Raw genomic sequence first — 70,403 nt, 5'->3', positions numbered from 1 at the left:
TTGATACTTGCTAGCTATTGGACAAGTATGTGCTTCAGATACATAATACTTAGGGAGTGGGAAAGAGGAAATAATTAAGCACCTACTATGTGTCATTCATTGTACTAAGCCTATATAATCTCATTTACTCCTCCTAGCAACCCTGGGACATAGGTGTTATTATAATCCCCATTTTACAGTTGAGGAAACTGAGGCAGACAGAGATTAAGTGACTTGTCCAGGGTCACCCAGCTAGGAAGTGGATTTGAACTCAGGTCTTCCTAACTCTGGGTCAATCATTTCTATCCCTTAGCTGTCTCCAAATACAAGATAATAAAACCTGTGGGGCAGCTAGGTGACAAAGTGGACAGTGTTGGATAATTCTTCTTCCTGAGTTCAAATCTGGCCTCAGACACATACTAACTGTGTGCCCCTGGGCAAGTCACTTAACTCTCTTTGCCTCAGTTTCCTCATCTGTCAAATGAGCTGGAGAAGGAAATGGCAAACTACTCCAGTATCTTTGCCAAGAAAACCCCAAGTGGGGTCACAAAGAGTCAGACATGACTGAAAAACAATTCAACAACAATAAAGATTCTCGGAATGATATAAACATTGCAGCAGTATACATACAACACAGATCTCACATTTAGAGGACCAACATTTTTGTTTACAGAGGCTATAAACTGTGCCATCCTTAGCACCCACTGGTCTCTTCTCTTTCACTCTACTTCTGTCATGCTGGAGCAGAAGGACCTTACAGGACCAAGGGTCATTTTGCTTTTTTCCTAATTTTGTGGGTCACCCATGGTCAAAGAACTCATCACCTTAGGCCAACCTGATGGTGATGAGCCTTTTGTACATAGCTGGGCTGGTCCACAGATAGAATAGTATGTTGCAGAACTGTACTTTCTAGCTTGTTAGATTATGAATTTAGAAACTGAAGAAACTAATAAGGATTTTCTGGGCCAGCTCTTTCATTTCATAGAGGGAAAAAAATTAAAATCCAGAGAATGAGAGTGCTAAATCATACCTGTAGTGAGTAGCAGAGCTGGGATTTGAACCCAGGACATCTGAGTTTAAATCCAGTGCTTTCCAAAAGTTAGTATTTCATTGGTATAGTGTTTGAAATGACCATATTTTCTGGACAGAAAACAGAGCATGACAAAGGATTGTTCAGTCATTTTCAGTTGTGTCTAACTTTTCCTGACTGGGATTTTCTTGGCAAAGTTACTGGAGTGGTTTGCCATTTCCTTCTCCAGCTCACTGTACAGAAGAGGAAGCTGAGGCAAACAAAGTTAAGTGACTTGCCCAGAGTCACATAATGAGAAAGTGTCTGATGCTGGATTTGAACTCCTGTCTCCATGCGTGGCATTTTATTCACTGCCACAACCTAGCTGCCCCATGACAAAGGACATTAGAATGCAAAGCCTTACCAAAGATACATCTTATTTACTTGAAATCATGACCACTCCCCAGAAAATGGAATTATGAGATTCCCATAAAGATATTAAGCATATTTTTTCTCTGACTTTGAATTTGCCAGTTATTTTTTTCACCACCATATAGATGACTCCTAAATCTACACAAGCAACCCAAATCTGCCAGAAATCTCCACCTAGAAATTCTATAACCATGTTAAATTCACCATATCCAAAAACAGAACTCACAAATGTTTACTGAATTGAACTGAATTCCCTGCTAAATCCACTCTTCCTCCAAACTTTCCTATTTATTTCACTATTTATAATGGTATCACCACTATGTTCCCCCTGTCACCCAGTTTAATAACCTCTGAATCATCCTTGACTTTTCCCTCTCCTCGATTCCCTATATTCAATCAATTGCCAAGTCTTCCTGATTTAAATTCCACAGTATCTCATATCTGTTCCTTTTCCTCCACACACATGACATGATCATCACCCTAGTTCAGGCTTCTATCTCCCCTCAATTTGACAATTGTCATGACCTTTCGATTGGTCTCCCTTCTTCCAGTCTCTCCCTTCTCTAATACATCTTCCACACAGTAACAAACAGATGTTACTAAGATACAGATCTGACCACATCATACTTTTGATCAACAGCTTTCAACATCTCTCTGTTATATCAAAAACAAATTCTTCAGCCTGGCTCTGAACTACCTTCCCAGTTTTATTTCACATTACTCCCCATAACAAACTTTACATTATAGTAAAACTGGACTGTTTCTTGTTCCTTGAATCCAACATTCAATCCATTCCTTTGCACAAATCATGTGTTTCAGATGATCTTCCTTGTCTTTTCCTCTCAGCATCCTCACCTTCCTTCAAGGCTTAGCTCGAACATCACGTCCTCCATGAAACCTTACTCATCTTCCCAGTTGTTTGTGACTTTCTCAAGTTACATTGTATTTGTTTATCTGGGCAGTGTGGTATCCCTTCAATAGAATGAATGAACAACAAAAAAAAATTTGTTAAGCATATGTCACACACTGCTCTACACATTGAGACAAATGGAATAATCCAGAAGGACTTTGCCCTCAAGCACTTCACACTCTAGTTGGGAGAGTCAATACATAAAAGAGATAGAATAAGTCCTTAAAGGTGTGGCTATTTTTTGAGGGAAGAAGCATTTTTCTTTTTGCCTTTGTATCTTCAATGCTTAGCATAATACCTGGTACTCAGTGTATTCTGAGTTGAATTTCAGATTGTGAAATTTGGGTTCATTTCTTCATTTCCTATTCCAATCATTTCAACCAACAAACACTTAAGAAGCTGTGTTGAAGGCATTAGTCCAGAGTCCCCCCACACATAAAACAAGTCCACACAAACATTCCAGAAATACTTGACCTACAGTCTCGGACCCACAATGCCTCAACCCAGTCTTAAGACTCAATCTGATGCCTATAACATCTGAGTCAACCTCTTCTGAGCCCAGGACAGGCAGTTTTCAACTCCACTGATGAATCCAGTGCTCATCTGTGTGACCTTGGAAAAGGCACCTGGGTACTTTGGGTACTTATTTAATCTTCTATAAAATGTTATGAGAATCTCAAGGTTTTGGGAGAATTAATTAGTGCTCATAAGAGTGATCTGACATCTGTAGATGAAAGGCCCAGGAAGTCCAGGATGTCACTACATTTATTACTCAGAACAATGATAATTATAGGGAACTATACTCCACCTAGCCAAAGCATGAGTGGGGGCAGTTCTGCACCTCTGAATTCTACTGGGAAGAGAAGTTTGGTCCTGATACAAGGGTTTGCAAAATGAAACCCTGTGGAGTGTGTGTGCTTGTTTCAATAGCTGGAGACTGTGGTGTCCTCTCCTGAAATCAAGTCTATAGTTCTATATGGTTGGAGATCTGAGGAAACAGGCTAAGGAGAGGAAGAGAATAAGGCACTAAAAGTTGTCACAAAATACAATACCAGGCAGGTCAGGAGCTGGTCTGGAATTTCCCACCTCAATTAAGTCCTCACAAATTATCATCATGTTCCATACAGGGGTTCATGATTCACTGGCTTCAAACCTCAGCATGTTTGAAAGGAGCTGGAATTTTTAAGAAGTGATTATCATCACCACAAGTCATCATGACCCATCACTACTGAGACTTCCTCCTGTGAGTTGTTATAATTTGTCTCTTAATTCTTTTTTTGACCTCCATTTTTTGGAACAAATTGTAATATTTTATTTTTTTCTAATTACATGTAAAAACATTTGTTAACACTCATTTAAAAAAAATTTGAGTTCCAGATTCTTTCCCCTACCTTCCCTCCCCCCTCATTGAGAAGGCAAGCAATTTGATATAGGTTTTACATGTGCAGTTTTGACCTCTATTTTTTTCTTTTAAAAAAAGTATCAATAATTTTTATATTACCTTCATTTAAAAATATATTTCTTCTTCTTCCTTAACCAAAGTAATATTTTTAGACGGAGAGGAAAAAAGCAGTTAGTATGACTAACACATCAACCAAATCTGATAGAATGTGTGTTGTTCCAAATCCATACTCAACAAAGAAGGGAAGAAGGGCATTTTCTCATCTCTGCTTTTGGGGTCAAGCTTGATCATTATGATTACATAACAGTTGAGGGTGGGGGTTGTTGTAGTTTCCATTTCCATCGTACAATCACTGTGTACATCATTTTCCTGGCTCTCTTCATTTCACTCTGCATCCATTCACATAAGTCTTTCTCGGGTTTCTTTGAATCTATCCCAATCTTTGTTTTTTATAACACAATCGTATTTCATTACATTCGCAGACCATAATTTGTTCCCCAAGTGATGGAAAATTCCTTTGATTCCAGTTCTTTGCTACAACAAAATCTTTTGCTACCAATATTTTGGTGCATGTGGCCCTTTCTCTCTTTCTTTGGTCTCTTTGGGGTGTGTACAGTTTAGTGACTTTCATGGCATAGTTCCAAATTGCTTTCCAAAATGGTTCAACCACTTCACAGTGACACCAACAATGTAATAATGTATTTGTTTTCCCATAGTACTTCCCATAATTGTCATTTTCCTCTTTTGTCACTTTTGACAATTTGATGGGTGTGAGGTGGAACTCAGAGTTATTTTAATTTGCATTTTCCTATTATTAGTGCTTTAGGGAATTTTTTCATATGGTTATTCATGGCTTGTATTTCTTCTTTCCCATTTTTTTTTTACATTATTTCCCTTGATAGTCTTGACCTATTGTTCCTCCAGGTGAATTTTGTTATTATTTCTTTTACCACTATACAATTTATTTCCAGTCTCTCCCTCTCTGATTCAGCTCCTTCTGCCTACAAATATATCTATGTCTCCTATCCTGAAAAATCTTTAGTTGATCCTTCCATCCCTGCTACTATATAACTATATCTCTTCTGTCCTTTGTAGTTATTCCTCAAAAAAGTTATCTACAATAGGTGCCTCCACTTTCTTTTCTCTCATTACAAATCCAGCTTCTGAATTTATCAATCCACCAAAACTTTTCTCGCCAAAGTTATCAGTGATCTCTTAGTTATCCAATCCAATGGCTTTATCTCAGTTCTTACTCTCCTTGACCTCTCTGCAGCCTTTGACACTGTTGATCACTCTCTCCTTCTTGATACTCTCTCCTCTCTAGGTTTTCAGGACACCAATCTCTCCTGCTTCTCCTCTTACCTATCTGACCTCTCCTTTTCAGTTTCCTTTGTTGGATCCTTATCCAAATTACCCTCTCTAAACGTAAGTGTTGCTTAGGGTTCTGGTTGTCCTTCATGTCTGAAAACTCTTTTTCCTCAACTCTACCTATTGACTTCCCTGGTTTTCTTCAAATTCTAACTAAAATCCCTTGAAGAATCGCCTTTATGCCAGGATGAGAAATTGGAACACTGCTAATATAAATTCCATTTTTAATCTACTTATAACTACCCAAATATACAGTTTTCTCATTTTCTGAGATGTCCTAACAAGGGAAACCAACATGACACTTCACCTAGCAAACACTTGAAATTTATCTGATCAAAGACATTCTAGAGTGTCCTTTATATGCACAATAATCATATTTTCTGAAGTAAAATTTGGGCTATATGGTCTGACAGAGGATATAATACCCTTTTCAAAACCTCAGTGGCTGTATTCATTTTCCACTATGCAAGGCTTTGGGTAGGACAGAAAGTACTAGACATGGCCCTCTATCTCAAGCAACTTACAACTTAATAGGATGATAGAAAATAACTGTCCTAACATGTCATCAAACATGTAAACTGATACAAAACAACAGTAATCATACAATATATAGAAAGAGTTGCCCTCTCCTCTGTTCTACTAGCTCCTCCCTTAGTTTCTGTTTTGGGTCTCCTATACCAGTCTGACTGGTCCTCCTCAGTCTCCTTGGTTGGATCCGTGTCCCACCCATAAAACTCCTCAGCTCAATATTTAAAGCACTTCATAAAATAGATCTTTCCTAGATCTTTAATCATTTTTCTCTGTGACCCCATTTGGGGTTTTCTTGGTGAAAATATTGCAGTTTCCTTATCTAGCTCATTTGGCAGATGAGGAAACTGAGACAAATAGGGTTAAGTGATTTGCCTAGGGTCACACAGCTAGTAAGTGTCTGAGGTCACATTTGAACCCAGATCTTCTTGGGTTATGTCTTCCTGATTCCTGGTCCTGCATTCTCTCCACTGCAACACCTAGCCACCACATTAGAGTTCCTAGTTTCCTTCAAGGCACAGCTCAAATGCTACCTTCTACATAAAGCTTCTCCTGATCCCATTAGATGCTAGTCCAGACATTCTAAACTTATTTGGCCTACCTCCCTCTTTTCAAAAAAGAAAAAAATTACCCAGCATCCCCCTGGAAATCTACTTTCTTAATCTTTTAATGGTTTTTTATTTTTGGAAATTTTCATCATTTAAAAACATAAAATATTATTTTTTTAAATGATGCATCTTAAATTTAATAATCTATTGTAAATTTGTGGGGTTTTCTGCATTGAAATTTTGATGATGCACTATTGCATCATATAACTATAGTATCATATTGTAAACAAGTCATTACATGCACAAATGCTTGCTGATGTATGTTGGACATCCCAACAATGCATGGCACCCTTGCCCACCAACACTTGCTTCTTAAGACCTGCCAGTAGACTTGCATTTTGTGTATTTATTTGGAAAATAATGATCACTAGGACTTTAACTCTGTTATACAATAGATGAAACATGTACAAATGTTTTTTCAAAAATTTCTTCTCTTCTTTCCTTATGCTTCTGCAGCCCCTTATTTTTATTCAACACCCCCCACCCACCCAATCCATCGAAGCTATTACTGCCCCGCCCACCCCCAATTGTTCCAGTGCCTCCCAGGAGGCAACATCGCCAACTTTGGGGAAGACACTCCAGAATGTCTTTGACCAGCTAAATTTCAAGTATGTGCGAGGTTAAGTGTCATGTTGGTTTCCCTTATCAGGACCTCTCTGAAAAAAGAGATGTGCTAGTCCTTCCTGAGCCCTTCGTTTGTTACAGTGCCCTTCTCTTAGGCACCATAGTTAAAAATACAGAAATTCCTTTGTATTTATTTGTGTACTTGCTGTATCCCAAGGAGAATATAAATTTCTTGAGCATCTTTGTAATTCCAGCACATAGCATTGTGTCATATATAGCAATCAATAAATGCTTAATTTAGTTTGTTGAAATATTCTTGGATTAAGAAGAATGAAGAGTGAAGTCATTGAACAACTGGACCCAGAAGGGAACTATTTTGGGAAGATTTCATGAAGGAGGGGAGTGCTGAACAGAGGTAAGCAGCCCCAAAGCTACTTCTTCCGAGAAGCTTTCTTAAAATGATTCCACCCTGCTGTGAATTGGGTTACCTATTCTGGAATGAAATTTGGAATTATGCTAAGAAAGTGATTTAAATGTTCCAAAGATAGATATAGGAAGGTTCTATATGCACCAAAATATTCATTGTAGCACTTTTTGCAGTAACAAATAATTGGAAACAAAATAGCCCATCATTTGGGGGAATGGCTAAAAAAAGTTGTGGCACAGGAATGCAATGGAATATTATTACACCATAAGACACTGGATGTGAAGAATTAAGAGGGAAGTTTTACTTGAACTGATGCAAAGTGAAGGAAGTAGAATGAGAAAAATAATATATAAATATATTTAATATACACATATAAAATATGTATTATATATAACTATATAACATTGCTATATAAATAAAAGCAATAAAGCAAAATCAAACACCGTATGATTATAATGCTCAAGGTTGGCCCCAGAAAATATAGTGCTTTGATGAAGGACTATGAGTGTGGAACTTGGCATAGAACTACTGTCACTCAGTGAACGTGTTAGTTTTGCTAAGCTGCTTATTTTCTCTTCTTTTTTTTGTTCTTTGTTACAAAGGATGGCTTTTTGGATCAAAGAAAGGAAGGGATATGTTTGAAAATGAAAATGATATGAAAATAAAGGGTATCAGTAAAAACAATTTTAATGGGGAAAAAGTAATTCTACCCATTTTCTATTCTACCAGCCCTATCCCTCAGCTACCTTTCCTTTCAAATATACTTCTATATGTTGATAGATTTTTGTTTGCTACATGTGGTCACGTAATCATGTCTCATTTCTAAAAGGTAATGGATTTATATTTTGAATCCTCTTGTGTTCAGCTGTGCAGATGGCAATGCTTTTTTTTCTTACTTTGTATTTAAGTTTTAGTATATAAGTTTAAAATAAATTCATTAAATAATAATAATAATTTTTCAAAGGTACTAGAAATCAGAATTTTATGGAGAACCCACATGGTGCATCATAAATTAAAGATCCTAGCCTAAATTATTGCTTCATTTCCCTGCTTTGACCACCATCTTTTTTGATAAGTGCACATTGTTGCTTTATTGGTTCTGGTTACAGGAGTTGAATGCAAATTTCAATTCCATGGGGATCACCATGATGGGAACTCCATCCACTGATGCAGATCAGCAACTTGTTCGTAACTTATGGTCCCAGAGAGTTGCTGGGGCACTGGGAAGTAACAGTATCTCACAGCAGTGTTTTCCAGAGGCAGAACAGGAGCCTAGCTCTTCCAAACTCTAAAGCCAGGCCTTCATTGTAGGGAGAAGGAAAGGAAGGGTGGGGGCAAATTTTTATTTAGTGACTTTTATCTGCTAGGCTAAGTGTATTTTTTACAAATATTATCTCATTTGATCCTCACAATAACCCTGGGAAGCAGGTGGTATTGTGATTCCCCATTTGACAGTTGAGGACACTGAGACATATGGAGGTTAAGTGACTTTCCCAGGGTCACACGCCCAGTAAGTGTCAGAAGCAGGATTTGAGCTCAAGTCTTCCTGATTCCAGACCCAAAGTTCTTGACTCTATGGTGCCACCTAGTGGCTTCAGGAGAGTGTGCAACTTGGAATGCTTCAGTAATAAGGATAGCTGAGCCTCCCCATTGCCATGTATCATTTTTCAAGGATAAATTACAGAGAACCAATGAGGTGTATAATTAAGATTATTAGATGTGGAACCAAAAGCCATTAGTATGAGTCCCAGCTACACTACACATAAGCTGTGTGACCTTGTGTAAATCACACCTTCCCTGAGCCTCAGTCTCCTTATCTGTTAAATGGGATGACTGACTTCTCAGTCCTTATTTCAGAGGGTTGTTGTGTTTTGTTCGTAGACTAGTCAGGAGGCCAGTGACACTAGATGGAAGCATACATGTTGAGGAGTAACATGTAAGGAGACTAAAAAGGTGGGAGGGGGTAAGGTTATGAAGGACTTTGAATGCCAAATAGAGCATTTTGTATTTGTTCCTGGGGGTAATAAGGAACCACTGGCGTTTATTGAGCGGGAGCAGGGGAGATGAGCGGATCTGCATTTTAGGAAAATCATTTTAGTGACTGGAAGATGAATTGGAATGGGGAGAAACTTGAGGAAAGTGGACCCACCAACGGGCTATTGCAAAAATCAAGGCATGAGGTGATGAGGGCCAGGACCAGAGTGGTGGCAGTGTCAGCTTTGAATGTCAAACAGAGGACTTCATGTGTGATCCTGGAGGTGAAAGGAAGCCTCTGGAACAGACTGAATAAGAATATGCTATGGTCTACACAGGACACAGTAGTCAATGAATATAGCAATCTACTGTTTGATAAATCCAAAGACTCCAGCTTCGGGGATAAGAACTCACTATTTGACAAAAACTGCCGTGAAAACTGTAACACAGTATGGCAGAAACTGGGCATAGCCCAACATCTTACACCCTATACCAAAATAAAGTCCAAATGGGTACATAATTTAGATATAAAGGCTGATACTGTAAGAAAACTGGGAGAGCAGGAAATAGTTTACCTGTCAGATTTATGGAGAACAGAAGAATTTATGATGAAACGAGCTATAGGGAACATTATGAAATGCAAAATGAATAATTTTGATTACATTAAAAAGTTTCTGTACAAAGAATATGCTATGGTCAAACCTGTGCTTTAGGAAAGTACTTGCTTTTCCTGAGAATTCTGGCAAGTCTCTTCCCATTACTGGACTTTGGCTTCCTCAACTGTAAAATATGGAAATTGGACCTGATGCTCTCTAAGGCTTCTTTCAGCTCTAAATAAATGAGCCAATGACAAACTCCTTAGTGAACAGAAGACATCTTCCAGCTCTTTTGCCTATTTATTCAAAATGCTAATTCATTGTTCAGCACATCAGCCTTACAGTTGAGATTAGCGCCTTACTCTGCTCCCAAAATTCTTAGAATTGACAGGGGACTGAGAAGTAAAGTGACTTACTCAGGGTCAGACCGCTAGAACATGTCAGAAGCCAGGTCTTCCCAGCTCTGGGCCGGTTCTTTTTACTATATATGCTATCTTTCAATTTGTTATTTTTATTCATTCATTCAACTCCTTCCACAAACATTTATTAAGTGCCAACTGTGTTCACTATGCCAGGTACTGGGGATTTAAAAAAAAAATAGGACAGTCCCCTGTCCTCCAAGAGTTATATTGTATGGGGAGAATAAAACGGCATGAATGAATGAATGAATGAATGAATGAATGAAAATACACTTAGTAAGTCTTGCTATGAGCACTATGCTAGGTGCTGGGGATACAGATAGAAAAGTATGACCTATTTGCTCTCAAGGGTTGGACTAATGAGAGACATGTATAGGATGTTTCATCTGTAGGTGTGACAGAAAGTCCCAGTAGTTCTCAGAGTGCCGTGATAAGGTTGATGATAATGTCATTAGTGTCATTTATGTTGTCATATCATTTCTGATTTTGAACCATTTAAGAATGCCAAGGATTTTTCTGGTCCACAGATAAGTAAGCACAACAGTGATTTGAGGAAGCAGAGACCATTAATAACTGAAAGAATCAGGAAGGGTTTACGAAATGGCACCTCAGCTAAACTTTTAATGAAGCTAAGGATTATGGGAGGTGGAGGCTAAGGTGGAAGTCCATTACAGGCATGGGAAAAGCCTGAGGGAAGGCACAAAGACAGAAGAGGAAATACCAAATTTGGGGATCAGGAAGTGGGCTAGTTTGACTGTGCCATTGGAGAATGTGTGAAGAGGAGTAATGGAAAATTAGTCTGGAAAGAAAGGAGAAGCTCAGATTGTAGAGGACTTTGATAAATATCCCTGGAGACTTACTGCTAGAAAATAATTGTCCAGGATATTTCTGGCTCCTTGACAACCCTTTCCTGTTTTGACAGCTAGAAATTAGCCTTTTAAGTAAATAAAAAAGTATGTGTGTGTGTGTGTGTGCGTGCGCGCGGACGTGTGCGTGTGCATGTGTGTGCGTCTCATGATGGCTATGGCTAGATACACACACTTGAACTGATGGTTAGTCTAATCTTTAGACTAGTTTCCTTTGTTTCACCACTTTTTAGCTTAAGTTTAAGTAAAAGTGCTTTTACTCATGTTTCTACATTTTCCTCTTAAGAAATCACAAGCTCAATGAATGGAACCATCCATTGGGACAACACTTGTAAGAAGCTCTTTTTGCAATTCCGAAGAATGAATTGCTATTCTACTCTATCTTATCTTAGAAAACAACCCATTAAGCTACTTTTAACATCCCATTCTCTGCCCCCACTTTTTTGAATTCACTTACAGCATTTTCTTTTTTTCAGATGCCTCCACCCCATTGTGGGGGACAGTCTCATAAAACCAGGCAAAGAGTAGCTTAGTGACTTACATGCTCACACTAAAGTTATTTTCTAGACAGAAAAACGTAAAAATGGAAGGTTGTTGACACCTTTAAATGGAGTGGCAAGTCTAACACACACAAATATAGTAATATTCATGTCAGTTGCAAAAGACCTGAGGACAGGAACCAAGACTTGTCTAGTACATTTTCTGCAACTATTTGAATAAAGAGGAAACCACCTCCACCATCATTTTTGGGACTGTTAGTTCTCAAAAATTACTGAGGAACACAGTTCCTCTACTGGCAAGAACCAAGGAATACTTGAAAAAATAGTAGATCAGTAGCTTATCAGGAGGTAGATGATGTATAATGTTTCTGACTTAGTTTTCTACACCTGACTGTAAGACTGTAAGACTGTAAGAGGAAGCAGGCAAATTCAAAAGGGGATTGTAGAGAGAGGCGAGAAGATCTCTTTCAAGGTTAAGGATTCCTTCTAAGTCACTTTTATGACCAACGGTCCCCCTGACTTTTTTTTTTAACTTGATGTCAATCCCCAGGATTTAAGAGTACTGCCAGATATAGGTATAAAGAAGCCAACTATGGTACAAAGTCTCCTGATGTGATGAACTTCTAAAACATGAAGTCATTTTTAAGACACGCTTTCCAAAAATTCATAAATTGTTGGTTTTAAGTCAACTTCTCCAGTCCTTATCTTGCAATTCTGTGAAATCCCAGGCTCTTAAAACTCTGCTCAGTTTTCCAGAACCTTGGGGATACTAGGAGACAGAAGTGTTTTCTTTGAACCAATACTAAGAATTAGAAAGAAAGAGATATTTTTCAACAGAAAGTATAACTTCCCATGTAATTCCAAAGGACTTCTCTACATCAAGGAATAACTTGCTTTAGAAATTTACTTTGGAACCTTACAGATGGGAGTCAATTTACCATTAATTGTGGGAAAGTCTCTTTGACAAGAAAGAGTGATTATCTCTGTTCTTTGAAAGGTTAAGATTAATGCCAAATCTCTGAAAATTATATTTGGAACCAGCAGTCTTTGTTTTCTCCTTCCTCTCTCTGATTCATTCCCCCTATTAAAAGCCAGGTGTTTTTGGTCTAGCTGGATCATGAGAATAATATAGGGCTGCCTGAGAAGTCTCAGTGCTTTTAGCTTAAAGCTTCACTAAGACTTCTGGAACACCCCACAAATATGGGAACCAACAAACCAACAAAAACCCCTCAAATAAGAAAATTCATGATTGGGTTTATAAAGTAGAATGGTCAACAAGATCATTTGGATGCTCTACCCATGAATAACTAAGAACTATCTGTACCCACCTGAATTCACCTTCGTAATCAAGCAGAAGCTTGTGATTAAACCATTAGGAATTAATGCTGCCAGGCATTTCTAAGGAATGCCATGAAACGCCCAAAAAAATCTAGAAAAAAATTAGTTGTATTTCAGCTTAAATATTCATGTGATTTAAATGTAGGTGTATCTATATTCTTGCACAAAAAGTCCTTTTGTGGGGGTAGGGTGGAAAGTAAAGAGAAATCACTGACTTCCCTTCAAGGCTATTGTACATCACTTAGGAAAGTTATGCTCAAATACTTGCATATTTGACAAGCAGTTGGTTGATGCCTCACATAACTTCTCCCCAGTGATTTTGCTTTGAAAGAAATAAGTTTTATGAACATCTCCTTCAAACGACTTTATCTTTTTATTTCAAGTAAAATCAGCATTTCCATATACATAGTAGATTGTATTGTGAATCTCTATTATGTACAATTTCCTTTACTTTTTAAGTATATAATAAATTAAACATGTAGCTTTCAAAGCTGTCCTGCCTGTCCATGTTGCCTTCTGGTTTTCTTTCTACTCTCTTAAATACTAAAAAACAAACAAACAAAAAAACTTCAGTTACTTAAAAAAAAAATCAACCCTGTTGTTAACTCTCTTCTCTCTTTGAACCCTGTTACTGCCTCTCTCCCTCTTGCTAGCCTTTGAAAAGTAAATAAATAAAAATAAAACCCTTAGAACACAAATGCATAATCAAAGAAGACAAATTCTTACACTTGCTATGTCCAAAACCCTAAGTGTGCCCTGCATCTTGAGTCCGTCTCCTCTCTGTGAGGAGAACGGTATGTGTCTCATCACTGGTTCTCTGGAATTGTGGCTGGTTATTGCACTGATCAAAGTCGTTTGTCTTTACAATGTTGTCATCATTTTGTAAATGATGTTCTACTCATGTCATTCTCCATCAGTTTCTAGGCTCCTCTGGAACAACTCTTTGGTTATTTCTTACATACAAGAATATTCTATGACATTCATATACCACAATTTGTTCATCAGTTCTTCAATTGATGGGTATCCCCTCCGTCTGCATTTCTTTGCCACTAAGAACAAGCTTCTACAAATATTTTTATGGACCCTTTTTCTCCTCCTTTGGTTTCTTTGAGGCACAGGCCTAGTAGGAGTATCACTAGGTCAAAAGGTAAAAACAGCATTTAATTTACCTTGAGAAATTATGGCATTTCCTTATTTTACAAAGTCATTTTAAAATGCACTTGAACAAGTGTTTCTTACAAAATATACTTTTGTATGTTTTTGAAAGTAAAAAAAAAACAGTAAAATTAGTAAAGTAAAAATACAGTCCACAATTGATGCTAACCATTTGGTCCTATCATTCTGCTCAAATGACCACTTAAGAGTTTACATTTATTACTACAGACAGTACCAGCTGGACTGGAATCTCAGTGACCAATCACAATTAGTTCACACTCTTCCGAGCTTCTCCTAAGAAGTCGTAGGCCTGCTCTGAAATGTCAAAAGGTTCATGAATACCTTCTGGTGACAGTAAGGCGTGAAGAGCGCCAGAGTTTTCTTGGTTTTGCTTAAGGAAGTCATAAGAGACTTTCCATCGAGTAGCTTCTGTTTCTTCTTCGGCCCATCTGAATGGCGGGAGGAGCGTGGAATGTAGGAGGGGGTACACACAATCATGGTAGACGAGGATGAACATGGACTTCAGAAACTCTCTGTCTCTCTGGGGAGACACACACACACACACAAACAAATAATCATTTAGGAAATTATTAAAAACATACAGACCTTGTTAGATACTTATGCTGCCACTTGACTGCCAAGAATTTTCCACTATGTCTGTCCTGTCCTTCCTGGCATTACTTGCTTTAGACCAGATGTGTCAAACATGTGGCCCATGAGCATGTAAGGCCCACAATACTCCCAAGTATGGCCCAAATCAGATTAAAATGTAATTGAGAAATATTTTACAAATTAAATAAAAATATAATAAGACAGACAATATTGCATTTTAAAACTAAGTATGAGACCCACAGGGACCCTTATGTATAGTTTAATAAGCCCCCAACTTTATGTGAGCTTGACTGCTTTAGACAATGGCTTTGAAGCTTAAGTTTTATATTTTAAGCTTAAGGAAGTTTTTGCACATATATCTGTACAACTAAGTCAGAGGGGACTGTGAACTTGGTTTTAAAAATATTTTGATAACTACATTTCAATGTAGTTTCCTTTACAATCCTATAATCACTTTGTTTTGTGTATTTAAAAACATTATTCTAAGAAGAGTTCCTCAAGCTTCACCAGACTACCAAGGAGGGGTCCATGACACATACCAAAACAAGTAACTCTTGGTTTAAGTCTAAGTTTCTTTTTAAGAAGACTTGTTAACATGATTAACAAAAGCCCAGGGAGTTGAATAATATATCATGGAAGGCTGTGAGCTAAACCTCAAAGCAGAACTGAGATCTCTGCTTTTATCTTCTACCTGATAGCAAAAATTAACCAAATTAATGTAAAATTATGTTAATGGATAAGAACCGTTTAATACATTACCCCTCCCAGATTATAAACCTGCTAAGCCTTTAACAGGAACATTTCAGCTCTTCTTTCACTGACGCCCAATTTCAATGCCTCATGTGGTGAAAATGTGAACCTTAGTTAGTGGAGATTATATTAGCAGAACACAAGCTATGGTAGGTCTTAGCAAACTTGAAAAGCTTTATACCTGGGCTCACACCAGACCAGGCATCTGTCATCCAAGGGTGAGCCTCATTCAATTTGGTCAAGCTCATCACCAGAAGGATGGTGAAGTTTTAAGGGTCATTACAACTCATGAAGACAAACTATTAAAATACAAAGACCCAGGCTGTTTCCATGCAAATAAAATCACAGGTGTTTTTTAAGTACTGAAATATTCAGTATGTTTTGCCAAAGGAGTGACTCAGATGGGAATTTCTAGTTGATGGAAGATCTCTTGAGCATGGCAGCCTCATAACTAGACACTGTTACCCATACCGCTTGTGGACGGGCCTGGCCTTGAGCAGAGCACTATGACAAATGCAGAATTAGAAATATATGAAACCTACCAATTCCAGCATAAGCCATGTATAGGCTATGCATAATTAATATAGGCCAATCTGATGTGGATATAATATTTGTATTTTTAAATTAAGGAAAAAAAAATAATTTTGGCCTCTCATTCCCTAAATTTTTTGTAGTTCAGCCTTCTATTGAGAGGTTGTATAGACAGGCCTTTAGTCATTAAAAAATACCGATTTTTTTCAACATGGCAACAACTTTACCACCCTGAGCCAAGCACTTTTCAATAAGTTCAGTTTAGCCGAGTTTCTGTTCTTTTTTTTTTCCCTTCCTTATTGTTTTTGTACCCACAGCTGGAAGGTTTTTGTAAAGATAAGACTGAATCTGGCAGCCAATCAGAAGGTCTAGATCAGAAATTTCCTTTCAAGATAGTGAAGCAGATTTAAAATGAACATTTTTATTAAATGTTTCACTGGGAATAAAAGGAATTCCTACATCAAGAAAGGAAAGTCCACACCCTTCTAAGATGTTTATTTGTTTGATTTGTAGTCATATAAAATACAATTTTATTTTGTTGGGACATGCTAGGGCCACATCTATTTTAGCCTGATAATGCAAAAATAGCTAAGTTTTATTAGGGGAAGAAATTACCTTTTCAGATCTCTTAAAAGTACTTTCTTTTTCAGCCCATGCAGTCTAAAAATTAAATATAGAAGTTTATATTAGTCTGAGTATTTAGACATATGCAAGTATAGTCTGTGAATAGGAGTGTCGAGGTTCAAAATTGGTGCCCCATGGGTCTGGGGAGGAAGTCAGAAAATGTCACACTTAGAAACTAAAGCTATGAAGAGTCAACATAAAACAGATGAGTTAAACAACTGAAGAAATAATCCACCTGAGTAGACAGCTAATTAGGTGCTGATGAAAACATCCCAAATCTCCTCAAGGGACCAGGGTAGCTCCCCAAACCAGTCAGCCAGACAGTTAGTCAATCAAGTCAGTCAGTTAGTCAACAAGCATCTATTAAGTGCTTACTATGTGCTAGGCTTTATGCTGGGGCCTAGGGGTTACAGAGAGAGTCAAGAAGCTCCCAATTTATTGGCTGAGATAACACATAAATAATTGTGCACATGAGATATAGAGAGACTGGCTGATATCAATGGGAAAGCCTTAAGAGTGTAGTGGAAGTGGTGCCATGTTGACTGGGAAAAGCTTCCTGCAGAAGGTGGGGTCTGAGCTGAGACAAGAGAGGAAAGTATGCCAGGCAGAGAGGACAGATGGTGGGTGCCAAGGCAAAGAGATGAGAGATGGAGAGTCGTTGAAGAGAAACAGCAAAAAGACCAGGAGATAGTAGAGAGAATAAAGTTTAACAGGACTGGGAAGGGAGGGATGGGCTGGCTTATGAAGGGCTTTGCACAAAGCCCTTTACATTTGATCCTGGAGGTAACAGGGAGCCACTGGGGTTTATTGGGTGTGTGTGTGTGTGTAACATGATGAGATCTTTAGCAAGATCACTTTGATAGCTGAACAAAGGATTGATTGGAGTGGGTAGAGACTAGAGGCAAAAATCAGAAGTAAACCAAAGTGTCCCCTAAATTCTCAAAAGACCCAAATTCCACTAAGGTGAAATAAAAATGAGATACAATCTAATTATTATGACATGTCTGTGTTACATGGTGGAAAATGAGGAGATGGGGGCAATGTTTGAAACAAACCACAAATAAGATCTGGGCTCAGTCAAAATCCTGTGAGTCAACCCATGTCTGTACATGCTTGCCTCCTACATGACCTGGTTCCCATGAGTTTTACAAATATGTCCCTCCCTTTACCCTTCTCTTTGCTAGGGCAGACCCTTCTACATGTAACCCTGATGCCATCCCTTCTGTTTTCTCAAAAAGATTCCTCCCTGTGGGGCAGCCAGGTGGCACAGTGCATAGAGCACTGGCCCTGGAGTCAGGAGGACCTCAGACACTTGACATTACTAGCTATGTGACCTTGGGCAAGCCACTTAACCCTAACTGCCCTGCCTTCCCCCCTCCAAAAAAAAAGAGTAAGAAGATTCCTCCCCAATCACTTCCTTATGCCCCTTTTGTGCTCCTCCCATCTTCACTTCCCTCCTCTCCCTTGGTTCCTTCCCTATTTCTTACACAGATGCTCAAGTAAGTCTCCATTATCTTAAAAACAAAACAAATCAAAACCCTCAGTCGATACCACCATCCCTGCTGGATATCAGTCTATATTTCTCCTCCCTTTCTTAGTCATTCCTTGATAAAACTATTATTCTTCCGTTTTCTTTCCTCTTATTCTTCTAAACCTTCTGCAATCTGGCTTCCATTCTCACCATTCAACTGAAGCTCCTCTCTCCTCCAGTTACCAACGACCTCTTAATTGCCAAATCTAACAGCCTCTTCCCAATCCTCATCCTTCTTGACCTTCCTGCAGCCTTTGACTTTGTCAACCACACTTCCCTCTAGCTCTGAGTTGATTTGATTATCACCTTGAATGTAGGTGGGTGGTTTGGTTGGGAGACCATATGGCCTACTGGCAAGGAGTAGGTGTGGATGGCCAGATGCCCCACACCCCACACTGAATGCTAATATAAGTAAAGCATTTTGCAAACCTTAAAGCATGATATAAATGTTAGATGTTATTATGGCTACTATTATTTGAGTGTGTGTGGGGGCATTTCTGCTTTTTATAAATTACTTAGCAAAGATATGGTCTATGAAATGGCAAAAAATATATATTTTACTACAGGGGAGTGGCATTACATACTTTTAGCCCATAAAAATGGGCTTGAATTTTGGCTCCGACACCCATTACCTGTGTGAACAAGAATAAGTTGTCTAATCTCTCCATGCCTCAATATCATCATGTAAAAGGAGGTGGTGCTAGCTATCTCCCAGGGCTGCTGCAGGGAGCAGTGACATAATGGGTCTAAAGCAGTTTTACACATAAAGTGGTACATGTTACAATTATTATGATTACAATATTTTTATTAACATGAATACTATACAGTTTGAACAATGTTCCATTAGCATACACATCATTATAAGTTTTCCAGAAGAGGAATAATTAAAGTCATTGTTAAAATTTTCAGTCTTTTCTTGAGTATGCAGTGCTGCCTGCTGAAATGCATATGTATATTTTGTGTACGACATGTTTGTATGTATATATGTGTGTATACAAATGCACGTGTATATATTTATACATGCACACACAAAACAACTTGCATTGGCAGAAAGAATTCCTTATGTGTGTGTATGAATGTACACATGTATGATATGTACATATGTTTACATGAAGTCTGTATCAGTTGACAAAGTGCCCATGTTAATGAAATGACAGATCCTTAAGGTATTAAAGAAGTACAGAGTAGCTTCAGATAACAGGCTACTTCTTTCACCAAGTCATTTGAAACCAAATGTGTTCATGCCTGTGTAAGCCTATGTATTCGTCAGGTCAAGCAGGGTTTGCAGTTGAAAGGGACCTTAGAGATTATCTAGTCCATCCCCTTTAATTTATAGATAAGAAAATTAGACAGGAGAGCCCAGAGAGATCTCAGGGTAGCCAGAGGAGAACGATAATAGCATCCAGAAAACTCAGGGAAGTATCTACAGAAGCCATGACCTACTGTGTATGAACGTAGGCACGTGTGTGCATGTGCGTGGCAGCATGAAACAGTGGAGGGAGAGACTGACTTGGAGCCAAGACAAACTGAGTTCAAATCCTGCCTTTGATATACACCGGTTGTGGTCCCCCAGAGAGGTTGCTGACCTGCATATGCCAATGAAATCACAAGTCATTGGACTTGTCTGTCTCTCTATCTGTCTGCATGTCTATCTGTCCGCCTATCTGTCTGTCTGTCTATCTACCTATCTACCTTCTAACTCTCCCCTAACATTTCCTCCAGCAGTTGCATTCTTCTTGTATTCACTTAAGTCTTACATCAGAATGACAATTTGATAAAAAGCAAAAAATCGCCAACTGCCCAATAAGAAAAAAAACACCAAGATTAAATGAGAAAATAAACCAAACATTTATCTACAATAATTAACAACAGCAATCATGATGCATATCACATACCCTAAGTATATCCATCAGGTCAGGTTGTTCCATGAGTTTAGGAAAGGTTGCTAGAATTGGATTACTAATTAAATCTAAAGTGGAAAAGAAAAGAAAATGATTTCATGGAACTTTCATTCACTGAAATATATTTTGTTACAATAATTATTTTTTAAAAAGTATTACCATTTATATGTATTATACAAAAAGAGCTGGCATAAGTATCAACCTGGATAAGTAAGATTTCCATATTAATAATACCAATTAAAGACCCCAAATTTTAGTGAGAAGGATTTGCAGGTACCTAGCCAGCAATCTGAATGACCTGCTACATTAACTACTTTTAAAATTAATGTAAAAATGAGCTATTTTATGACAGAATTGAATGAAATGCATTATTATGGGCATATGCAAAGAGTTCAATATGCAAGAATTCTACACAGACTAGAACAGTAAAGTGTTCTGTAACTATCATTCATTCATTCATTCACTCAACAGACACTTATCAAGTGTCTGCCCTGTACAGAGCATGGTGCTGGGGGAGCTACCCCTGTCTTAACAGTTCAGTAGAGGGAAAAGATCCATACACAGATTAACTATGCTAAACAATACTGTATGATAAGTGCACTCAACAAGTACAAGCCAAAGGGCTCTGGCTGTTACTGATCAATCTAGGACCCCTGATGGATAGAATTTTATTGGGCTGAACTGTGTGCAAGCTCAAACAACCTCTCCCTGCTCACGGGAAAATGTAACATCCTTTAATTTCCCTGAGGAGTTGCTTCACCCATGAAACTTTTCTTGTCATTATAATACGTCCCAAAGCACATGACTGAAAAGCTTGCCTTCTCCCTACAGTTACTGCTTCCTTAAATACAGCTAGTTCTCTCCATGCACGTCCCGTCTTCCTCCTATTTATTTAAGAGGCATTTCCAACAAGGGCACAGATCCTGAACACAGCTGACATGAAAAAAATGTACCAATAACACTCAGACTTATCCCAGAGATAATGTTGCCCCACATTTTCCACTTTAGACGCTTTGTTTAAATATGACAATTTTTTTCAGCATCATGTATCATATGAAGTAGAAGCTTCCCTTCCTGTTCAATAAGTTTAAATGTGAAACAAACAAGAGCGGCAGGTAACCTCCAAAGCCAGCGCAGAGCTCTTCCGGTCCTGAAGCCTCCTGAGACAATCACCCTGTAAGCAAAGTCCAGGTTAAATGGGAGTGCGGTGGATGGTGTCAGGGAGCTGAGACAGGCAGCAATCAGCAGCACCGTCTGACGGCTCCTAGAATAACCTGCTGTCAGGCAAATGGCCAGGGGCCAAGCCACTAAGCTCTGCTGACAGGCCCTACCTTGACCTAGTGAAGGAGAGAGCCAGCCAACCATGACCGTTCTAAACTTACAGAAACAGAGAACACCTACTCCCAAGAAAAGCACGGGCCGATAGAGCTGAAACTGAGAGCATGGGAAAAAGCCTCACCAGCATTCTGCATGCTTATCCTGTCTTTCAGGAGCACATCACCAAGAATTTCTCGATAGAACACCAACAGGTGAATGTAGCACATACTTCCTATTAATGTTTCTGGTAGTAGACTATTAAAGAAGAAGAAAAAGTTCATTTAAAAAAGAATACAATTCAGCCCAAAGTCTTTGTAACGAACAGCTCTGGAGCACTGCTTCATTATGCAGTAATTATAGTAATGACTTAAAGGAATGTCCCATCATGCAACTGGCTAATCAAAGACAGAAAACTTTCCAAATAATTTTATATTCTTCTAAATATGTGTTTAAGTGCCAACTACATGCCTCTGTGCCTGCTTTCATGTTTGTTTCTTAATATACTCACAAGTCTCAAGTTAAATGTCAAATAAAAAGAATCATTGTAAAGTTCCGGCTCTTTAGGCATTTTACAACTTGTCGGTCTGATACATTCACAAATGTATGAAAGAGTGAAAATCTAACTTTAGAAAGGCAATTGTGTACAACTGTGCAGAGTATCTTGAAACATACAGTGCAGGATGTACACATAATAACCATCGTTGGCAGTGAGCAGGAGGAAGCTTCTGTGTTAAGGAAAATCCTGAGTGGTTAAATAAAGGGTCCTAACTTTAATCAATACCCTTTCTTAGCTACAAGAAAGGGAGCATTACCAAGAAGAATGCATTACAGATGTTAGGACCAGATGCTGCCATTCTACTGAAAGAATAAAATAAACTACAACCTTATCTTAGGGAGCCGGTTCTCTAATTAGGGATCATCTGGTTTTCCCTGTCCAGGGACCCCTAGGAAGCTCTGTACTCCTAAAGTTAGAGTAGAACTATAGCTAGAAGGACTGACTTCAATCTCCAAAACTAGACTCACAACCCTACTCATACAAATGTACCCTTAATGCAGTATACAATAGGCTTTAATAAAATAAAGTTACTTTTATTTTGTGGGTAATTGGCATTTGGCATTCCCATGCCTTGCCCTGTAATTAGTGGAGTCTGTGCAACTGAAAACAGAAGTAAAAAGGAAACTGAAGTAACAAAAATCAAACAGAAGAACTTCTGATAACAATTTGAGTATTTGGGAATATTTAAAATATGGGCTCCTGCCTAAAGTTTCAAAACAGTTCTCTGAGCTAGATAATAACCACACTTTAAAATTATTTCTCTTATTCATCAAAAAGTAATGTAAATATTCAACACTTTACATTTTTCTCTTAAAATGGAGGTACTGCTATTTCCCACCTTTTGCTCTCAAAGGTACTGAGATAGTAACAGTTCATTAACAATAAGCATAAGATGAGGTCCAATGATCTACCATTTCTGTGTGCGGTTTCCCCATTAATGGTAATAGATTTGCACTGGTTCATCCCTATGTACAGCTGAGCTCCTTTACAAGTCAGCATTTAGCACAGTGTCTACCACATAGTAGGTGCTTAATAAATGTTTACTGACTGATATGTCCAGGGCTGCTGGTCAATGAGAGGAGGCTGTGGTCGTGGAGCAGTGTGAAGATGACTTCTATGGGGAACTGAATCCATGCTTCACCAGCACAAGGCCCTGGAAAAACAACTAAGTTTTTTACTAGCCACATCAAGCTGGGAAAACTTTGGGTCTAGGTCCAGCAACATCTTCTGTTCAGTTGAAAGACTGTACCTATTGTCCAAGGACCAGCCTAGCTCAGTTCAGAGGCTTGTCACAAGAAGGCTGACTACTGGGGGATGATTTGCCCTAGCAACTCATCAAATGAGTCTACTAGACTTATTTCTTCTATAGAGTTTTGGAACTATAGAGTACTGAAATAATTATATATATATATGACAAATAGAGAAGAGGAAAGTAAACTAAGGCACTAGCTTAGATAGATCTAGAATGGACAAATTCTTAGGGGTGAAGTGCTAGGTTTCCATTGGGTCACCCATTCATAGTCTCAAGGTGACAGCAACCACCTTCAGGTTAATCTGCAAAAAAATTAGAATTATTGGACGGGCAGGGAGAACAGGTGCACTAATAATGTGTTGTCAGTGGAGCTGTGAAGTGGTAACTATTCTGGAAAGAAATTGGAGCCACATTCAAAGAGTCACTGAAGCACATCACTAGTGCTGATCTAGTGCCTACACTAGTGCTAGACTAGTACTGACCACTAGTCTAGCAGAAGGAAGGTTGGCTTCTTCATCGTTCAGGACTTCTGAATGCCAAGCAAGCTAAATCACCTATTTCTCATTCATCTCTTCCATTCATGATATGCAAGTATCACTGCGTAGTTTTAAAGTTAGAAAGACAGGCTAAAAAGAGTATTTGGAAGAATTTTTCTTTGGTATTTTTTTTTGGCAATAGCGCTTAATATATGCAATGGAAAAAGTTTTACTATAAAATGTCCAGCTCTCAATGGGAAATGAGAAAAATGACAAAATCATAGATAAATACCATAAATGATACCGCAGATAATTGATACCAAATTTCAACCAAAGTTTCTACATCCTCCAATTATATTATTATATTTCAAGAAGAAAACTAGACTGATTTGTACATTACTGCCTCTTAAATTTCTCTAATAACCCTTTGTACAAGTGATAATGAGTATTAAAATTGCCAATAGGCAACAAGCAAGTAAAGCAAAGGCACAGATAATCCAGACTGACTAATCAACTTGTGAATAACTCAGCAGTGAGCACACGTGGAAAAATCAACACCAACCTCAATATGCTTCTTGACCTTCTATTCAGAGATCTCAGTTTGACCAAGAGTTGAGGTTGTCTCCTCATTGTCATCATCTGATGAAAAACACTGCTGGTTGCTTTAAAAAAAAATTAGAAATACATCTGAGAACTGATATTTTGGATAGTGTTATAGAGGAAAAGGACTTTAAACATACTTATCAATTAGAAAAGACAAATTATACAAAATGTTAGTCATTAACATCATGAGTAAAGGCGTGGAAGAGACAAGGTCTAGTGACGCTGGATATCATTCTTCCCCAACATATGGAGCCCAGAGAATAAAATGCCACCCCATTTCGTGAGATGAATGACAGCATTAGCCTCAGCTAGAGTTTATAAGATGATCATAAGGAAGAGCAAATGTGGGGTTAACTCTAGGGAAATGTGCACTGTAACACAAACTCCAAGTTCTTCCACTAGGTTTGGCAAACCTTTCTGAATAAATGGAAAAATCCTAAATTAGAAGCAAACAGGAAGGAGGCAAAACAAACTTGAGATATGGGAAAAGGACTAATTAAATGGGGGATCATCTACCTCTCTTCTTGGCTCCCACATTCATTCTCATATTCTCTCCCAGGACAATGGGCTCTCAGAGAAGGACAGCCTTTAACATTAAATCTGGTACTTTCTAATGCTCAATTTAAGTGATAGCTTGTATAGGAAAATATATCTATGGTATACTATTTTGTGCTTAGTAGAAAAGGGTTCCTTTCTTTGATACATCTCATCTCTGTTAAATCCTTAAGAAAAAGAAAGTTTATATATAAAAGTATACCTCTTCTGGAAACTGAAGGATCCACTTCAATGCCTTTCTCATAAGGAGTACCACCATTCAAGTACAGTTCATAGGTTCTGTAGAAAAAGAATAATTAATGCTCTCAGTATGTTTTGAAAAATATAGGGAAAAAAAATCAAGCAGTATCTAGTTCATTTTGGTCTTGTGGTATCTTTTTAACATAAAAAGGTATAATAACATCACCATAAAAAAATTTACCTAGATGCCTGTTTTCCCATGGTAACTTGCTATCCATTATATAAGAGGCATTCTCTGGAAAGAAACTGAAAATGACTTACTTGGGAGGAACAGGTATTCCACTGGCATCAAAAAGTTTCAGGAAGACCCAGCCACAACTTAATTCTCCTTTTTCGCCAGTTGACTAGAAGAATGAAACAAACATAAAACTCGACATCTGAGTATCCCCGAACAAACAAAGATTTTTTTTGGTTGGAAACACAAATACAAACACATATTCTAAAATATTTTTCCAAAGAAAAATAAAGTGACATGTAATCATTGGGTTTCTGGGCCAGCACGAGACCAAAAAGAAATACTATATAACTAATCAGGATGATAGGAGAATGTGATTTGATGTACATCATTGTCACGGTTCCCATATCTAGTTGTTCAAGTTGTTCAAGAGTTGGTGTGATACAGTGGAAACAGTGAAGGAGAGAGGGGCTCAGAAAGTATTATGGTCTTTTAACACTGGATAACTATTAGATGTAGTTGTTTATATCGATGTTTATTGGCAAGTTTTCAATGACATTTATTTTGTAGGTATATGCACCTAAAATACCACTACCACTTAATTTCAAAAAAATGTATACAGTTGCAATCATCTTGGGTTTCTACATACTTTAGGGCTTCTAGGAACCACACAAATTCTTGTAAGCCCCATTTTGCTGGTCTTTTGAGAAACTATAACAACACTTGTCAGTAAATTCTTGTTCATTTCCAAAAGCAGGAACAGCTTTTTAAGAGTTCCTGTAAAATGATACTGGGAAAAGCAAAACTCTTTCTATGAACTTACATTACGAACGTAAGAGACTCCAACTTCAAATAATATTCCAAGTTCTGGTGATGAAGAATTGGATCTGATAAAACAATCCCCATCAAGCAAGCATGGCAAGATACCAGTTACCTTAAAAATAAATGACAAGAATACAGAATCATTAAAGATTTTCCATCCTATTCATTTTTAAGTGGGTTGTATTCTATGACTTACGGTAAAAGAAAAAGGGGGAGTAAAGAGATGGTGGTGTGGAGATAATATAGAGGAGACTGTAAGGATCCAAATTCCAGGTTTCTTCTATGCCACAGTCTCTGAGCAAGTAATTTAATTTCTCTGTATTCCTGTCAATAAACTGGGACTTTGCTCATGACCTGGCCAGAATACTAGACAGTGTGAAGAAAAAGAAAAAGAGCACCTGGAGGTGGTCAAGGGTACTAAAGAATAATCATATTTGGTCTGGACTTGTGATTTCATCCTTGTGGGACATCCTTGCACTGGTCCCTAAGACTAAGAGTCACTTGAGGCACTGAGCAGTTAAGGTACTTGCCCAGAGTCATACAACCAGCATGTGCCAAAGGTAGGACTTGAACCCAGGTCTTCCTGTCTTCCAGGTCAGCTCTCTTTATCTACTCTCCCAGGCTGCCTTTCATATGGTATCTGTTATTAAAGTCCTGCACGACTCTTTGTAACTCTATGGACCACAGCACACCAGGCCCTTGTATCCTCCACTATCTCCCAAAGTCTGTCCAAGCTTATGTTTGTTGTTTCCATGACACTATCTATCTATCTTGTCTTGTCCTCTGTCATCCCTTTTTCCTTTTGCCTTCAATCTTTCCCAATATCAGGGTCTCCTGTCTTCTCATTATGTGGCCAAACTATTTAAGCTTCAGCTTCAGTATTTGACCTTCCAGTGAACAGTCTGAATTATTTTCTGTACCTATTGACTGGTTTGATCTGCTTGCTGTCCAAGGGACTCTCAAAAGTCTTCTCCAACGCCACAAACCAAAAGCGTCAATTCTAAGGCACTCAGCTTTCCTTATAGTCCAACTCTCACAGCCAAACATTGCTACTGGAAAAACCACAGCTTTGATCATACTGACCTGTGTCAGCAAGGGTGTATCTACTTTTTAGTATGCTATCCAGATTTGCCAAAGCTTTCCTTCCAAGGAGTATCTTTTAATTTTATGGTTGAAGTCACCACCTGTCGTGATCCTTGAGCCCAAAAATATAAGATCTGTCACAGCTTCCATTTCTTCTCCCTCTACTTGCCAGAATGATGCAACTAGTTGCTATGACTTTAGTTTGATTTTTTTTTTTATGTTAAATTTCAAGCCAACTTTTACACTCTCTTCTTTCACCCTCATCAAGAGGCTTTTTAATTCTTCACTTTCTGCCAAGAGAGTGGTATCATCTTCATATCTGAGACTGTGGATATTTCTTCTGGCAACATTAATTCTGGCTTGTGATTTGTCTAACCTGGCATTTAGCATGATGTACATTTAATAGGATTAAATAAATAAGGAGATACTATACAGTCTTGTCATTACTCCTTTTCCAGTCTTATACTTGGTTCTGTCACTTCTTGGACTACATATAGGGTCCTTAGGAGACAAATAAGATGGTCTAGTATTCCCATCTCTTTGAGGATTTGCCACCTTTTGTTGTGATCCACACAGTCAAAGACTTTAGTGTATTAGTGAATCAGAAATAGATGTTTTCCTGAAGCTCCCCTACTTTCTCCCTAATCTAGTGAATGTTGGCAATTTGGTCTCTAGCTCCTCTGCCTCTTTGAAAACCAGCCTGCTCTTCTGGTAATTCTTGATTCACTCATTGCTGAAACGTAGTTTACAGAATCTTAAGCAAAACCTTGCTGGAATGTAAAATGAGCACAAGTGTTCAATAATTTTAACATTCTTTGACATATGGTATCTAGATAAAATGAAAAATAGGATTGTGAGGCAGTTTCTCATCCATGGAAGTCCAGGATCTATTGTCTGGCCGCTATTTAATATTGACTCAGGAATTAATTAATTCATTTAATCAAAATCCTACCTATTAGGATATCTTTTGGTGAGTTTTCCTCCAAACTCTGGGAAATACAAATTTACCTAGCATGTTTGCCTGATAGGATTTAGTTTACAAAAAACATTTTCTGAATTCTGCCTGTTTTGAAATCTATTTCCTCCAAGTCTCTACTCAATTCCCACCTTCTGCAGAAGGTCTTTCTCTCTCTCTCTCTAAAGCTCTGAGACAATTTCATCTCTATGTCAGAAGTAACATAAAAATATCATCTAGGACACTTATAAGGCACATATGGGCTGTCCATATTGATCAGAGTAAAGGAAGACAGACAAATGCCCTCGGTATTTAATGAATAAGAGTATTCTTTACACTTATTATGTATTGGGGGGAGAAAAAAAGGTAAAAAGAAATTTACACGATAAATATAAGTTTAAAAGGAATAACAACTTGTACGTTTGTATTTCATATGCAAGCATTTTATTATTTAACTATGTTATGGAAATGCTAGTTTTATTTCATAAATTACAGATAAAAATAAAATTTTTTAAAGGAATAAGTAGAAAGTCTTCACTGTCATTAGAGTTATCCTTCATGGGAGATTTACAGAAAGAGGCATACAGGATAGCGTGTGGAAGGACTGAAACTGGCACAGATGTGGGAGTACCCACTCTGATGAAACCATAGATTCTTTGAAGGACTAAAGCATGATGATTCATAGGAATCATAACTTCAGTGACTCAGAAAAAGGAGTGATTTAAGTACTCGAAGCACTTTTTGGACTTAGGCAAAAATTTAGTCCCAGCTGTAACACTGAGAACTAATTACATAAACATGTAATATACTGCCCATTTCCCCTCCGTAATTTCACGTGTTTTTAAAAGAACAGTACTGTAAGGAGTATACAACGATAGCCAAGTCTTGAAAATTTAATACATTATATTTAATAAGGAAAGAATGTTCATTTTTCACTCCGTTTGTTAAATTATTCACTCACCCGTGGAGAAAAGGTCCAGGTTTTGGGCTTTTTAGGTTGCCATGTAGCTCTGACTGTATGAATATTGCTAAGAACCTGAAAAGACATTTTGATATATGAAATTATCATGGAAAAAAACCCCAGGAAATGCTTTACTCTCTTCCAGATTAAAGAGCTCCACTAATACTGTTATTAAAGTGAGTAAATTAAGATTTCTCAAGATTATACGTGAATTCAGACTTTAGCTCTTGTGCTTGTAATTATTTGTGTTCTGTGAATTATTAAGCATGGTCTACAGAAAAAAAAATAGTTAATGTAATAAATAAAAATTACCTGGTTAAGGAAAGTTAGAGATCAACAGGACCTACAGGGCAATTACCTTAAAAGTTCTGATTCAATTAAATTTTAGAAAACATTTTAAATATCCAGAATATGCACAGCACTAGATGGCTTCTGAGGTGCCTTCCAACTTCATTAGTCTTATAATATAAAAACAAAGATGAAAGAGTGCCTGTCCTCGGGGAGCTTATATTCTATTGAGAAGATATGTGTGTGTATGTGTATGTGTGTGTGTGTACAGTATGTATGTATGTATATGTACACACACATGTGTGTATAGTATGCATTATGCATGTATATGCACATGTGTGAATATAAAGCAATAGAGGAGAAAACTCAAAACTGTGTGTGGGGGTGTCAAGAAAGCCTTTGCATAAGAGAGAGAAACTAAGCTGAACCTAGAAGTAAGTTAAGGAGCTGAAGAGGGAGAGGCTGAGGAATGGGGGGAGGTGGGGTTCCAGACATGGGGGAATAACTTCCACAAGCATGGAGCTGGGAAATATCAAGCTCAAAAAACTGCTGACAGGCCAGTTTGGATGGAACATAGAGGGAATGGAGGGAGGCAAAATGAAAAAAGGAAAGGCAGGAAGGATCCAGGTGTGGGGCTTTTAAGCCTCATACTGAGGAGTCTGTATTTTATCCTAGAAATAATGGCAGTGTCATGGGCAGACCTGGGCTGTGGGGGCGTGTTTTGGCAATTTAATGGAGGATGGCTTGAAAAGTAAAGAGAAGGGAAGCAGAAAAATCATTTAGAAAATTATTGAATAGTCCAGGATAAGAGGCTAAGGTGCCTAAGTCAGGGTAATGCCTATGTGAGTGGAAGAGGGCACAGATGCAAAAGATGAGGTGAGAGAAAATTGACAGGGACAAAGGCGAGGGATGAATTGATGGTGGTCCTTTAACAGAAATAGGAGCATCTGGAGGGGTAGTTTTATGGGGAAAGTGAAACAAGATCTGTCCCATGAACATGTGAAATATTATTCTTCAGGATCTAGAGAATTAAAGACTACACGCTTCTTTAGTCAACCAAAACACTTGTAGTCAGAAGGTTTAGCCTATGACTTATATAAAGGAACTCAGGTGAAAAGCAAAGACTGTGTTGTGCAAACAGGATAAAATTGCAAAACAGGCAACGTTTGATACTTTTTCAAATGAGACAGATTTTTTTTTTCAGATAAAAAAGTATATTCACATTTAGTTCATTTCCCAAAGTACTTTAGATGTGCACCTGACTTGGTGAATCGATGCCTGCTCTTATAGTAATGTGGATCAGCAGGCCATTACTACCCACACTATCTATAGCTGTTGGTACCAAAGGCCTGTCCAGGTATTTCATGCAGGCCCCATAAAAGCCCCAAACTGGATCCTACCTATTGCCACCCATTGTCTTATCCAGCGTAGAAGTATGTAGTCTGAACTGTACCTGGAATGTGACTGTCTCGTATGACCACATTCCTTGAAGGACCCTACCCTGCAGCAATGTATAGGTTGTCCCAGCTTCTCTTGTTGAGAGTTTCAGAAGCTGCGTTCTACATCAGGGGCCACAGGGCATGGCTATCTTGCCTATGTTCACTGGTATTAGTGCAGGTATTACTGCCGTATTACACATAAATAAGGCCTAGAGAGGCTATGTGGCTGGCAAATGAGAGGGCCAGGATTAGAACTTAGGTGTTCTGACTGTAAGCTTTTTTTTTAACCCTGTCAAGTTGGAAAGAGCACTGTGCCAGTCATGAGACAGCCAGTGACTTGAGAGCTTGGTTTGAATCCTGAGTTTGCCACTCAAGAGCTATGTGACCTTGGGCAAGTTACTCACTATTGAAGAGCCTCAGTTTCCTCATCTATAAGACAGGAAAGACCTGTGCTCTACATTCCCAATTATTAAGACTGAGAAGCCAAAATTTAAAAAAACTATGTTTACACAGTGTCTTTACAATTGTACAATTAGATCAATTCAATGTTATTAAGTCATATTAATGGCTTAGGTAGATAAAACAACCTATAAGCTGAATTTGGAGGTGACTTTCTGACCCAAAGGCCTGGCAAAGAAAGGACAGAAAAAAATCACAAAAATATGGTAACACTTGGCAAAACATTCTGAAGACACAGTATTTTGTGCCATAGCGTACTACACATTTGGTATGGTGGAAGGAATGTTGATTTTGGAGTCAGAGGACATGGGTTTAAATTAAATTAAATTAAATCTAAATTTCCCACTCTGCTACTTACTACCTGTAACCCAAAATTTGATTTAATTTTAGACTTTTATCAAAACTGTATTAGCTTTTAAGCAAATCTGCATTGTTATTGAGCTATTTTGGAAAGTTACTTCACATGCTTGAGGCTTCAGTTTCCTCATCTATGAAAGGAGGTGACTGGTCGGGCTGGCTAGCCTCTGAGGTGTATGGTGTAATGACTCTCTGCACCAGCAGAGCTCACCTTGCTTCCATCAAACAGGCACAGACGTACATGTCTGCTGAGAACCTGCAGGCTTACTCCTGGAAGAGGAATCATTCTACAACTCCACAAGGTTAGAATCAACGACACCCGGCTCAGTCTGGGCTTAATCTAAAGCAAACACGTACGTAAATAAATACACACATATATAAAAAGTTATTTTTTTACACTTCATAATCTGAATTTTTACAATTCACACCATTCTCCATACATAGCATCCTATAATTACCACTGATAAATTAGACTGAATACATTAAACTCAATTTGCTAAGAAAGTACACAAAGAAAAAAAGAAACAACTGGAAATTTACAAGATGGGAAATACCACTGTCTGGCAACCACTTAAAAAGTTAATATTAATTTTAATTAAATTAATTAAACAATGTTAATGTAAATTAATGTTAAATTTTTTTTGTTAATATTTCGTTTATTTTACTCCTAGTAAGTATATTGGTGTGGATTCATGCTTCAGGTATTAGACTATGACCTTCTGTAGGGCAGGGACTGACTGTCTTTGGTCCTTTATCTCCCCAGTGCTTAGCAGTTCCTGGAACACAGTAGGTGCTTACTGATCAGGTGTCTGACTGATAGTTAAAAGCTGGATATGCTGACCTCTAAGGCTCCTTCCAACAAGGGCTGTGCTGGAGCCAGCTCTTGGTGGGAGCATTTACACCTCGGAAATCAGCAAATATTACCAAAGCACAGCTCGACATTGTTTTGTTGATTGTCTAGAGCAGGTTCCCCACCCCTGGGAGAGCCTAAACTTAAGAAAGTGATGGAAAAATACTGAAAACGCAGATTAAATTTTAAAATGTCATATATACACATGCATGTGTATTTACGATACATATATAGCCAGCTGTTAAACTTTTACCAGCATTTCCTACTTCCAATTCAAAGATTCTATTACTCTTTTAAAGTTTTATTAGAGTTTAGATTTATATCAAAACTGAACTAGCTTTTATGTAAAAATTTCATTGCTACTTAGATGCTTTGGAAATTACTATATTTTCTTCTACCTCTAAAACAAAAGAAACTCAAAATCTTAACTCTACTTTTAGGTATGGGACTGGAGTTAGAAAACCTCCAATTCAAGACTTGGCAAATATCTGATGAGTAGGTAGAAATTCACTATTTTTGTAATGAAGAAAAGAAAACATTCACAGAATAAGTAGGTGAAAGAAAGGTACAGAAAAAGAGACTAAAGATAGCCATTTATATTTATTACCATGACTTAGCATGAAAATGGTAGGAAAAACACTGCATTATGACCTTCAGAATATTTAAGTTTTTACAGTACATGGCAGTCAAGGTTAAGTTCTTTGTGATCCCTTCTTTTAAGCAATACATTAACTCCAGAAAAATCTGTACTGAATGCCCCCATGTTTAAAGCACCATGAGCAGTAAGGAACCTACCAGAGCACATTAACTAAAAACCTAGGTTCTAGGAGAAAATGTGCACAAAAAACTACGAAGCAAAATAGAAGACAAAACGGCAACGAGAGAGGTATGATGTGCTAGGATCAGGGGTGGGGAAGCTGTGGCTTCAAGGTCATATGTGGCCCTCTAGGTCCTCAAGTGCAACCCTTTGACTGAATCCAAACTTCACAGAACAAATCCCCTTAATAACAGGATTTGTTCTGCAAAACTTGGACTCAGTCCAAAGGCCACACTCAAGGTCCTAGAGATTCCCCATCCCTAGGCTAGGTTAATCTCATAGGAAGAACAAAGGGGTGCAGGGAAAGTTCCAAAATGTTTCCAAAAAGCAAAGTGATTCTAAAATATTTACCACTATTCCTTTCAACTTACAAACAGGCAGTTTACAGTCTACATCTTCAGTTCTAGGAAAGACTGCCTGGTAACATTCTTAATCCTTTGCTCTCCTCAAAAAGCAAGATCCTAAGTCACGCCTAACTTTCTCATTCCTATCAGTTTAATAAAACAGAAATACAAAATAAATTGCTTTTTCTCCCTGGCATGTAAATGGCAGACAATGAAAGAGGAATAAAGCCATGGTAACCATATCCCATTTAAGGTTCTGCATATGACAAATGAGTAATGGTTAAGCTGTATTACTATATGGATTCAGGCCCAAAGAAAGTTTTTATTCTGCAATGTATGATCCAATTTACATACCAGGAAATGTACTTTATTTGTCTACTTAGGAGTGTACCCAAATCTTGAAAATGCACAGTTTTTCTGATAGTAAATACTTACAGTGCCATTTTCAGGATCCCATATCATATCTTTAAAAGCCAGTTGTGAAGTGGTAAGTTCAGGCTGTAAAAAGTAACCTGCTTGAAACTTACTCCCTGAAAAAAAAATCATTTTTCTTTCATATTCTTATAGAAAAAGTGAAAAACATGATCAAATAACAATCTTGTATTTTATTATCATCATCAGTTACCATGTCACCTCCTAGGTGCTTGGCATTGTGCCAGGAGATAAGGAAGGAGTCACAGAAAATTAATCAAAAACCAATATGTCACTAGGTTCCAATTAGTTTATTCTTTCACTTTTTGTCAATAGTGGGTTTTTTTTGTTTGTTTTTAGATTACTTCCATTTCTAATACCATTCACTGCCCAGACAGTCATCCTTATAACAAAGAATCAAAAAGAGGGGGAAAAGGAAAAGCAAAACTAACCAATAAATCCCAACAAGTCTGACAGCATGTACACCGTTCTGCACTGTCACACACCCCCATATCTGCAAAGAAGGGAAGGAGGTCTACTTCCTTATTTCTCTGTTGAGGCCAGACTCGGTCAGTATAAAGATGGAACCCTCAGTCTCAAATCTGTTTTTCTTTCCATTTACGAGGCTGTAGTCATTGACAATATACTTATCTTGGTTTTACTTATTAATTTTGTATCGGTTCATGTAAGTCTTCCTATGAGTCTTCCCTTCCATTGCTTCTTATGGCACAGTAATTTTCTAAGACATTCATGTACCATAAATTGTTTAGTCATTCTCCAACTGATGCCTTTCTCCTTTGTTTCCAGTTGTCTTATTGCAACAAAAAGCGTCTCTATGAACATTTTGGGGTTTGTGGGACTTTCTGTCTGAGCTCTTTAGGGCCGAGCAGTGGAATCTTTAGGTCAGAGAACATACATTTAAGTCATATACTCGGTGTGACTGCAGATTGCTTTCCAGAATGGCTGGGCTAATTCACAGCTCCACCGACAGTGTATAAAGATTACAGAGCTAGATGGAGCCTTGAAGTTCATCTAATATAAGCATCTTATTTTGTAGACAAGTAAATGAGGGGGGTTATGCGAATTGACCTAGGTCACATAGGCAGTAAACATCTAAGGGAGGATTCGAACCCAAATTCTCTGCCTTCAGGACCAAAAGCCCTTTTTGCTGTATCATGTTTGGCTATATTTCCACAGCTCCTCTACTGCTGTGATCTTTACCTGTGTGCTTGGGTAAAGTGAAACCTCAGAACTGTTCACATTTCTTCTGTTATTATGATTTAGGTCTTTAATAGTCTGCCATTTTTCTTTTGAGATCTGCTTGTTCTTAAGCTTTGACTGTTGTTGTGTCCAACTATTCGTGAGACTGCAGACCATACTTGGACAATACTTTCCATGGTAGATATATTGGAAAGGTTTGCTATTTCCTTCTCCACTGAGTGAAGGCAGACAGAGGTTAAGTGACTTGTCTAGGATCTCACAGATAGTAAGTGTCTCAGGCTGCATTTGAACTCAGGTTTTCCTGACTCCCAGCCTTGTGCTCTATCTACTGAGCCACCTGGATGTCTCCTATGCTTTGACTGCTTTTCCACTAATCAATGGCCCTTGGTCATATATTTGTGCTCATTTTCTACATATCTTGTACTCGGGCTCCTTATCCCCAATATTTGATGTGAAGAGTCCAGGGGGGAGGAACCCCTGTCTGCAGCAGCAGCTTCCTTTCTATTTTAGTAGGGCTACTTTGGATAATTCAAAAGCTTTTCAATGTCACGTAACCAAGGTGACCACAGAGTTTCCTTTCCAAGACAGATCCTTCGTTGAGAAACTTAATGAGACAGAGGCGCAAGTGCACGTTGTCAAATGTAGAAGACTGTGTGATTCTTTCAAAGAAAAAATGCAATTATTATACTGATTAGTTTCCATGAAAACTTTTTCATATTATCCTACTGATGCTGAGGCTGTGTGGTGCTAGGGGAAAAGGACCAGCACTGGAGTCAGCAACACTGGAATTCAAGCTCTGTCTTGGACACATGTTCGCTGTATGACCATGGGCAAGTCATTTGGTGTCTCAGGGCCTCAGGCAACTCTCTAAGACTGGAAGCTACAGATGGGTCAGTCCGGATATGAATGGGTAGCTAGGTGGTACAGTGGATAGAGCGCCAGGCCTGGAGTCAGGAAGACTCATTTTCCTCAGACACTTACTAGTGGTGTGATCCTGAGCAAGTCACCTAACCCTCTTTGCCTCAGTTTCCTCATCTATAAGATGAACTGGAGAAGGAAATGGCAAATCCCTCCAGTATCCTTGCCAAGAAAACCCCAAATGAAGTCAGACAAGACTGAAATGACTCATCAACAACAGTCCGGGTCAGCGGAAAGAAGTTCCACACTGGGAGCTCCCTACACTGATGAAATCACAGATGTTCCTTTCCATCTTCCTCAAAAGAAGAGAGACCATAAATGCATTCACAATTTGTAGCTCAATATCCTACACAGATTTTTATGGTGACATTGAAATGTGTTCATCATAAAAACAGCAGATATGGGAAGCAGCAAAAAGACTGGAGTCAGAAAACCCAGGGCTGAATCCCGGCTCTTCTACATACAACCCGTGTGATCTTAGGCAATTCACTTACTATATTTTCTGGGGGCCTATAAAATGAGGGAATGGACTAAGTAACTTTGAAGGTCCTTTTCAGGTCTAAATCTGTGATGGTAACATAGCTTCATGGTTAACACTTTACAAACACGATCTAATTTAATCCAAATTGTGAAATAGGTACTACTATTATTATCCACACAAGGAAAAGTTCAATGGCCTTCATATGGACGCACATTTATTAATTGTCAGGTGAGGGATTTGAACTTGTGTCTCCTTATTCCAAGTCCAGAGCTAGTTGATTTGCATTATGCTGTCCCTCAATTTATTCATTTGTAGAAACCTGGTGATAATTGTTATTATAGTGTTTACATAAATTATCTGAGCTATTTGAATTAATTTTTTACAAGTATTTTTCCACATCTTGGCCTCCTTACAACTTTTTGTTATTGAGTCACTGCAGTTTTGTCCGACTCTTTGTGACCTCAATTGAGGTTTTCTTGGCAAAGATAATGGTTTCTTATACTCTTCTCCAGCTCATGTGACAGATGAGGCAAGGCGGCAAACCAGGCTAAGTGATTTGCCCAGAGATTTCCTAATTCTAAGCCCCGTGCTTTATTCACTGCGCCACCTAGCTGCTCTCCTTGTAATATATCAGTAATATTTTAAGAAATCTGCCAGTATGAAAGACTTGAAAAATAAATAATTTGCGTATTTTATGGCCTCTGGTCATTTTTTTCAGACTAGTTTTTAAATATATTGATTCACAGGTAAGAGACAACTGCTTAACAAATCATCAGTCTATTTTATTTCATTTCATTTTCTAATAATTCGTCACACTTTGTTATCCCTAAAATGATTATTAGAATCATATGAATTTACAATTACACAATAGAAGTCTGAGAAAAAGAATGAGAAAACCACCCCTGACTAATAATTAGACAAACATTTTGCACGTCAAATCTCCTAAAATTAGAATTATTCACTGCAAAGCAAGGAATTACAGAGATTTTTTCTAGAAATAAAAGCATTTTTTTTGATTCCTTTTTAAAAAAAATTTCTTTCCATATTAAAAACTAAGAATTGCCTTAGAATTTCGCTAATAATTTGTTTCTCTCAAAGAAGAGCAGGAAGCACCCCTCTCTTCCAGGAAAGAAGTGTATGTTAGCATTAACCAAGAAGAGTTATCCATGAAATCTGTTACTAATGTATAAGAGAAATTAGAATACAAGGTAGTTTGGCTCCAATCTAAGTAAATGATAATTCAAATCTCACCTTCTTCTAAGAGCTGGTGAAGAGTTGATGGTCGAAACCCTGCAGGAATGGCTCCCATTGCAGTCAACACATCAATTGTGTTACTCTAGTTATTGAAGAAATGCAATAGTGATTTTCATGCCCCATTCTCCACACCTTGTAAGTCTTTCTTCACAAATATGCACATATATATACATACAAACACATTCATTATGAAAGTAAAAATATACACATAAATGGGGGGCAGGAGCTGTGAATTGGAGAAAGCAAGGAATTTAATAACCAATTTCGTAAAGGGTTATCATCAGTGAATCACAACTACTCCCAGGAAATGAATGATCTGTCTTCCTTCCTATGCCCACTTTCTTCTGTAGAGACCTACTTCTCAAGTGTTCTATCCTATCCCTCTCTAGTTCCCCACTCCTACCCCCAACAAAATTTAAAATCCTGGTTTTCATCCCCTTGGGACATTGTGAAGTGATTAGTTAGCTTAATACTATAAATGAAGCTGAGGTGAAGTGTTAATGACTCATAACGGTGTGGTGTTATCTTCCAAGGATAATATGTGCATTTTAACAGAGTTCTTAAACTGAAGAGGAAACCAAACGATAGGAATTTCAGGTAGAGGGGCAACCAAGAGAAAAGATACTTGGAGGCAGGGGCTTTACTCAGATGCTGCCAAATTATGCAATGTAAAGAGCAGCCCACTCTGTCTCTAAGATCCTATTAAAAAATACTTCTTAGATCACAAGGCTACCAAACAACTTCCATCTAACTGGAGCACCTCATACTCCATTCTGTGCATGTATCTTTTCTTTCTTTGCAATCCTATGTTGTTTATTTTATGATTCTAAAAAAAATTCTAAAAAGGGGTCTGTAGCCTTCATCAGTCTGCCAAAGAGGTTCGTGACATGCATACACACACACAAAAGGTTAAGAACCCCGTGGCCTGGATCTTCCCCATCCAAGGATTCTTTAGGTTTTAAATTCTATGATCCTCTGTACAGAAATTTTTATCCTTTTCTTTCACCCATCTTTTTACAAGAATGGTAGCCAAAGCTAGAATTAGAAAAAAACAAATCTAGGTTTAGTTTACATCCCAAGCTCCTATAGTCTTTTCTGATTATTTATAGTATTCTATTAAAAGCTCATTTGTACATGGTATCTTATATTATCTACTAGGATAGCTGGATGCTAAAATGAGACATCATTAATATTGTAGGAAAGACACCAACCTCTGTAATAGCTTTTCTAATAGCATTCCAATGAGAATCAGTTCTGGGAATAGACAAAAACAAGAAAATCATATATATATGAAACAATATGAAAGTTGTGTCGACTAATTGATATTTATTCAACACTCATTTAGCTCGTAGTAAACTGTCAATGGGCACAGCAAATCATTAGACGCCTTCAGGGTATAACCAAGAGACGGTACCTTTCACTGGGAAAATGTTCATAAAGTGAAATTGCTCTTTTGACTTTTAAGTGAACTAAAGCAGAAAATATATCTAAATTTTACAAAATTCTTCAACTTATTTTTGATGAAAAGAGTGGAATCAACCCATTTTCCTTGTACCTCCTTTCATGCTTCCCCAAATATTCTTACCTCGGTTTAATCTCTGTTCCATCGGCTGTTTCATCTACCACCTCTACATCTTCTTCACTTTCCTCCTCACTGTATTCCTGGTTTTCTTTCTCTTTAATACAGGGCTAGAAATGATTGAAATAGGATATTTTTACCATCCAGAGAACTCAATTTATATTTTAAAAAATTTAGCAAAATCATTTTTTATAAAAAGATTTAAATCCAAGTGCTCAGGGTCATTTTATGGATAAGAGATGTAGACAGAAATAAACAGATGGATTTCTCATGGCTCTATCCCTTTTGATTTGAAATAATGTTATAGACCAAAAGGTTCCACAACTACACAAAAGGGAAACATGGGCAGAAAAACTATAATAATGAAAAGAAAGCTAAAATGAAGTTGAAAAATAAAAATTAAAATGAAAAATAAGTATACATGCTAACCTCCAGGTAGGTTTTGGGAACAAGACCTTTATTTCCATGAATATTCTTAGCTATCCACCAGCCATCAGGTTTCTTTTTAAGTATGAGGAGAACTTCATCTTTCTTAAAAGAAAAACAAAACAAGAAACCCAGTACTAATAAGTACATCATTACTTATGTTTTGTAGTATGTGCTAAAAAATTGGTGTTTCTCTTACTTTATATTTAATCTACTTTAATCTTACCATGATTTTAAATCCTATTTTTGAATAGGATTTGAAAATTAAGATTCGAAATAAAATTAATGCAGAATTTATTGTGTAAATTGATGTTGGAAAGTTGTGTAAAAATCTATAAACCAATTAAATTTTTTTATCAAATCTCAACATAATACAGATTATGAAGTTTAATAATTAATATCAGTCAAATTTCTTAAGATTATAATTATATTTTTGGTTCATCTTCAATGCTAGAAAGAAAGATTCTTAATCTCCTTTAGAAAAATGTTATATACTTTTATTTTTTTATTTATTTTAATTTAATTTTCACTTCTGTAATGGTCTGATAAGTACAGTTGCTAAGGAAGACTTTTTGTTTTATCCATGTCAGCATAAAAGAATTATTAAAGTACCAAGTTCTTCTTTTTATCATGGGTCAATTATACTACCACAACTCAAAAAAATGTATTTCTTAATGTACACTTAAGAGATGTTGGACATCTAGGTGGCGCAGTTGATAAGCGTGCCAGCTCTGGAGTCAGCAAATGTGGTCTCAGACACTTACTAGTTGTGTGTCCCTGGGCAAGTCACTTAACCCTGTTTGCCTCAGTTTCCTCATCTGTAAAATGAGATGGAGAATAAAATGGCAAACCACTCAAACCAAACTTTGCCAAGAAAACTCCAGATGGGCTCATGAAGAATCAGACATGACTGAAAAACAACTGAACTGAACATGAGAGCTGGTAATTATCTTGTAGCCTTAGGAAAGTCATTCTTCCTCTTTGCCTCATCTGTCAAATGAGGGGATTAGATAAATGAATGTCTAAGGTTCCTTCAGTTTTAGCATTCTATGTTCATCCTAAGTCTCAAATTCGTAACCTCCTACGTAAGAAACCTGAAGGAAAGTTTAAACTTGTTCAATATTAAACATATTTCAAGATTTTCATCATTACTCTTCAAATTCTACTTTGTTTCAAAGGAATGAGAGGATTTCAGAGTTGGAAGGCCATCTAATCCAACTGATACCTGCATGAGAATTCCCTCTAAAACCCCCAAGAAGTGGTCATATTTGCTTGAAGACCTCTAAAGAGTCTATTTCCCTCTCCTCCCTCTCCCATCCCCTGAGCAGCCCATTCATGTTTTAGTGGAATTTGGCTCTTAATTATTAGGAAGTTTTCCCTTACACCTCAAGCCTTAATCTGCTTCTCTGCAACTTCCAACTATTCTTTCTTTTTTTTTTTTCCTTTGGCAAGGCAGTAGGGGTTAAGTGACTTGCTCAGGGTCACACAGCATGACTGAAAAATAAGTGTCAAATATCCGAATCTGGATCTGAACTCAGGTCATCCTGACTCTAAGGCTGGTGCTCTTCTACTGAACCACCTAGCTGTGCCCCCCTCACTACTATATCTAATAATTCTTGGCCTTTGGGTCAAGCAAAAAAAAAGTCCAAAGGAGATAGATTTTATTTCACTGACAGTTTCAAAAACTTTTATTTGTAAGCCCTGTCTCATATACTCATATGAACAGTATTTGGCTCTGAGAAAAAGCTGAAGAATACCACTGCTATATACTTGGCCTCTGATAGAGGAAAGAATACTGCTTCCAAAGGCGGAGGAGCTCATTTCAGATGCATACACCTGGGACCTTGACAAGTCATAGAAAGCCCCTTGCCTCAGCTTTTTCACTAGTAAAATGAGGGAGTTGGACAAGACGGTCTTTGTGGGTCTCTCCAACCCTAGAGCTCTGTTCTTATCTGGTATTTTATCCCAAGAATTCATGCTGCACTTACGTTCACTAGATGCCCAAACAGTTTTACCTTAAATGTGAGATCTCCTGCTTGTTGAGCAACAAAATCACCCACAGCAATATACTCTTTACTACTTGGCTCTTCATTGCTAGAGTCACCCTCCTCTTCTACTTCCTTATCCTCCTCATCACTTTCTTCATCTTCACTAACATCCTCCTCCTCCTCATCCTCATCATCTTCCTCTTCTTCTTCCTCCAAGTCATCTTCCGTTTCCTCAGAGTCTTCTTCTACTTCTTCAGGCTGGGAAATATTCTGAACTTTCTCCTCTCTATATTAAAAACAATTATGACTAGGATCACTCAAAATGAGGTACAGATATATTTCGTGTATGATTCAACATGCTTCAAAGGACAGTGGCTTTGGAGTTGGAGGGCCTGGGTTCAAATTCCCACCTCTGTCACTTACTACACCTGTGTGAGCTTGGACAAGTCACTCAATTCCTCTAGGGCTCAGTTTCCACATATGTAAAATGAAAGGGCTGGACTGGATGGCTTCTGAGGTTCCTACTACCACTAAGTCTGTGGTTGTACCATGCTGCCCTTGCTATGGCAGGGCAGCCAGCTCATATAAATCTGGAATGGATGCAGAGATCAAGGGAGAAGGGAAGTGAAGGAAATACAGACTGTTTCTGGCTTTTCCCATGTAAAGGAAAACCCATCTCTGAAAGGCAGTCAGCTCACATCTCCAAATGGTAAAAGGGGGAAAAATCAAGGCAAGGAGAAGGAATCTGTTCTCTGGCACAAAAGAGATGGCAGGTGACTGGTGATCAAATGGTGCTAAGATATTTTCATACCATACCAGATAGAAAGAGGAAGAAAAGAAACCCTTGTACCAGTGATATGTCACAATAAAACCATCATTTTGTTACAGTCAAATCTCCACAGCACTGGGAAACCACACAGTGCTACCATTACGTTTCTAACGCTAGCTTGGAACTAACTACCTCTTGTAATACTGTTGACACCATGGTGTTGTGGAACCAGGTGCCACTGCGAGTGAGTATGCCTATGTTATAGTGAATGCTATTGTTTTGGGCCTCGTTAGCCTGCTTTTGGCTATTCTCCATATGCGGTGAAGGATATTTTAATGTTTTACTCAGAATATGTACCAGGCAGGTCTAAGCCCTGCCACCACCTGGACCATCACCTTGTCTCAGATCCAGGTGAAGGCAGACTAAGACCCCTGAGTCCCAGGAGTAGCAACACCCTATAGACCAGTGGCCCTGCTAATTTTGCCCAGCCCCTGAAACAAATCATCCCAGGAAGCAAATCTTGTGAAGATGAGATCTGGAAACTACATCTTCAGGTGCTACGTGCCCAATCTCCTCAACAATCATTGCTCCTGAAGCCTGGAAAAGGAAGACCTTATCACCAAAGTCCTTGGTCTTCAAAGGCTTCAACATCAGGAATGGACGTGGTTTTATCAGGAGAAGTGACACTAAAGAATATGCATTATTTCCTGATAAACCCCAAGTACCATAGGCCTTTCCATCCAACTCAGCTAAAACTCTGCAGTTAATTCCCCTACTAGAGTGTGAGTTCCTTGAGTCCAGCGACTGTCTCCATTTCTGTTTGTATTCCTAGCACTTAGTGTGGTGCACTGCACGTACTAAGTACTTTTTTATTCATTCATTCAGCGTAGAAATATAACAATATAGTTATAAGCAGGAGAATGATACTACAATCAGCCAACAGATAGTCAGATTTTATTTCAAGAATCTTTCCCCAACATTACCAATTGAATCCTTAACTTTCTTCTAAATATTTCACTTATAATACTCAAGACAATCTCCTGAGGTTTTTATATTCTTAGTTCACTTTTCATGTGTTTGTATCTTTTTTTCCCAAACAGATTATATAAGCTTCTGGAGAGTAGGAAACACGAGGGAGGCATCAATATGACTGATGACGCCGGCCCCTTCACTGACCCTCACACAGGAACCTTCATTTTGAGATTTTCACTGGCTGTGAAACACTCTCCCTTCTCATCTCTCCCTTCCCTCCAGATTCAGTTAAAATCCCACTTTCTGCAAGCAGCCTCTCCCAGGCCTTTAATCTTTAATCTTAGTGCCTTCCCTCTGAGATTATATCTCACTTATTCTTAGTTGTCTGCATGTCATCTCCTCCATTAGACTTGAAAGCAAGGACTGGTTGCACTGGGTTCTTGTTGCTTTGCCTTTCTTTGTATCCCCAATGCTTAGCAGAGTGCCTGGCACACAGCAGGCATTTTATAAATATGCTTGTTGACTGATAAATATTTGTTGATTATAATGTTGCTTGCTTACATCAGTATTGTTATTTCTATGTTTAGAAATAAACATAAAAAATTCCTTCAATCTGAACAGAGAATACCAAAAAGGTAGTGATATAAGAACAATGACTAGGTCCTATATAATCTCATTTTCTTTATGAAATCTACCATTATTAACTGGTATCACAAAAACTATGTTAGTGAAACTATCATGGGTGCAATTAGTTCCTAAATGTAATGTTACTGCATGGTTTTACATTCTGGTAGGAAGTGCTATAATAGATTAATGATATGATTATGAAGCACTGTTATTTGGGGCAATGTTATAAAGGAACAAAAAAATCTGAATCAACCTACGGAGCTCCATTTTGTTTAGTTATGGTCCCAGCAAGTTCTTGCAGCTGCTTTGTAAGCTTTTCCAAAATATTTTCTTCATCTTCTTTTCTCTGGTTGTAGCTACCCACTGGTGCTGGTTCATCACTCTATGAAAGAAAATTGTGTCATATAAAAATACAATTAATTTTTTTAGAAATTTTTTATTAATTTATTTATTTTCAGTTTTCAACAATCACTTCCTTAAGTTTTAAATTTTCTCTCCCTCCTTCCTCATTTCTCATTTCTCCCTCCCCTCTCCTTCCCCAAGACAATATGCAATCTTATATGGGTTCTACACATACATTCTTATTAAACACATTTTCACATCAGTCAAATACATATTAATTTTAATTCACAGTCAAATTTTATTTTTGTTTTTTAAATTAATTTTATTTTTTTTTGTTACATTTTAAGTGCCAAACTGCTGCTCTCCCTCCCTCCCCACCACACACTAGAGAAGGTCACCACCTGACACAGATTTACAACTCTGTGTAAAACCGAACTATGCATGCTTCTTTTGGTCAGTTCTTTCTCTGGAGGGGGATGGCACCTTCCTTCATGGGTCTTCTGTAGCTGATCTGAGTATGTATAATACTCAGAAGAACTTGGCTGTTCACAAATATTCTCTGAACAACACTGCTGTTACTGTGTATGTTGTTCTCGTTTCTACTCATTTCACTTTTCCTTATTTCAGGTACGTCTTCCCACAGTTTTCTAAAATCAGCTCACCATTTCTTACAACAGAGTGGTATTCCATCACAATCCTTTCAATTTCCAGTTCTTTGCAACCTCAGTATTTTAGAACATCTAGGTTCTTTTCCTTTTCTCTGTTCATCTTGGGAAACAGACGTAATAGTGGTATTACTGGGTCAAAGTGTATATTCACTTATCTAACTCTCTGAGCATATTTCCAGATTACTCCCCAAAATAGTTGGAGAGTTCACAATTCTACCAACAGTGTATTAGTGTCCCAATTTTTCCATATCCTCTCCAACATTTGTCATTTTCTCCTTCTTTCATTTTAACCAGTCTGATAGATGTGAGAAATCTCAAAGTTATTTTAATTTATATTTCTCTAAACAAAAATGATTTAGAGCATTTTTTCATATGACATATGTAGTCATGATTTTTTTCCATAGAAACTGCCTATTTTTATCCTTTGACCATTTATCAATTGGAGAATGACTCACATTCTTAAAGATCAGACAAAATTCTCTATATTGTTGAGATATGAGACCTCTTTCTAAGAAACTGTCTATACAAATCTCCCCCCGCCAATTTTCTGCTTTCCTTCTAATCTTGGCTGTTGGGATTGGAAGCTCAATTCCGTGTGGAGAGTCTCGGGCGGGTAAAGGTGGGAGCTTCTAAATCTTAGAGCTCTCACGAGACCCTCCCAGGAAACGGCAGGGAATAGAAGTGAACCGAGCTATCTCGAGTAATTCCGCCTCTTCCCGTGAGAAACGTGATGGGAGAGAGATCTCCCCGCCCTCGAGATGGTCCCGGATCTGGGCACACTATTGTTATCTAACAGCACGGTATTGAGATGCAAACTGTGTGGCTGAAGGTTAAGTAGGACTGAGGAAGCCTGAAAGCTCTCTTAGCACGTGAGGAGCCAAGAGGACAGTAGGCTCGGCTTTTCTTCTTTCCTCTCTCCCCTCCCCCTCTCTCCCCGCTTGTACTTCTACTTCCAATCCCTTAAGATCTTAGCCTCCTTAGGAAATCTCCCCCTCTTCCTCCTAAGGAAGACCCCCCTGCACTTGTAACTAGACCCTGAAATAAAGCTCAACCCTTGTTCGACTCTGGAACGTCCTTTCTCTCATATGAGCATCCAGTTTTGGCCAACCGAAGACCTCGGAGGTGAGGTAAGAAGACTCGGGTAGCCCAGACAGGCCTCTAGGCCTGGCACTTGGCTACACTGGTTTTATTTGTAGAAAAACTTTTTAATTTAATGTAATCAAAATTATCAATCTTACATCTCACAATACTCTCTATGTCTTATTTATTCATAAATCCATCTCTCACCCATAAGTCTGATAGGTAATATGTTTCATGTTCCTCTAACTTATGTGATATCTCCCTTTATATCTTGGTCATGTATCATTTTGACCGTATCTTGGTAAATGGTGTAATATTTTGGTGAACACCCAATTTCTATAAGGCTGCTTTCCAGTTTTACCAACAATTTTTACCAAATAGTGTATCCCAAAACGTTAACTCTTCACATCTGTCAAATATATGGTTACTATAATCATTTGCTACTGTGTATTGTATGTCTATGATGTTCCACTGATCCACTTTTCTATTTCTTGGCCAGAACCAGATAGTTATGATAATTATTTCCTTAAAATATAGTTTAAGATCTGAACTGCTCAACTTCCTTCCTCTACATTTTTTCCATCAATTCCTTTGATATTCTTGACCTTTTGTTCTTCTAAATGAATTGCCATTATTTTTTCTAACTCAGTAAAATAATTTTTGGTCATTTAATTGGGATGACATTAATATTTTTAATTACTTAAATCTCACTTTGTTTGTATAAAAAGTTTTATAATTATGTTCATGTAGTGCTTGGGTTTGTCTTGGCAGATGTACTTCCAGTGAGTTGATACAGTCCACTGTTATTTTAAATGGGGTATCTATCTCTTACTGTCTCTTCCTGCAGGACTCCATTGGTGATATACAGAAATGCTGATGAGTTATGAGTGTCTATTTTATGTCCTGGTGCTTTGCTAAAATTATTGTTTTGACTAATTTTTTAGTTGAATATCTAAGATTTTCCAAGTATATAATTATATCACCTGCAAAAAGAGATGGTTTTATTACTTTACTGCCCATTCTGATTCCTTCAATTTCGTTTTCTTCTCTTATCGCTATTGCTAACATTTCTAATGTAATGTTGAATAACGGTGGTGACAATGGGCATCCTTGTTTCACTTTTGATTCTACTGGGAAGGGTTCTAACTTATCTACATTACAAATAATGCTTGTTGATGGTTTTAAGTAGATGCTTCTTATCATCTTAAGGAAAAATCCATTCACACCTTCTCTTTCAAGGGTTTTTAACAAGAATGAGTGTTGTATTTTATCAAAAGCTTTTTCTGCCATCTATTGATATAATCATGTGATTTTTATTGCTTTTGTTATTGACATATTATGCTAATAGTTTTCCTTATGTTAAACCATCCCTGCATTCCTGATATAAATACCACTTGATCACCATACATAATCTTTGTGATATATTATTGTAGTGTCCTGGTTAGTATTTTATTTAGTATTTTTGCATCCATATTCATTAATGAAATTGGTTTATAATTTCTTTGTTTTTGCTCTTCTTGATTTAGGTATCAGTACCATATTTGTTTCATAAAAGGAGGTTGGTGGGACTCCTCCTTTGCCTATTATTCCTAATAATTTATTTAACATTGGAATTAGTTGATCTTTAAATGTTTGGTAGAAATCACCTGTAAATCCAGCTGTTCCTGATGCTTTTTTATTAGGTAGCTCAATTCTGGTCTGTTCAATTTATTTTTCTAAGAGAAGTCTATTTAGATATTTTATTTCCTCCTCTGTTAATCTAGGCAGTTTATATTTTTGTAAAATTCTTCCATTTCACTTAAATTGTTAAATTTATTGGCATATAATTAGGCAAATTAACTCCTAATAAGTGCTTTGATTTCATCTTCATTGGTGGTAAATTTATCTTTTTCATTTTTGATACTGGTAATTTGGTTTTCTTCTCTCTCTTTTTCTTAATGATATTAACCAATGGTTTATCTCTTTTATTGTTTTTTTTTATAAAACCAATTTCTAGTTTTATTTATTAATTGAATGGGTTTCTTAAATTCCATTTTTTCAATATCATCTTTCATTTTTAGGACTTCCAATTTGGCATTTAATTGGGGTATTTTAATTTGTTCTTTTTCTAGTTTTTTTAACTGCATACCTGATTTAGTAGTCTGCTCTCTTTTATGAATGTCAGCATTTAGAGCTAAAAATTTTATGTATAGGTTATTCCTTCTTAAGCCCAGTTCTGATGAGAATAAGGTTCTAGTACTACCAACACACTATCCCGCCCCTTCACTCTCCCACCCCCACCCCGCCGCTATTGTAACAGTTCTTCCATTCATGCCTCATTTGTATAAGATAATTGCTCCATTTTGCCTCTCCCTATCCAATCTTATTTTTGATGCTCATTCCATCATACTCAACTCAACCCCAAGCCTTCTATCTATGTATGCTCTTTCAAATTACCCAAGTAATAATATTCTTAAGAGTTACAGATTATGTTCTCCCATATAAAAAGGAAACATTTTGATCTTATTAAATTCTTTATAAGTAATCTTTAATGTTTACCTTCTTATGTTTTTCCTGAATCTAGTAAGTCAAACTTCCCATTCAGTTGCTTTTTATTTTTTGTCAAAATACCTGACAGTCTTTGATAAATCAGTGCTTCTTAAACTCAATGGTGTCATGACCCATAATTTAAGAAGCACTGAAAGGGCTGTGAATGAAAAAAGTTTCAGAATTTTTGCTTTAGTTTATTAAAGGTTTATTTTTTTTTTTTCCAATTCAGGATTATACTCAGCTTTCCTAGATAAGGTGTACTTGGTTACAAATCTGGCTTCTTAGTTATCTGGAATATAATGTTCCATATCCTTTGGTCTTTTAATGTAGAAGCTGCTAAATCTTGGGTTATCCTGACTGTAGCTCCACAGTATTTAAATTGTTTCCCCTCCCAATTGCTTATAGTAGTTTGTCCTTGACTTGGGAGCTTCAAAACTTAGCATGATGTTCCTTTGAGTTTTCAGTTTGGGATCTTTTTCGGGTGGTGATCTGTGGATTTTTTTCAATTTCTACTTTACCTTCTTGTTCCAAAACGATAAGGCCATTTTCCTTCGTAATTTCTTGAATATAGTGCACATTTATTTTAATACCAAAAAAAAGAAGGAAAGAAAGGAAGGAAGGTAGGAAGAAAGGAAGGAAGGAAAGAAAGAAGGGAAAGGAAAAAAGAAAAAGTGAAGAAATCACCAGAAAAAGAAGACACGAAAGAAAGGTAATCTCTACCATGAGCAAATAAATCATATGATTCTTTTAACAATATTTCTGATCCTTCACATATTCTTCAGTTAGTAATTAAAAATACACAATTTAAACTAAATTTAATACATAGATACAGATATAAATATATTTGTATAAGTAACAAGAGCAGACCCGGGATTGCCAGGCATTGATTTTGCATTTAACTTGATCACAGCCCAGTTTTGAAGAATTAGAATCATTCACTATGAAGGGAAAATCGGGATGGTGCAATTACTTCAGAGGCTTTTCCCACTGATGTCAGCTCAGGAATTAAAGACTGACCCTTCCAAAGTTTCAGTTCACTCAGCTTGCTCAAAAGAACAATGAAATACTCTTTACCATGTCACTGAATGAAATACTTACTTTGTTTAAATTTTTAAGAGCCTTTCTGTTTTCATCTATTTCTCTTTTCAACTGGATACATCTAAAATGAAAGCAAAAAAAAAATGGACTTCATGTTGTCAGGAATGCACCAAGAAGAGTTTTTCAAGCTCTGAAACATTATAGAAAGGTAGATTTCTTTTTCTCAGGGTGGGGGAGAAAATGATATGGAACTGTAGTTCAATGGCACAGGAAAAACTGTTCATCTATAATCATCAACTCTTTGTTTTCTTTAACTTTCAATCATATCTTATATATTTGTTTGTTGTACCGACAGGTTACGTTGCTGGCACATGGCTACAAGGTTAGGATAGCGGAACCAAGAGGTGAACCCTAACTTCCTAATCTTCCTAACTTCACACCTAATTCTCTTTTCACTATGCCAGGCTGCATCTCTTAGAAAATTTTAACAACTAACATTTTGGTAAAATTTTGGATTTCTATATATGGAATGTAAAGTTAAATCACTTAACAGATAATTCATTAAACTGAAAAAATAAAGAGAAAAAAGATAATTTGTATCAAAATAGCCATACTCAAACAATTATTATGTAAAATGTAGCCTTTTTGGTTCAAAAAGGTTTGGTTCGCTCTTTGCTAAAATGGGTAAATAAAAAGAAAGGAGCAGGAAAAGGAAAGAAAACTGAGAAAAACAACTAAGTTAGGAGAGTGGGAATTTAAGGATAGAAAAGAGTAAGGGCTCTAGAACTTTGACCCTACTGACCTAGAATTGCTCCCCACCTCTGAGACATTTTATTTCTATAAAGGATAACATCCCAACATATCCATCAAGGATAACAACTAGCACAGTAATCTATATTTACTTCAGATTGGGAGTTGGACTAGTTGACATCTGGGGTAACTTCTAACTTTCAGATTTGAGAATTAAAAACATAATAACAAAAATATCTAATAAAAGCTAGTGTATGAAATCATATTTTAACTAAAACAATACTCAGTAACACCAAATGGCACTTTCTTTGTTTCCCTCAAATCTCCAAAATTAGGAAAACATTAATATTTTAATGTCTTCTTGAATGCCACGGCCTTTATTTTCTATTATCTGTAGGCACCATCCCCTACATTTGAATTTGCTGACAGGCTAGATATAGTAGAACGTAACTTTTGTGTGAAATATGATTATTAATTCTGAAAATTTTTAGTCTATTGTTTTTCACTAATTTCCAATTATATTTTTAAAAATGCTATAAAGGACAAAAGAAAGCCATTTCTCAATCAATCTATATTTCATATAACAAACATGGCACTGCTGCCACAAAGTTTATGCTATTTATTAGTATGTTACCTTTGATAAATATCCCGCCTTTTATTGGCATCTAGGGTTCCTTTCAGTTGACTCTCAGAAAGCAAGCGTTCAACCTAAAATAATTATGAAGTGTACAACAGAATTTTATGTTTGGCATTTTGAATTTTGGTGTTACATGACCTTAAAAAGTTTTCATTAATATGCCTTAAAATTCTTATGATATACAATCATACAACTTTGCAAATATTCCCACAAGAGTAAGAGTAAGGGAGTGGAGCCAAGATGGTGGAGTAACAGCACAGACTTTTTAGAGAGCTGCTCCCAAGCCCAGCCAAACATCTGTAAAAAATGGCTCTAAACAAATTCTGGAGTTCCAGAACCCACAGAATGACAGAGTGAAGCAAATCTCCAGCCCAAGACAGCCTGGAAGGTCACAGGGAAGTGTCTATCGAGCCATGGTAGGGGCAGAGTACAGTCCAGCATGGGTCATGCAGGCACAGACAGGCTCTGAGCAGGCTGTGGGGAAACTGAATCTCTCACACCTGTGGTGGTCTCCAGACTTCATGACCCCAAAACTCTGAGGATAAATTGGAAGGTCAATGGAAAAGGTCCATGGGACCAATTCAGGAGAGTGGAGTGGTCTGGCCCCAGCCCCAGGGCAGCTGAGGAGGGAGGGGGCAGAGGAACCTGTGGCAGCCACAGCAGCAGCAGGGGCAGCTACAATCACTGTTTCTGGAGCTCTAGGCCCACAGACTGTGGGGGGATTGAGCGGCTGACAGGACAACACCCACCCCCACTGAAAGCAAAGAACCTTGACAAAGAGCTCAGAAGTAAAGTAAATGGCTGGGAAAATGAGCAAAAATGGGAAAAAGAATCAGACTATAGAATCTTACTTTGGTGACAAGGAAGACCAAAACATGCAAACAGAAGAAAACAAAGTCAAAGCTCCTCCATCCAAAGCCTCCAAGAAAAATATGAATTGGTCTCAGGCCATGGAAGAGCTCAAACAGGATTTTGAAAATCAAGTAGGAGAAGTAGAGCAAAAATTGAGAAGAGAAATGAGAGTGATGCAAGAAAATCGTGAAAAATGAGTCAACTACTTGCTAAAGGAGAGCCCAAAAAAATGCTTTTAAAAAATAGACTAACCCAAATGGCAAAAGAGATCCCAAAAGCCAATGAGGAAAAGAATGTCCTAAAAAGCAGAATTAGCTAGATGGAAAAGGAGATCCAAAAGCTCACTGAAGAAAATAATTCCTTAAAGATTAGAATGGAGCAGATAGAAGCTAATGACTTTATGAAAATTAAGAAATTATAAAACAAAACCAAAGGAATGAAAAAATAGCAGACAATGTGAAATATTTCATTTGAAAAACAACTGACCTGGAAAATAGATCCAGGAGAGACAATTTAAAAATTATGGGACTACCTGAAAGCCATGATCCAAAAAAGAACCTAGACATCATATTCATAAAATTATCAAGGAAAATTGCCCTGATATTCTAGAACCACCGTTCACGTCCTGAAAGAGATCTGAAAAGAAAAACTCCTAGGAATATACTAGCCAAATTCCAGAGTTCCCAGGTCAAGGAGAATATATTGCAGCAGCCAGAAAGAAACAATTTGTGTATTATGGAAATACAATCAGGATAACACAAGCTCTAGCAGCTTCTACATTAAGGGATCGAAGGGCTTAGAATATGATATTCCTGAAGTCAAAGGAACTAGAATTAAAACCAAGAATCACCTACTCAGCAAAACTGAGTATAATAATTTATAGGAAAAAATGATCATTCAATGAAATACAGGACTTTCAAGAATTCTTGATGAAAAGACCAGAGCTAAATAGAACATTTGACTTTCAAACACAAGAATCAAGAGAAGCATGAAAAGGTAAACAGGAAAAAAAATCATAAGGGACTTACTAAACTTGAACTGTTTACTTTCCTATAATACTTGTAACTCTTGAGACTTTTCTCAGTATTTGGGTAGTTGGAGGGATTATACATACACACACACACACATACACACACACACACACGTATAGACAGAGGGCACAGGGCGAGTTGAATAGAAAGAGATAATATCTAAAAAAATAAAATTAAGGGGTGAGAGAGGAATATATTGGAAGGAGAAAGGGAGAAATGAAATGGGGCAAATTATTTCTCTTAAAAGAGACAAGGAAAAGCTTTTTCAAGGGAGGGGAAAAGGGGGAGGTGAGAGGGAAAAACTGAAGCTTACTTTTATCACATTTGCCTTACAGAGGGAATAACATGCACACTCAATTTGGTATGAAAATCTATCTTACACTAAAGGAAAGTAGGGGAGAAGAGGTAAATGGGGTATACGGGGGATGATAGAAGGGAGGGTGAATGGGAGGAGAGGGTAATTAGAAGTAAACACTTTTGAGGAGGGACAAGATCAAAAGAGAGAATAGAATAAATGGGGGGCAGGATAGTATGGAGGGAAATATAGTCAGTCTTTCACAACATGACTTTTATGGAAGTGTTTTGCATAACTATACATGTATAAACTATATTGAATTCCTTGCCTTCATGGTGGGGATGGGTGGGGAGGGAAGAAGGGAGAGAAGTTGGAACTCAAAGTTTTAAAAACGAATGTTAAAAATTGTTTTTACATGCAACTGGGAAATAAGAAGTACAGGTAACGGGGTAAAGAAATCTATCTTGCCCTACAAGAAAACAGAGGAGATGGGGATAAGGGAAGGGAGGGATGTGACAGAAGGGAGAGCAGATTGGGGGAAGAGGTAATCAGAATGCATGGTGTTTTGGAGTGGGGAGAGGAGAGAGATGGGAAGAAAATATGGAACTCAAAATCTTGTGGAAATGAATGTTGAAAACTAAAAATAAATAAATAAATTTTAAAAAAGAATAAGAAAAAAAGAGTAAGAGTAAGTAGGCTCACATGCACATATACTTCTTATATCTGTGCCTTCACTGCATTGATTAGCAGTGCCCAGGGTAGAATTCCAGGCCTGGAGTCAGGAAAACTCATCTTCCTGAGTCGAAATCTGACCTCAGACACTTACTAGTCTGTGACCCTAAGCAAGTCACTTAATCCTGTTTGCCTCAGTTTCCTCATCTGTAAAAGAAACTGGAGGGAAATGGCAAACCACTCCAGTATTTTGCCAAGAAAACCCCAAATGGGGTCACAAAGAATCAGACTGAAACAAGTGAACAACAACATCACTATATCAACTATCCGGAGCAGACAGATTGGAGAGAAAAGGAGAGAAATCTTAGAAATTGTGTGCTAAAGAATGTGAATTTAACATTCAGAGTCAACAAGTCAGCCACCCTAATTCCAGGAATTCTAGGATGATCAATCATCATGAACAAAATGTGGTAAGTTCTTGGGCTATTTGCACTAAAGGAAATAGTCTGGAATTTGGCTCATTTCCTCTAAACTGGTCTTCTGTGGAAAATAAAGTTAGTTTGAAAAATGGTCTAAAAGTTCTCTATATACTCTTCCTTCAAGCCATTAATTGGCTTAATAGACTTCTCATGTCTATGCTGAATAATCTGAATTTTTCTAACCTTTCCTTATAGGCTTCATTTCATAATTATATTTTGCTATTTCATTAAGCAAATCATACCTCCTAACTGTGCATGTGCACGTATGCTAATATTGTGTTCCAAATCTTCTCTCTATATTTTCTCACTTAGCAACTTCATCACTCCAGGGTGTGCTGGAGCCAGCTCAAACTGGCTCAGGGCCCACTGTTAAATTTTCAGTGAGTGCATTTACACCTCAGAAATAAATCAGCAAGTGCTACAAATCAGGACTTTATTTCTTGTTTCATTGACTGTCTAGACTTAAATGATGGAGAAAGAGTTGATAATGCATATTAAACTTAAAACCTTTCTTTTCTTCTGGAGAGTCAGTTGTAAAACATTCACCAGCACATCCCTGAAGTTCCCATGGATAATTATCATTTCTAAGTATATGACTCACAGATCTAAACATTGAACCCTAGTCTCTCTCCTGAGCTCCAGTCCTGCATTTTTGATACTTCAAACTGGTGAACCAAAGGTATCTTCAACTCAAACACAACAAGCTCAAAGCTGAGTTCATTACCTTTCCTACCCAAACTTCACTTCTGGACACTTTTGTTGAGGGCATACTGGCAGTCACCAAGGTTCACAACCCTAGAGCTGCCCTCCATACCTCACTCTCCGTGACTTCACATATCGAGTCAATTGCCAAATCTTGTCATTTCTTCTGTCACACTCTCCCTCACATCTAGCCCTTCTTTCTATTCATATAGCCACTACTCCAGTTTAAGATCTCATCTCCTCTCACCTGGACTATTGCAATAGCCTCTGGATTGGTCTCCTTGCCTCTAGTCTCCCCTCTCTAGTCCTTTCTTCATATAATTGCCAAGGTGACTTTCCTAAAGTGCAGGCCTGACCATATCACTCCCCAGCTCTAATAAAGGTCAATAGCTCCCTACTGCCACTAGGACCAAATGAAAGTTCCTCTGGTTAGCTTTTAAAAAACTCTTTCTAATCTGACCCTGACCTAACTAATAATTTGTAGACTCTATGGTACAGCCCTGATATACCATCTCCAGCCAGGTTGTTTCCATGTTATTGTGAATTTCCACTTAATATCTGCCTCTGAGAATACCTTGTCTCCTTCAAAGCTCTGTACAAGTGCCACCTTCTATATGAAGCCCTTTTTTATTTACCTAGATCAGGGGTGGGGAACCTGCGGCCTAAATGCCACTTGTGTCCCTCTAGGTCCTCAAGGGCTGCTTGACTGAATGACAAGGGCCACATGTGGCCTTGAGGTGACAAGTTCCTCACCCTTGCTTAGACACTAGTGCCCTCCCCACCAAATTTACTTTGTACATTCTTACTTAGTTACAATGCCTGGCATACAGTAAGCACTTGACAAATTCTCTGTGTGTATGTATGTATAGATTATGTATACATGTGTTTGTTCATCTATTTGTCAATCAGTGTTATCTACCCTGGTGTAATGTAAGCTCCTTGAGATCAGGGACTGTTTCATTTGCTGCAGCTGATGGTACAGTGAAAAGAGTACTGGCTCTGGAGTCAGGACGATATGAGTTCAAATCTGACCTCAGATACTTAAGCTGTGTGATTATGGACAAATCAATTAGCCTCTGTTTGCCTCAGTTTCCTCAACTATATAAAAGGGATAATAGAAGGACCCACTTCAAAGAGTTGTTGTAAGGATCAAATAAGATAATATTTGTAAAAATTCTTAGCACATATAAGAAATGACAAGCAGGATGATTTCAGAAAAAATCTGGGAAAACTTACATGAACTGATACAAAGTAAAGTGAGCAGAACCAGAAGACTGTACACAGTAATAGTAATATTGTACAATGAACAACTGTAAATGACTTAGCTATTCTCAGCAACACAATGACCCAAGACAATCTCACAAGGCTCCAGGAAGAAAAATTATATCTACCTCCAGAGAAAAAACTGATCTCATCTGAATACAGACCAAAGCATACTTCCTTCCTACTTTCTTCCTTCCATTTTTGAGTTTTCTTGCACAAAATGAGTAATGTGATTGAATCTATACAGATGTGAAGCTCTAAGACAGCTCTTACCCTTTTTGGTGTGCTGTGTCCCACTCTGACAGTGTACTGAAACTTATGCAGTCCACTCAGAATATGATTTTTAAATGTACAAAATAAAATATGTAAGATTCCAAAGAAATCTAATTATTTTTGGAAAAAAAAATGCTTAGCACAGTGCCTGGCACATAATGCTTGCTCACTGATTGATTTATCTTCATGATCCTCCAGACTCCTCATATGTCTCTTTAGTTTAGAATGAGGTACTTTTTTTGTATGACTAATGCCTAGTACACAGTATTCTTTACCCCCTCAAATTACTTTGCATTTTTTTTTGTCCATAGAAAGGCTGTATCTCCCAGTAGAATGCCTGCTCCTTTATTTTGCCTTTTATCCCCAGTGCCTAGCATGTTACCCTGTACATATTAGGTGCCTAAAAAAATTCTTATTGGATTGACTGGACCCTGATGATTCACCTAATTCTAAAAAGTCGTCTTACTTCTGCTCCTGAAGTGCTTAATTTTAACTATAGCACTGTAGCTCTCATTCACTGTGAAATACTGTGCCTCCAAGAGTTTTTCCTGCTTTTAGAAGAGATAGAACAGAACTGGATATAATACAGATACCTTAATAAAGTTCTCACCTGTGATGGATTACAAAAGGATGAGTCAGTAGCAATATAATTTAATAACTGACCAGATGAAAAACCACACAAGCCTTCCACGGTAATGGGAGTTTAGCTGAAGAAAGATTTCAGAGTGTTGATGGGTGGTACAGTTGACCTCTTCTGTTCAGGGCAGTGTAGTGGCAAGAGCAGAGGAGAGGGAGTCTGGAGACCTGATTTTCATTCCTGGTTCTATTACAAACTAGATAAAAGGAATTGGCCCAGTCTTTTTCACTCTCTAAACCTTCTCAGAAAGGCATAAAATGAGCCACAGAGGATCATAAATTCAGAGCTGGAGATGTTAGAGGTCACTTAGTGGACCTCTTTCATTTTACAGATAATGAAACTGAGGCCAAGAGAGGTAAAGTGATTTGTGCAAGGTCACACAGGAAGTAATTGCCAAAGCCAGTATTCAAACCCAGACCCTGGCTCCAAATCCAGCACTCATCCTACTGCACCAAGGTTCTCTGGTACCCTGCAGTTCTAAAGTTGCATGGTTCTTTGATTGCAACCCTGTCTGCCTCAGGGATGCGTGGAAATCTCAGAGACACTGGTCTCCATCCTCTCTATTGCTATTGCCACCTTCGTTACCATCTTCATTAGAATGTCCTGTCTTCAGTGGAATATCTTTATTACCAACTTGGTAGATTACTGCAACAGTTCCTCACAAAAGATACTGAATCTCAAGGAAGATGTTGTTTCCCTGGAGAGTAAAAGGGAAGTTAGAAAGGGGGGAGGTTGGGGGAAAGATGATGAATTCAGTTTTGGACATGAGTCTAGTAGGCAGTTGAAGATGGGAGACTGGAGATTAGGAAATGCTAATTGCATACAGATGATTTGGATCTATGAAAGCCAATTAGATCATCAAGTAAAATAGGACAGAGGGAGAAGAGAAGAGAAGGGAAGGGAAGGGAAGGGAAGAGAAAAGAGAAGAAAAGAGAAGAGAAGAGAAGAGATGATAAGAGAAGAGATTAGAGCCCAAGAGAGAGCCTTGGGGGATGATGACAATTAGTAGACTCTATCTAGATGAACATTCAGCAAAATGTCTAACAAGTAGGAGGAGACTCAGGAGAAAGCAGTGTCATAGAAACTTTTCATAGAAAAGGAAATCCCCTTCTACCAACACAGGTCTGCATCTTATCTGTGTTACATGGTATCAGAGAATTGCCTAGAAAGGTTATGACTTGCCCAGAGTTAAGTAGCTACTAAGGCAACACTTGAACTAGATCTTCTTGACTTTGAGGCTACCTTTCCACCTAGTTTAACAAATGCTTGTTGAGTGGAATCCACCTTTCCTATAACTACCAAACAGATTTTATCCACAAATTTGATATCAGTCCTCTAAAACCCCACAAAACTTCCAAGGCTCCCTATTATCTACGTTGAGTAGCATTCAAAGCCCTCCAAAGTCTGGTTCGTTCATCCTCTTTACTACTCTGCCTTCTCACTAGATATAGTGCTGCCTTTGCCTCAGACTCTATTCACACCTACCCTTTTGGTTTGTTTAATTCCTACCAATCCTTTCCATGTCCAACTTAAACACCCCCTCTTCCATGAAATCTTCCAGGAAACTGCCACCCTCCTTTTCAATCAAACAACAAGTATTTATAGATTATCAAGTATGTGCTAAGACTGTGCTAGGCAAAGACAGAAGCCCAATGAACAAAACAATCCCTATTTGCAATGAGCTTACATTCTAATGGGGAAGACATTAGAACATATATATATATACACACACACATATATATGCAGCACATAATAGTTATATATACAGAATATATGTACATTTATATACAAATATTTACAATATATATTTAAATAAAATAAAAACAACCATACACAAAGTAATAAGATACAACCTCCATCTCAGGAGGGAGTCATGCTCACTTTCCACTCCACTCTGCCCCTGCACCTCCAGATTACTTCTCTGCCTTGCCACCCTGCTCCTTCCAGCTCCCTTTTTGTATCTTCTCCCATTAGAATACAAGCTCTTTGAGGTCAGGAACTGTATTTTTGTATTGCCAGCCTTAGCACACCTAGCATGGCCCCTGGTGCGATCTTAACAGACGCGTTTCCTATCTACAGGATAGTCTGGGAGGAAGGAGGCAGGAAGGGTCTTCTGCAGAAGTCAGTGACTGCTCTGCATCTTAAAAGAATAAAGGGACGGGGTGGAGCAGAGCAAGGTGGGAGTACATTCCAAACCAGTGCAAACATAGGGAGACAGGAGAAGGAGCAGTATGTATGGGGAAGAGAGAGAAGGCCGATTTGGGGGAACGCAGACCGCAGCGGGCATTCCAGCCCGCATGGGCTCCAGCTCGCACTTGGCCCGGCATCACGATGGAGTGCGGCCAGCTCAAAGGCAAGGGGAGACCGGACTCCAGGGGCTGGAAGCCTCCTGGAGCGAGCGAGTGAGGGATGAAGGGGCGGGGGAGAGGAGGGCGGCCGGGGGGTCCCGGGGTCCCCAGGCCTGTGTATGCCCCAGGCACCGGGTCGGCGGGGCCGGGGAGGACGAGGCGGGAGCCCGGGTCCGGGGAGCCTCGCTACCTGTTGTCGGAGGTCCTGGCTGCGGCGCTGCACCGCCTGCAGGGGCCCGCGGCCCCTCCAGCTCAGCATCCCCGCCGAGGCCGCGTCCCGGGGGCTCCCGGAGGCTTGGTGCCCGTAGTCAAGGAGACCGACGTGGCGGCGGCGGCCGGCGGTGACGCATCACAACGCGCGTGCGCAGAGGCCCAGCCCCAAGAAAAGATCCGTCCGAAGCCGCCGCCCCCCGAAAGCCTCCCCCCCACCAACCCCAGAGTCTACCGGGCTCGGACACGGCGCTGCCTGTTAATGAGCACATGCCAATAACCCTCCGAACTACATGTCCCAGAATGCAATGGCAATGCAGCGTTCCACCGGGACTTTTAGAAAGTGTCCCGCCGCCCGGAGGCCTAGGAAGAGGCGGGACCAGGGAGGTACCGCGGGACCTGCGGGCGTTCGTGCCTTAACGGCTCGCAGAACGTCTTCATTAAGCGCATCCCCCTCGGGGGGGAGCAAGGAGATGTTCCGGGGAGCCCGTTCGGACTCCGAGCTAACTTTGCTTAGTAAATGGCGCGCGAGCTGCCGAGTAAGTGCTCCTTAGGGGCGGGGTAACGCTGGGCACGTCCCTAAGGCCGGGGTTCTCGAGTTAGGCCGGCATGGCTGGAAATGGCATTTGTACCGCCTTCGGCGCTGCGCACGTGCTGCCGAGGGAAGCTAGAGGAGGCTGGGAAGCCGAGCTGATCGGGTGTACTGCCCGGCGTCCGCCCGCCCCGAGGCGGTCCTCCCCGCACCAGCCGCGGCTTCTCCAGACCGTGAATCCTTTCTCAAACCTCGCAGCGTGGCCTCTCCCGCAGAACCTTGCTTCTTATTTTACTGAAAGGTCCCCCGCTCCCCTCCTCACCTCACCTCACCCCACCCAGGGGCCTTCTCCCACCGCTATCCCTTTATCCCTACTCAAATGGGGCAGCCCTTCTTGCCAAGGTAAGCCCCTTTACATGCATTAGCGATCGCATTCCATCCCATCTTTTTCAGCTGATTGCCCCCTTCTATCATCCCAACTGTCTCACCGATCTTCGGTCGTTTCCTGTTGTCTCCCACATGCCGGTGTCTCCCACATCCTCAAAAAAGCCTTCACTTGACCCATCCGTCCCTGCTAGCTGTCATCCTGTATCTCTCCTCTTCTTGGTGCCAACTTCCTTGAGAAGACTTAATAGCTGCTTCCCCTTCCTTTCTTCTCACACTTTTCTTAACTCCCTATAATCTGGCTTTTGACGTCATCATTCAACTGAAATTGCTTTTTCCAAAGTTAATAATGATTTCTTAATTATCAAATCTAATGGACTTTTTTCAGTCCTTGTCTTTTTTGACCTGAGACCTTTGACACTGCCAAAACCTCTCTTCTCCTTTATACTCTCTTCTCCCTAGGTTTCCCTGACTCCTGGTTTCTCCTCCTACCTGACTTCTCCATCTCCTTTGCTGGATCTTCATCTTAAGTCACTGGGGCTAAAGGTGGATGTCCCATAGGGCTCTGGCCTGAAGTCTCTCCTCTTCATCCTCTATACTATTTCACTTGGTGATCATATTAGCTCCTAAGGATTGAGTGATCATGTGCAGGGAAACACCGTCTTCCCAGTCACGCAGGCTCACAATCTAAGTGTTCTCCTCATCCCCTTACTCTTTCACCTCCTATATAGTCTGTTCTCAAGGCCTATATGTTTTACCCTCCTATCTTTCCTTTACTGTACTCATCCAAAAAAGCTGGTGAGGTCCAAACTGTAGTACAATGTCCATGTTGACCCATCTGTATTTTTATTTTCCATGTGTACTACTGCCCAATTTTGCTACCTGATCAATAACACCTTGCATTTCCTTTCACCAACACTGAATTCCAGCTCCCTTCTACACTAACCACTTTAACGGTGGTTGACAGTGATCTATACATATCTATATGGACATGGGTGTTTGCTGAGGGTCTGTCTAGAATTCCCTTCTCCCTTCTCATCTGGCTTGGTGACCTCATCAACTCCCATAGTTCCAACCATTATTCCTATGCAGATGATTCCCAGAACTATGTATGCAGCTCCAACCTCCTTTCTAAGTTCTAGTCTTGTCACTAACTGCCTATTGGGTATTCTGAACTAGATGTTCCAGACAGCTCAGACTCAACATGTACAACACAGAACTTATCTCCTCTACCTCCTCTTCCCAATTTCCCTATTACTACTATCAGTGCCTGAAATAAACGTTCACCCTCCTCACCTCCAACATTAAAGTTTCCCTGACTTCCTTCAAGCTTCAACTCCGGTGGCCTTTCCTAAACTCTTCATACCTCCCCCATCAGTGCCTCCTGAGATTACCTTTCTACTGTTGTTCATGTGTCTGATTCTTCATGACTCCAAGAATTACTTTCTCCATGGGGAAAACTCCATGGAAGATACTGCAGTAGTTTGCCATTTCCTTCTCCAGTGGATTTTGTGTGTGAGAGAGCTCTCCACTATGACCCAGGTAACTGCATGGAATTTTCATTGAGCTATGCAAGCCCCTGTCAACACAAGGCAGTGATCGAGGACAGGCTCTTTTAGAAAAATGGGTTGAGTGACTAGTCAAGGGTCACACAGCTTGTAGTATCTGAGACTGGATTTGAACTCGTCTTTCTGGATCAGCATTCTGTCCTCTTTGTTCTCTCTTTAAATACTAACCATATCTTAGTAATTTGTATGTTGTCTCCATTAGAACATGAGCTCAGGCAGAGTAGAAACATTTTGTGACTTAGTAGGCCATCTGGAATTGCTATGGCCAAATTATTTGGCCTTGAAGACAGGGATGAACTTCTTAACAAATCTAGGTTGTTCATTGGACGATGACAATCAAGCCCATCACCAGGCCTATATCTGAAGGCTTTCCAGTTTGGTAGGACCTTAGGGGGAGGGAAGGTAAAGAAATAGAATGATATAGAATGCTATAATTAGCAGAGCAGGGGGAATCAAAGAGGAAAAGAGATTTACTAAGGGTAGAAGCTCATAAGAACAGACATAAAGAGGCAGCCCAGGACAGAATTTAGAGTTCCAAAGAGTATATTACTATGGTGGTGTGAGTCTAGCACATCTCAGTTTCACGGGGTGAAGAAATAAGCTGATTGTCTTTACAGGACAAAGGGTGTGGAGGACAAGGAAGGAAGAGGTCTTGGATAGAGATAAAGATTCAAGCTCTTTTTCTGGTTGATGCAAAAGTATAAGATTTCAACAATAAAATACTTCACTCGAAATATAAGATGAAACAAGAAAGATGATTAAATGAAAATAAGGAAGAAAAAACTGGACATAAAAACTTCCATTTCCCTATTCTGTAGTTAAAAGCTATACTGAAGCAATCTTTGCAAATTTGCAGATGGCAAAAATAACAAGTCAGTAATAGAGGGCCTACTGGAAGATAGGAATATTAATAAATTGTTGTTAGACCACTGAACTGGTCTAACCATTATGGAAAACAATTTGAAAGTATGCAAGAAAAAGTGATTAAAATGTCTTTTTATCCACAGATACCACTGCTGGGCACCTCAGGCAAGGAGGTCAGACAGAAATACCATAAATATCAAAATATTTGTTGCTACTACAAAAAGTGGGCTAAGAACTACAAACAAGGTGGATGCCCATCAACTGGGAAATTGCTAAATGACTGTTGAATATAAATGTAATGGAATATTTTTGCATTAAAAAAAACAAAACAAACCAAAAGAAAGAACAGTTCTGAGAAACACGAAGATATAAGGTGCTGATGCACTGTGAAGTGGAACCAAGAAAACAATATACACAACCATCATGTAAACTAAAAAGAACAAAGCAAAACATTGCATGTAATTACATGTATGTAATTCCAGTGAACAAGTGTGGCCCTGAAGAAAAGATGAGGAAATGCTCTTTGCTGAGTGTTAAACATTTGTGTGTTTTTGCTGAACTTTTTGTCAAAAGAGAAACTGGGGGAGGAGAAGTATATTTGGATATGACTGTAATATAAAAATAAAAGCCATCAATTAAACTTTTATAATATATATTCAAGTAGACAAATAATTTGCATACATATCATGAAGGGAAAGATTCCTTAAAATAGCACAGATAACCTTGTTCAATAACCTTCTGATTAGCTCAGTTTTCTTCTGTGGAGGTAGAGTGGTATTACTTACTGTTAGTATAATCAAGGGCACTTTTTTCCCTTTAAAAAAACTGTAGTACCTTGGAACTGGCAAATTAAATCAAGAACAGATTACAAAACTCATAGTCAATATTGAATTACTTTAACTCACAGCTTTACAAATTTTTTCACAAACAAGATTCTTGCCAATAACAATACTGTTATAGGTACATTTTGTACTTCTTTGGAATCTTCTCAGAAATTCAAACACACATCTTACACACATCATCTCACTTATTTTCAGAAAGTCCTTGTGAGCAAAATGGCATGTTCAGGTAAAACCATCATCACCAGATGAAATAACCTGATTCTTCTGATCTTCAGTCCTACAAAACTATTCAGTGAATAAGGATATTCAACATTATTTTCTCCTTTTAAAAAAGGAGATTGAAAAGGTATCCAACTTTTTTAATTGTAAAGATAAAAATCCATCGATAAGCTGCAGGAAGAAATAGTTTCTGTCCAATTCTTTACGTCCATCTTCAAGAAGCTGTTAAAAACAGAAATAAACAATTAGTTACATATAACTATTAAATTAATACTTTCCATTAAAACACTTTACAATATTCTGTGAGACTGGGCTACAATTTACCAAATGTATGTAAATGCAAATATTATGGTCCTAACTGGAACTATTTTCTCTCTGGACCTTAAATTTATCTTTAAGACAGAGGAATTGAGTAGGAGGGAAGGGAATAAGCACTATGCTAATTGATCTTACAAAGATCTCTTTTGATTGTGGAGATTAACTGGATTTGAAAGCAGATTTTCTTGACTCCAGGATCCATCTCAATTGCACCAATAGTGGCCTCAGCCTTAAACCCAATTCACTCTGGAGCTCATAGATCGGACAAGTCCCCACCCACCTAGCACAGAGTGATTTAACTGCTAAATAGTAACAGTTTCACTTTTACTTAGGAACCCTAAGGGTCTTCCTCTCCCAGTTTGAGTTTTGTTTTTTTTTTTTAATTAAAGTGGCCACCCCTAGAGTAACTACTTACAGAAGCCTATTCATGGAATGGGTGCATCTCACTCAAAGTGAGAATTGGATAAGCCCTTAGCCTGAAAGGGCCAGAGTCTCCCATTGCATCCTGGGCCATCTCCAGCCTTCCTGATGAATATCAGGCCACTGGACTCAGATTGACTCAGGAGAAGAAAGTGAGTCTGGCAACCTTGCACAGCCCTCCCTCGTTCAAATCAAAGTCAACTGCAAGTCATGTCATCACCTTGATGTCATGGTCCTCTTCGAGAAGGAAGGACAAACATAACTACCAACTAAAGATTATCTGGTCCAAGTCCTTTCTTTTACAGATTAGAAAAGCAAGGCCTGAATAAGTTAAATGATTTTTTTTTTTTGCAAAGTGACAGGAGTAGTGGCAAAGCTGGGATCAAAACCAGTTTTCTCAATCATAAGATATGATTTTAGAGTTGGTAAGGATGTTTGGGATTGGCTAGTCTAATCTTTATTTTCCAGATGAGAAAATTGAGGTCCATAGAAGGGAAGTGACTGGTACAAGGTAAGTAACATATACACTGCTGCAAAAATCTTGACATCCGGTATTTGCACAGGGTATGTGAAAGATCCTCTTAGATGGAAAAGACTAAAAAATGATGACTGAGAGTGTACTCGCTGAGACTCCTAAAGGATTATAATGAGCAGGAACCTTAAATTATATCCCAATGCCTTTATTTCACTTAATTAGGAATCACGGCTCAAATTGGGGAAGTAATTTGCTTGCTAACAGAGCAAAATAGTAACAGAGGTGGGACTTAACCCAAATGCCCAGAATGTTTTCCATACCTACTCAAAGTTTTTATTAGACTTTAAAGAGAGGTGAAGTCTATAAAGTGCTGACCTGAAAGACCCAAGTTCAAGTCCTTCCTGATACATGCTAGCTTGCTGTGGCAAGAATTTCCACACAAATGTTACAGATCCACAGCAAAAACAAAACAACAAAAATCTTTACTTCAAAGGAACTACAAGTCCCAATGCTTCTTAAGAACAAATGAGGCTTTGAAGTAAAATATTTCAGAGCATCCAAAATCCCATGTTTGGGGGAAAAAAAAGCCTTAGATTAAGTATTGTACAATTATAATGAAAAAATGTGGCCCAGAGTCCATCTCCTTCTTTGCAGAAGTGGGAAATTATGAGAGTAGGACGTTGCATATAAATAGTATTAGACCCAATTGAAGTGTGTGACTTTCTTGAACTATTTCTTCTTACCCTTGAACAAAACGTCACAAGAGATGGGCTGTTAGTGGTAGAGGGAAGACAAGATATATATTCCCAATCAAGTCAATGTAAAAATGTCAATAAAAATAAAATGATTTCCATACCATGCCACCAAGGGTGAAAATATCTAAAACTATCTGGCTGTCATCTTTTCAACAAATATGTTAACTCAATGAAAGAATCAATAATTCCAATGAAATGGTGAGTCCCGTCCTTTGACAGTCTGACGATGGAGTTGTCATTCTAGAAGTCTTATGTACCTGGTTCCCAGGTACTTACGAATGTTCATACAGTAAAAAAATTACAATGAAAAAACAATTAATTTTGAAACCTTAAATTTTTTTTTTTAAAAAAGATCCAAACAATCTCAGGAGTTTACTAATCAATGTAAAAGGTGATACACATGCCACCAAAATCCTTTTTCGCATCAAAGTACAATAGAGAATAATCGTTCTCTTTTAACATTTACCTGAGGAATAAAACTTCTCCCAATCTGCCACAGTCCTGTGATGGAAGAGGGGTTTCCGGTCCCTACCTCAGTCTCCCCTTTTCAATGAAATCCTTGTTATCTCTGCATTATCACTAAATCGCCCTGAAACATCCTTCCCTCGGTAACCCGGACAAGATTTCCTTTCCAGCTTGCGGGGCGGGAAGGGATTTTTGAGTGGGGGTGAGGGGAAAGGCAGTACTGGAGAGCATTAGGAAAGCATACACGTGCACACATCAAAACAAAAACCCCACGCAGGAGGGGGGCAGTGCGGAAGACACCCGCACGTGGGCGAATGTGCCGGCCCCCTGCCCCCGACAGGGCTCCTCCTGGCCCAGGAAAGCTCACCCGCCCTCCGACTCGTTTCTGAGGTTTCCAGCATGGCCTCTACTTCTCCTTAAGGCCCCCACCAGCTCGAACCCGGGTCCCCCCCAGCAAAGGCGGCGCGGCCCAGACCGAAGGCCAGGTCCCCAAGGTCCCCCGGGGGGGGCAGGGCTGTGACCTTCGAGGCCCCGGCGGTCCGGGGCGCTCCCTCTCTTTCCCACCCGTGTCCGAGGCCCCGGCGGCGGCTACTCACCGCGAGGCTCCGGACCGAGAGAGGCGAAACGGGCCGGGCCGGGGTCCAGGCCCGCGGGGAGGGTCGGGTCGGGTCAGGATGGCTCAGTACAGGTCCAGCCGCCTCTGCGTTTCTTGCAGCTGTTCCTGCAGCCGCCGTTTCTTCCAGCTCAGGAAGCGCCTCCACATGCGGCACGCCTGCCAGCCCAGGAAGAAGCCCGAGGCGAAGGACACCACCACGGCCACGCGCAGCTTCCGATCCGCTATGTCTTTCATGGCGAGGACTGCCCGAGCACCAGGCACCGGACACCAAGCGCTCCGTACGGCAGCCCGGCAGGGACAAAAATGCTTGCACTCCGGCGGCCCCCGAGGAAGTTGGGGCGGGGTGAGGAGGAGCAGAGAGGAAAGCCAGGGTGATGGATGTGCTGAGTGCGCCTGTGCGTCCTTGCGCCGACTCGCCCTGGTTTGTGCGCAGTGCGCCTGCGCGTCCTTGGTCAGACTCGCCCTGGTTTGTGCCCAGTGCGCCTGCGCGTCCTTGCCCAGACTCGCCCTGGTTTGTGCCCAGTGCGCCTGCGCTGGTCTCCGGCTTGCTGAGATTCGGAGAGGTCGGGTAGTGAAACTGATCCGCTAGGTGCCTGTACTGTTTGTGCGGGGCATTGTGCTAAGAGCTGCGGGTACCGAGAAGGGCACCCTCACCCACCGCTGGCAGGACGTTTCTAACTTCAATGAACTCCTTATGGGAGTTCACACAGTACTGTTGACCTGAACAGTTTGTTAAAGAAAAGGCAACAGGCTAAGTGCATACATTTTATGATTTAATTAATTAATTCCCTTTAAAGAAAACAATAACAATGCATTGTGGAGTCAGAAAAATATTCTGACTACCTGGTACAGAAATCTTCTGGCTTATATACATTTCAGTGTAGGAAAGGAACTCTCTTAGTTGAACAAATTGTAAATTTAGTAAGACAATTAACAAAGTAGTGTCAGTTGGTTTTATAATCCCAAGCTGTGTGAGTTCCTTTCTGTAGCAGATGTCTCCGTGACATAAGGAGAAAATCCCATCACTCTGATGGCAGGTATCCTGCTGACACAGGAAAGGGTACCTTTGACAAAGTTTCTATTGAAATTACAACCCAGGACATCTGTGTTTTTCCTTATCGCTAAGATGCCAGGGAAAGGGTCTCCTAAGGAAATTACTAAATCAACCCCTTTGCTTCCCTGACACCAAAAGGCATTCTCTGAGTTTACTTAAGATGACAAGGAGACTATTAGGTCCAGACTCTTCTTAATTCAAGTTTTGGCCCTTATTAAAGTCCAAAATTTATGTTAAATATTCTCAATATATATATATGCAGTGTGACTTAGGGGGCATAGACAGGAGATCGGTTAGCTGTCCTTCATTCTCCAAGAGAACAAAAATGACATCACCATGCTAGAGTCAGACCAAAATGCTCTACCATAGGTCAGGCACAAATAGTCTCTGTGAACATTTGGGGTGCATACTCTAAATTTGCACATACTACATTTTCCTTTGAGCAGTCTCAATTCTTCTTTGCTCATAGAGCACAGCACCTTTTCTGATGTGGGCACACCAATGCTGAGTGGTCCTTTGCCACTGTCTCCTCCCAGGTCACACAATCAATACCAAAGTTCTTAAGGGAGACCTTGAGAGTGTCCTTATATCACTTCTTTTGACCACCATGTGAAAGCTTGCCTTGGGTAAGTTCTCCATAAAATAATCTTTTTCGCAAGCAAACATTTTACATCTGAACAACGTGGACAGCCCATCGGAGTTGTGCTCTCTGAAGTAGAGTCTGAATGCCTACCTGTTTAGTTCTAGAAAGGAGCTCAGTGTATGGTACCTTGTCCTGCCAAATGATCTTCAGAATCTTCCTAAGGCAATTCACATGGAAGCAATTCAGTTTACTGGCATGGCGCTGGTAGACTGTCCAGGTTTCACAGGCATACTACAATGAGCTTAGTGCAACAGCTCTGAAGATCTTCAGGTTGGTAGTCAGTCTAATACCTCTTCTCTCTCACTTTTCCTTCAGAGACTCCTAAAAACTGAGCTAGCTCTGGTATTGCACTGGTCAAACTCATCATCAAGGTGTACATCCCTGGAAAGTACACTATCAAGGTAAATGAACTTATTCACAGCATTGAAAACTTCATTTACTGTAACTGGTGGTTTCAGGTATGGGATGGTATTGTGGTGGCTAATGGAGCACCTGTGTTTTCTTGGTGTTAATTGTGAGGCCAAAATTAGCACAAGCAGCAGAAAACTGATCCATACTTTGTTGCATCTCAGCTTCAGAGGCTGCAATGAATACACAATCATCAACAAACAGAAAATCATGCACCAACACTCCCTCCACTTTGGTTTTGGCTTGTAGCCTTTTCAAGTTGAAGAAGTTACCATCAGTACGGTAGCTGACTTTAATGCCATGTTTGTCCTTATTGAAGGCATTTGACACCATGGTTGAAAACAATATATATAAAAAGCATAGGAACAAGTATACAGCCTTATTTCACTCCACTGATGACTGGAAAAGCACGAGAGCATTGTGCATTATCCAGAACCTGAACAGGCATGCCATCATGAAATTGATGTGCAATCCTAATAAACTTCTCTGGGCAACCAAATCTTGACATAATTTTCCATAAACTCTCAGGACTGACTGTATCAAAGACCTTCATAAGATCTACGAATATTGTAATAGGTGTGTAGGATGTGTACAGGGAAGAGTACTACCTCTGGTGTGAAGGCTGCTGAGTCCTTTTTAGGGCTGCTTTTCACCCTTGGTGTGCACCTGTTCCACCTAACTCTCACCTGTGGCTCCAAGAAGCTGTAGTATGAACAGCTGCCACATCCTGGTAAACTGTTTTGGCAAACAGCCTAAACCAGATTGAGGGCATCTGAGAGGTCTTAAATCCATTGGTGAGTTAGGGGAGATAGGAG

The 70,403-nt window shown here is 38.9% G+C and overlaps 2 protein-coding genes across 5 annotated transcripts; both read right to left on the bottom strand.

Annotated features, from left to right (window-relative positions):
- Window positions 1-13,274: 13,274 nt before the first annotated feature.
- NPHP1 (nephrocystin 1) lies at window positions 13,275-62,502 on the bottom strand. Of its 4 annotated transcripts, none has more exons than XM_072634688.1 (20): window positions 61,046-62,502; window positions 51,261-51,334; window positions 49,937-49,997; window positions 44,477-44,601; window positions 41,879-42,137; window positions 39,867-39,968; window positions 39,444-39,547; window positions 39,070-39,112; window positions 37,856-37,940; window positions 34,009-34,103; window positions 31,774-31,902; window positions 29,020-29,094; window positions 26,022-26,132; window positions 25,285-25,367; window positions 24,986-25,062; window positions 24,188-24,287; window positions 21,484-21,596; window positions 20,019-20,092; window positions 16,584-16,628; window positions 13,275-14,616 (listed from the first exon to the last, which is right to left on the bottom strand). In XM_072634688.1, the coding sequence occupies exons 1-20, from the start codon at window positions 61,076-61,078 to the stop codon at window positions 14,344-14,346; spliced, it is 2,061 nt and encodes a 686-aa protein (XP_072490789.1). In that variant the 5' UTR covers window positions 61,079-62,502; the 3' UTR covers window positions 13,275-14,343. The 4 variants fall into 4 exon arrangements, 3 of the variants coding, with proteins under 3 accessions (XP_072490789.1, XP_072490788.1, XP_072490790.1); XM_072634687.1 differs by lacking the exon at window positions 61,046-62,502 and adding an exon at window positions 60,006-60,232; XM_072634689.1 differs by lacking the exons at window positions 51,261-51,334; window positions 61,046-62,502 and adding an exon at window positions 60,006-60,063.
- Window positions 62,503-64,008: 1,506 nt separating this feature from the next.
- On the bottom strand, window positions 64,009-67,987 carry MTLN (mitoregulin). The gene is made up of 2 exons (XM_072634690.1): window positions 67,464-67,987; window positions 64,009-64,656 (listed from the first exon to the last, which is right to left on the bottom strand). Exon 1 carries the CDS (start codon window positions 67,715-67,717, stop codon window positions 67,547-67,549), a length of 171 nt encoding a protein of 56 aa, XP_072490791.1. The 5' UTR covers window positions 67,718-67,987; the 3' UTR covers window positions 64,009-64,656; window positions 67,464-67,546.
- Between the last annotated feature and the right edge of the window lie 2,416 nt (window positions 67,988-70,403).

The sequence above is a fragment of the Notamacropus eugenii genome, chromosome 1 (assembly GCF_028372415.1).
Source record: "Notamacropus eugenii isolate mMacEug1 chromosome 1, mMacEug1.pri_v2, whole genome shotgun sequence".
NCBI classification, from domain to species: Eukaryota; Metazoa; Chordata; class Mammalia; order Diprotodontia; family Macropodidae; genus Notamacropus; species Notamacropus eugenii.
The sequence above is the reverse complement of the archived record's forward strand: the minus strand, read 5'-3'. Positions and strand labels throughout refer to the sequence as shown.

Bases quoted from the DNA above. Each gene is read 5' to 3' on its own strand.
- NPHP1 (XM_072634687.1), bottom strand. From the start codon at position 60,074: ATGCTGAGCTGGAGGGGCCGCGGGCCCCTGCAGGCGGTGCAGCGCCGC. The intron at 34,104-37,855 runs GTGAGATTTGAA...TTTTTTTTTCAG, and splicing joins TCACCAGCTCTTAGAAGAAG to GGAGTAAGTTTCAAGCAGGT. The intron at 20,093-21,483 runs GTGAGGCTTTTT...TTTCCACTTTAG, and splicing joins GATAAGCATGCAGAATGCTG to ATTTAATTAGTAATCCAATT.
- MTLN (XM_072634690.1), bottom strand. From the start codon at position 67,717: ATGAAAGACATAGCGGATCGGAAGCTGCGCGTGGCCGTGGTGGTGTCC.